This window comes from Euleptes europaea, chromosome 10, assembly GCF_029931775.1.
Source record: "Euleptes europaea isolate rEulEur1 chromosome 10, rEulEur1.hap1, whole genome shotgun sequence".
Taxonomy (NCBI): domain Eukaryota; kingdom Metazoa; phylum Chordata; class Lepidosauria; order Squamata; family Sphaerodactylidae; genus Euleptes; species Euleptes europaea.
In genome coordinates, this window is record NC_079321.1 from 34,734,616 (window position 1) to 34,806,704 (window position 72,089).

Here is a 72,089-nt window from a genome sequence, read left to right on the forward strand (position 1 = left end):
TAAATTCAGAAGATATGGAGCAAATGTGAAAAATTTGAGGAACAGTGCCCTATGGTTTAGTCATTCTCCAGTGAACTCTAGCAGAGGTAGTTCTCAGCACCTTCACTAATGCTTGTCTGAATTCACTCTCCTCTACTTAAAGACAGATGGATTCACATTCTAGCTGTATCTGAAGAAGTGAGCTGTGGCTCACGAAAGCTCATACCCTACCAGAAAGTATTTTTGTTAGTCTTTAAGGTGCTACTGGACTCTGGCTCTTTTCTACTTCACGCTCTCTATAATTCCCAAGATCCTATTTAAGAAGCCATGATAGTTAAGGTATAAAAGCAATATAGGTCTGTAGAGTATGTATGCTCTAAAACAGATTGCATTGTGCTGATTAAATCATTACAATTAACAAAGAAATTCCAATAGTTTGCACAATTTTGATTCCAACAAAATTGGAAAACTGCACCTTTAATGTTGATAGTATGTAAACGGACTGGATCTGGCCAGTAAGGTAATAAGTTCATCCAGTAGTTAAATACTTGTTAACATTGATCTGCTGTGTCACTCTCTGAATCATGGGAAAGGAAACGTAAGGACAAGCTGGTAGGAATGTTGCTTGTAATGAAAATGTTCTGTGAAGGGTCATGGCGAATAAGATTGTTTTTTTCTTTCCCCATGTTATTGTTATAGTGGCCCCACACACACTTGTGGGTTGTTGTTTTTTCTACAACCAACCTCCTGTTTAAGACATACTTGAACACTTTCCCCCAGCTCATGCACAAAACCTAGTGAGACCTACATGTTTACAAAACAAAGCTAAGTGGAGTTGTAATGTAATGTGAGAGTCTTCTCTCATTGGGAGGTCTGGAATTGACAGCAACTCCCATCATCTGAGTACAAATATTATCCTGTTACCCAAATATTAACAGTGACAAGAATGAATGTGATAAACAATCCATTTGCCATGCTAGCAGTTTGGTACTAGAATTTAGGCGTTTAGAATTACTGTGGTTCACCTATGGAATTTTAAAAGGGAAGAGAAATGGATCTTTGCACACCTACAAAATATACATTTTACATAATGTCTACTTGACTGTTCATAGGTGACCAATCAGTTTAGTCAGGGCACACTCCAGCTAAAATGAAGAGGTTTTAAATCCTGTTGATTTCAGTTCCGAACTAAACAAGATGCAGGGAAATCTGTGAATGGTTCTCTTAAGTGTTTTTGTTGCTAAAGATGCATGGGAACACTCTGATTTGAACTGTGGCCAAGGAACAGTAGGTGAGCAGTTTAACCATTCCCACCTGTGCCATTTTCCCAACCTTAAATGGAACTGTGGATTGGCTATTGGCCCCTTTGGGGGAAACATATAGATCATCTATGAGTTGCCTGTGTGCTTGCTCTAGTGCAGCAAATATGAAGACAGTGTGAGGTAAAAGGTAAAGGTAGTCCCCTGTGCAAGCACCGGATCATTACTGACCCATAGGGTGACATCACATCCCGATGTTTACTAGGCAGACTATGTTTATGGGGTGGTTTGCCATTGCCTTCCCCAGTCATCTACACTTTACCCCCAGCAAGCTGGACACTCATGTGACCGACCTCAGAAGGATGGAAGGCTGAGTCAACCTTGAGCTGGCTACCTGAAACCAACTTTCATTGGGATCGAACTCAGGTCGTGGGTAGAGCTTTTGACTGCAGTACTGCAGTTTACCACTCTGCGCCACGGGACTCTGACAGTGTGAGAGGGAAAGGTTAAGCCACCTCTCACCTGAACCCCCTCATGTCTGCTGTTTACTAATAAAAACATTTAGGAGATTTGTTTATGGATGTCCCAATGTATACTCTAGTTTGGCCATGAGAGGGAGCTACTTATATGAAATACTGTGCAATTCTAAATAGAGTTACACCATTTACCAGTGGGCTTAGGTCAGTTGACTTCAGTGAACTTAAAAAGGGGTAACTCTGCTTAGGATTGCTGTGACAGAGACAGAAAGCATATCTGTCTTACAAACTTAAAATCTTTTGAGATTCATGCCTCCCCCATGTGCAAGATTTTTATTTGTGCCCCTGTGTCATATTTACAGCCGTGATTCCCAAACTGTGTGCTATGAGAGGGACTGAAACTGGTCTCGAAAAATTAGCAGTAAGATCCTAAAAACCATTATGCCCTTCTAAGCCTGTTGACTTCCACTTGGAAGGGTGTAACTCTGCTTAAAATTGTGCTGCAAGCCACCTTGTTGGATGTATACTGTCTTTTCTCATCAGAATGGGAAGGACATGGAATCACAGAGTTGGAAGGGACCAACAGGGTCATCTAGTCCAACTCCCTGCACAATGCAGGGAATTCACAAATACCTCCCCCCTCTACACCTCCAGTGACCCCTACTCCATGCCCAAAGATGGCAACAAAAATAAAAACCCTCCAGGATCCCTGGCCAATCTGTCCTGGAGGTCCTATGCAGAATTAATTTCCACCTTCTCTCTGATAGAGGGATGATCCCAAGAGAGGGAGTAAGAGCAGGTTAGGATCCCTTGCTGTAGCTTGCACTAGAAAAGCGAATGCCAGTTCTGCAGGGGATGCTAGAAGCATCACAATTGCCCAGAAAGCATGGTCCCATCCCCGATTGGTTGGACAGAGGGGAGGATGGGACACTATAATAACTGGCTAGAATAACCCACAATCTTAAGGAGGTGGGGGTAGTTAGTTCTGTATATAGCCTGTATATAGTTCTGGGAGCGAAATGAAGAAAAATATACAGATCTTTTTGAGTTACGAGTTCCCCTAAATAAACTCTACTCCGGATTTTTAAAAGTTTGAGAAAGACTGATTCAGAGGTTTTGTTGATAATTGATTATTTTCTGATGAGTTCAAGATGCTTGTTCCTCTGGATAATGCATGCACAAAGACAACGGAGGGAATTTATGATCAACAATAGGCATATTTTACTGAATCAAATTTACTAATAGTGAGATCATAAAAAGACTAATAACACCGTTGAATTTCATCAGAGGAGGAAGTAAACACAGACAGAACATAATGAAATTGCCTAAGACCGCACTCTTGAAGGTCTGATAAATGAAAACGGAACATATTTAAAGACAAATGGATAGATTCCTGGGGCAAGGTGCATCATGTGCCAACAAATCTTTCAGGAGCCAAAAATACAATCAGTGCAGATGATGGAGGGAGTGGAAAATATAATCAAATAAAGACACATTAAAAAAACTCCAAAAATGAGAAATAGATTATTTGTGCGGGCCTAACTACACCCCCCAAAAAAACCCAACCCTGAATGGAATAACACATGGGGCTGAGATTTTTCAGCAGTGTGGAGATGCACTAAAATAACACAGGAAACCAGCAATGGCTTGAACATAAAGAACCCAGAAAATACTAGCTTATATCTAAATACACCTTTCTGAAGACTTAAAGGCACTTCCATCTTTGAAAGAGATGGCAGTGGTTTCTGCCAGTTCTCCTCCTTCTCTTCCGTCCACCTCTTGGCCCATGATGTTTTTCCTGAGGGTCTATTGAGCCCCTTGAGTTCTATGGTAGCAGAATGGTATGAAGTAAAGATGGCTTCCAACCTATTAAAAAAAGCCGTGTTGCTTTTTATAGCTTCCCAGTCTCTGCTTATTAGCCACACCGGTAACCTCTTTAGTTTTTAATTGTTCTTTAATTTGTGATATAACTTTATCTACATCGTTGTATCTAATAGTAAAGGGGTAGCTCCCATGCAAATTGAGAAATCTATGCCATGGCTACCAATTATGGCTGTGCAAATCCAGAGGAACCAACAGACTTGTAGAAAATCATACGTTCTCTTAGAAAATGATTTGGGGTTTCCCCCCCCCCAGACTACAAGTGACACCTGCACATACACAGACATCATAAAAAGCAAGCTGCTAGAGTTTGGGCACCATTTTGGGAAACTATAGCCATCCAAAGTGGAATATGCCCTCCCACACAACTCCCCTCAGACTCCATTCTTGTTTGATCAGAACTTCTATTTTAACAATTACCTCCAAATCTCTTTTGAAGAGATTTTGTCCTTGTGTTAATCTCACTTTTTATAAATTTCCTCTTTGGAAATGATATGTGACTGTGTTGGACTTTTTGGGCAGGTTTCCACTTCTTATGTTTGTTCAGAATTTGATAGCATTTCATAATAGATTCTAGGTACAGTTTGGCTCTATGAAAAACTGTTCCAAGACCTCATTATTCGTCTTATCTTGAAATTTAGTTTCTGTCACGATCTGAACGTACATTCATGATCAATGTGCAGATAACTGATGTCTTAGCATCTACACGAGAGGTCATCTTGGGAAGATTTGGAGTGAGGTGCTACCAGTATGGGGATTATATAGAGTTGCCAACCTCCAGATACTAGCTGGAGATCTCCTGCTATTACAACTGATCTCCAGCTCACTTCCCTTGGAGAAAATGGCCGCTTTGGCAATTGGACTCTATGGCATTGAAGTCCCTCCCTTCCCCAAGCCTCTCCCTCCTCAGGCTCCACCCCAAAAACCTCCCGCTGGTTGCGAAGAGGGACCTGGCAACCCTAGGATGATACCCAGCTCTGTTTCTTAACAACTGAGTCAAGTGGATCTGTGAGAACCTGAACAGGAGCTTGGAGAAAGTAATAGGATGGATGAGGGCCAAAAACTGAAGCTCAATCCAGACAAGACTCAGGTGCTGTTGGTCAATACAAATGCTGCTTGAGGACCGAGGAACCAGCCTGTTCTGGAGGGGGTTCCACTCTCCCTGAAGGAGCAGTTTGGTAGCTTGGGCGTGCTGCTGGATCCTGGCCTACAGTTAGAGTGGCACATGGGGCCGTTTACCAGCTTTGGCTAATAGGCAGACAGTACCAAATCATTTTTGACCACTGTACTGCTACCCTTTTTATATGGTCAGTATTTCCACTGACTGTAAATACTGAGGCCATCCATCAACTTTCTGCAAGCCGTGGCTAATCCTAGCCTCTTCAATCTCTGGTATTTAGAATGAGGCAAAATGACCGCTGCGCTGAAAAGACTGTGATAGTTATAATATGTTATAAGACAGCAATAAGAAATGCTGTTCAAACACACTGCTGATTTGTAATTTCATACTGAATAATAAGACTTTAAATTGTTGAGAATCTCCCCCCCACAATCTCCACATGAAGTGTTAAGCTTAGAAAACAACGTTTAGAGGGAACAGAATAAATGCTAAACTAGTCGAGCCTTTTTCTCCAATCATGTGCATCAGTCCCACAGTATGCACAGTCGCCATTTTGTAGGAATGAGGCAACACGCATATTTTCCATGAGTGTACAAGTTCAGTATGTGCAAGCGCATTCCCTCAAAAATCTTTGATTCCATTCATACGTACCAAAGCAATAAATGCATAGAAACTATACGTTGCCTCATTCATATGAAATGGTGATTGTATATATTGGAACAATCACATCTAGTGTGCTCTCCTGTTATGAACCAAAACCAAACATCGGTTTTAGTGATTACAATGTCAAGCTAAGACTTGAGAGATTTATGTTTAAATCTTATAGTTGGGCACTGCTTAACATCCTCTCTCAGACTAAGCAACCTCACAGAATTATTGAGAAGACAAAATGAAACATGGTAGAACTGTGTAAAGGTAAAGGTTCCCTCTACAACCACAGGGTCATTCCTGACCCATGGGGTGACGTCACATCCCGACATTTTCTAGGCAGACTTTGTTTATGGGTTGGTTTGCTAGTGCCTTCCCCAGTCATCTTCCCTTTACCCCCAGCAAGCTGGGTACTCATTTGACCGACCTCGGAAGGATGGAAGGCCGAGTCAACCTTGAGCCAGCTACCTGAAACCAACTTCCGTCGGGATCGAACTCAGGTTGTAAGCAGAGCTTGAACTGAAGTACTGCAGCTTACCACTCTGCTCCACGGGGCTCACTAAGAACTGTGTACACCATCCTAAACTACATGGTGGAAGGGCAGGACACTTATGAAACAGATGCAGCTTAGCAACGGGGTGTGGGTGTTGTGGCAATACAAGGTAACCTGAGATTTTAAAATACATGTTGACTCTTTACTAAAATTATGCCGAATAATAAACTGTGCTGCATGATATTGATCAACCTCTGGAGAGCTCAGTTTACTGGAAAATCTCTTCTGTGCAGTGACCTTTGGAGGTTATTTAAAGCAGGAGATTCATGCACTGGGGCACATTTCACCAAGACAGACGAGCAAAGCTGTCATCCATGTGAAGTCACATAAAGCTGGTCTGACAAAATAAATAGAAACAGGGGGAAAGCAGTTTAGGGGGAAAGGAAGTAAAAAAAATGAAAAGGAAAATAATGATTGTCAACTTGAGCATGGTGAAAATAATCAAACACCTTTCTGCATCTTGGTGGATTATATCATCCTTGGATCAATGAATCTGAATGAGAAGTATCAGCAAAATTTCCTTGTATATGTAGCAGAGGACACTGCTGAAAACACCTATCAAGGCATTTGGGATAGACATTTTGTTCACTACTCTGGAGTAAAAAAGCTGCGTAGGCAGGGCCGATATACATATTATGCAGCGGGAAACCCAGTATGACTCTGCAGTATGGTTGCCAATCTCCAGGTGGTGGCTGGAGATCTCCCACTATAACAACTGATCTCCAGCCGATAGAGATCAGTTCCCATGGAGAAAATGGACGCTTTGGCAATTGTACTCTATGGCATTGAAGTCCCTCCGCTCCCCAAACCCCAACCTCCTCAGATTCCGCCCCCAAAATCACCAGGTATTTCCCAGCCCGGAGCTGGCAACCCTACTCTGCAGGGAGCTACATCTGGCTCTGGCTCCCCCGTGAGTATAATCGCACGTGACAAATGTTTGCAAACAGGGCTTTGCCACATCCTTTCTTTAGGTTTGCATTCAGAATATCTGAAGTGTACATCTTAAAAATGTAATGTGTGAAGGGGCAGGTGTACTTGGTGACAAGTGTACTCTCTCTCTCTCTGTTTCTCTCGCCCTGCCCCATGAATGTTATTCCTTCCTCTGTCCAAGCAGAACACCATGTTCTGTCCACCAAGCCTTCCCACAGACAAATTTCTCCGCACCTCCTCTCCCCAGCTCATCTTTATTTCTAGTGGTAAAGAAAAAGAGAGGAAAATGAGAAAGTGACCTATAACTAGCTTAAAATGATTGCTGGCTTATTGCGAAATGAAAGAAGAACTACTTATTTAATTTCCGGAGCCGAGGTGATAACATATATAACATAAGCAAGGCGTAGAAATTAGCCTAAGGCAGAGACTTCGATGAAACCGATGCTCTTTTGTTGACATCTCCGAAATTTATACACACATTACCACTGCAAAAAAGATGATAATGTTGCCCCTAAAGTGCTGAGTTAATTGTACTCTGTCCTCTACGTAGTGTGTCTTTGACACCAATAAGTATCTACAGTGACATTTTAATAGTCAAGTGCTAGATGCATAGAGCAGACACAATTGTGTGGCGATGTTGGCATTGAACTAAATATATCAGTATTTAGTTCAATGCCAGCATGGTGTAGTGTTTAAGAGTGGTGATTTGGGGGGGGGGGTGGAGTCTGATCTGGAGAACCGGGTTTGATTCCCACTCCTCCACATGAGTGGCGGAGGCTAATCTGGTGAACTGGATTTGTTTCCCCTCTCCTACACACGAAGCCAGCTGGTTGACCTTGGGCTAGTCACACTCTCTCAGCCCCACCTACCTCACAGGGTGTCTGTTGTGGGGAGGGGAAGAGAAGGTGATTGTAAGCTGGTTTGATCCTTAAGTGGTAGAGAAAGTCGGCATATAAAAACCAACTCTTCTTCTTCTTCGGATATATGTGTAGTATGGACAGGCATAACTCAAAGTTGATATCTCCCCTCCTGCCACACACACACACACACACACACACACACACACACACACACACACACACACATTCTGAAAACTGATCTCATAACTTTGTTCTATGACTTGTCAGCTTTGTTTCAGCTTCACGAGAAATGTCAATCAAGGTGCCTCCTGCTCCCAAGCTGAGCTGAGTTTGCGAGATCAAAGTCAAGAGCACAACTCTGGTGTCCCTGCGTTTCAGCTCATCTGCACCTTAAGATGAACTCAGTAAATCAGAGTAACTGGATATGTCATATCCAGGGTTGCCAACTCCTGACTGGGAAATTCTTGGAAAGGTGGGGATGGATCCTGGGAATGGCAGAGTTTGGGGAAGGACCTCAGCGAGGTATAATGCCATCCAGTACACACACACACACACACACACACACACACCAAGCTGTCATTTTCTCCAGGAGACCTGATCTCTGTTGTCTGCAGATCAGTTGCAATTCTGGGAGATATCAAGGTGCCACCTGGAAATTGGTAACCCTACTCAAATCTGAGAGCTTACGAGCAACTAATTATTAGCATAATTAGGTAGAATTATTGGGTAGGATCCAACCAGATTTTTTGCTGGTGAAAAAGGAAGGAGAGGATCCCCTTTCATCGCAAAAAGGCTATGCCAGCTATCACAGGAGCTGCCTGGACAAAGGTCATGTGCGATGGGACAGTAATAAGGCAGGGAACTCAGTCAGACTGAACGGGAAAAAACTGGCCGGGTCCAGTCCATTCTGTGCAAGTATTCAAGCATGATTGCTGAGCCATGGTCCCTCCCTCCTGGTTCAGCTCAATTATCTAATTTATATGAAATATTTATTTTTATGCCTTTGGGGCTTATAAAAGGCTTCAAGGTAGATAACAAAAATAGAAAGTTTATTTTAAACTTAAAAATGAAAACCTGCAAGAATAAAGAAAAAAACTACAACAGAGTTACAAAAGAAACCCATAACCATCAAACTAGAACAGGCATGTAAACTAAAGGGAAACAATACCATAAAAAGAGCAGAGAGCAATACAAATAGGACATCTGTACCACGGACATCCTTATCTCAGGAGACCAAATGCTCTCTCATTTGGTGTAATGCAAACCACTAACAGAGAGTGCGCACAGTGGGTCTCCCAGGGGTATAGGGTTGCCAATTGCCCGGTAGTGGCGGGTAAACTACCGGTCATCCACCGGGCACTGCAAACACACGCATGTGCACTGCGGGCACACGCGCGCAGACGCGAAGCACGCATCACTTTTGGGTAAACCCAAAAGTGACGCGGACGCTCTAGCACTCTCGGCTAAAACTCTATGTAAACCATACAGTTTTGGCCAGGATCGCTAGAGCGTCCCCGTCACTTCTGCGATAAACCGGAAGTGACGTAGGCGCATCACGCACTAAGGCCACAGCCCCGCAAAGCTCCCGCCGGTGAAGCTGCGGGGCCTGGTAAGCCTACTGGGGTAGATGTTCCACAGTCTTGGTGGCCCAGTGAACTTATGACAAAAGTGGCAGACGGATCACTAAGGCAGATGGCAATATGCAAGTCGATTAATATAGAAGGTAGTGGTCATTTGAGCATGCTGGCCATTTAGGGCTTTAAAGACCATCCAGAACCAGATATTTAGACTGGGCCTCAAAGCAAACCAGCCACCAGTTCAATTAGTGGATCGGGTTGCCAACTTCAAGGTACTAGCTGGAGATCTCCTGCTATTTACAACTGAACTCCAGCCAATAGAGATCAGTTTACCTGGAGAAAATGGCCGCTTTGGCAATTGCTCTATGGCATTGAAGTCCCTCCCCTCCCCAAACCCCACCCTCCTCAGGCTCCACCCCAAAAACCTCCAGCCGGTGGCGAAGAGGAACCTGGCAACCCTAATTGATGGAGGATTGGTATAATATGTTCCATCCTTCTGGCCCCGTTAGCAACAGGGCTGTCACATTTTGCACCAGTTAAAATTTCCAAACTTTCTTCAAAAGATGGGTTATTGTATGAATCATCTTGCCCAGCACAATCCTTAGCTCAAACCTGCACATGGTTAGATGCAACGCATTGCATCAATCAGCTATTAGGGATAGGGTTGCCAGCTCCGGGTTGGGAAATACCTGGAGATTTTTGGGGCGGAGCCTGAGGAGGGCAGGGTTTGGGGAGGGGAGAGTTCAGTGCCATAGAGTCCAATGGTCAAAGCAGCCTTTTTCCCCGGGTGATCTGATCTCCATCGGCTGGAGATCAGTTGTAAGAGCAGGAGATCTCCAGCTAGTACCTGGAGGTTGGCAACCCTAGTTAGGGAGAGGAAATAGATGGCTCTGTGTTTAGTCTAGTGCCTGCTGAACAGATCTGCACTATTCAGAATATGCAACTTGAGGCTATGGACAGGCAACCCTGTTGTGTAAATATGGTTTTGATTGAATTTGGGCCTTACAAATATCCCATAACCTGTGCTAAAATGGACGGTCTTTTTTAAAAGGACTGTTGGACTGTCTTTTTTAAAAAGGACACATATCTCAAGACTATTCCTTAGGTTCAAATAACCTACATAACTGAAATTAGACCTTAGTATTGTCAACCACACTAGATCTGAATTTCATTTATTAATGTGAATGCTTCAGTCTTTAGTTTCCTCAAAACAGACTAAGTTCTAGAAAGCCACAGAGTCTTCAACAAAAAAAAGCTGAGATAAACCACCTGGGAATGGGGGGTGGGGGAAGAGAATGAGAAACTGTTGAAACTTAACTCTCTTGTGCATCCAAGAGATTTTCACATGTTTTAATCAGGCAGAAATATATAAATGACAGGCACATATCTTTAGCCTGAATACATTTTCCACTACACAAGCTCTTCTTTGATCCAATGCATACTTAAACATCTCTGATCTCTATTCGCCTTTTATTCACAGTTGTCAAAATGTCACCATTTAGGAGACCATCAGTCACCAGTGGAGTTAAGTAAGCATCAGGATCTTAAAATACTTTTGAAATGCACATGCATCATAAAGGCACTGTAAGGCACAGACATAACCAAAGCTGGGAAAACAAATTACTTTATAATGGCGTAAAAAAAAAGAGAGGAAAAACAGAGGAAAAATAGCAACAGTATAAAAAGTTAGTAGGAATTATAGAAGATTAGAAACGTGAGGCTGTAGAAGCAAGGGGTAGCAAAAACTGCAAGGCTTTTTTTTGGAAAATACCTGTCTACTTATATACTGCGTTTTTATCTCACCTGTCCCCAAGGAGTTCAGGGTAGGATACATGGTTTCCCCCTCCTCCATTGTGTCCTCACAACAGCCTTGTGAAGTAGCTTAGCTTGAGAGTGTTTGGGCCAGGTCACCTTGGGGCTGAGCAGAAATTTTAACCAAGCCTCACACAGACTAGCATTTTAACCGCTATACCACACACTGCATGCAAAACCAACCAAATAGGGAGACAGCAACCAAGAAATCAGGAGGAGAATGAGACTGGGAAGGGCAGCCATGAAGGAACTAGAACAGATCCTTCAGTGTAAGGAAGTATCACTGGAGACCAAGATCAATACTATGCAGGGTTGGCAGCTCTGGGTTGGGAAATACCTGGAGAGTTTTTGGGTGGAGTCTAAGGAGGGCGGGGTTTAGGGAGGGGAGGGACTTCAATGCCATAGAGTCCAATTGCCAAAACAGCCATTTTCTCCAGGTGAACTGATCTCTATTGGCTGGAGATCAGTTGTAATAGCAGGAGATCTCCAGCTAGTACCTGGAGGTTGAAGGAAAATAACAAGCACTGATGGCTACTGGAAACATCAATAAGACTTTTTATAATTCAGTCATGAAAATCAAACCTTATACAGTGAATCAGAAGCAAACAAAGTCCCGTGGTGAAAATAAACTCAGCCGGGTGAGGTCTCCGGTTGCCAAGTTCCAGGTGAAGGCTGGAGATCTGTTCACTGGGACGGCACTAGCGGCATGCTAAGCCACAGATGAAACAGGTACCGCAGGCAAAAGTAGTTGCAGATTGATGTTGGCTGTATGTAGCCGAAGAATTGTGAGCCAAAACTTGATTTTAAAGTATATTGTAACAAAAATTAGGGCTAAATTGCCCTTTACTTTGAGGAGAATTTCCTTAGAATATTTTAAGCCCGAAATAGGATTCCGGTATTTTCCTATTTCGCTGATGCTTTGTCCATCGGGCTTAAGGTGGCTTGAGCTAGTATATTTGACTCTATATAAGAAAAATAATACAAAAATGCGAGACTTGAATATGCTATACAATCTTAAGAATACTAATATTGCTAATGTAATTATACAGAGGAGTCTTAACACATACATACCAAATGCCAGTGAATAATATCACATCTGTCATGAGGAAGGCTTGTAGCATTCTTAACAATGAGTGCTATATTGCCAACAGGTGCAACTAGCATTAAAGAAACAGTACATTTTAGAAACAAGAGAAGGCCTTGTGCCAATTACATGTTCAAAGTTTCCAGTAGCCATCAGTGCTTGTTATTTTCCTTCAGTACCTGGAGGTTGGCAACCCTAATACTATGGTATTTCCCATTGCCATGTATGGATGCAAAATTTGGATAGTGAGGAAAGCTGACAGAAAGAAAAATTATTAATTTGAAATGTGGTGTTGGGGGAGAGTTACGGATACCATAGACTGCTAAAAAGACAAATAAAGTGAGTTCTAGATCAAATCAAGCCTGAATTCTCCCTGGAAGCTAAAATGACTGAGGCTCTTGCACTTTGTTCATATCATATGAAGACATAACTGATCAGAAAAGACAATAATCTAGGGAAAGTTGCATGCAGTAGAAAAAGAGGAAGACCCAACATGAGATGGATTGACTCAAAATGTAGCCATGGGCCTTCAGTTTCTGAGACCTGTTAACAGGCTGTTAATTATAGGACATTGTGGAGGTAATTAATTCATAGGGTCATCATTAGTCAGAAGTGACTTGATGACACATAACACACATAAAGTATATATAAATGTGTGGGAAGGTAAATTCCCCAAACTTCATGAATATCCCCTCCATAAAATACCATTTTATTCTTCCTCTTTCGCCAAACCGAGAACATGGATCCCTCACCCTATCTTTCCCATCTTGTGCAACCACTTCAGTAAGCTCCAAAATCCTCCCTCAAGTAACCACCTTGCCCTCTCTAAACATATTGTTCAGAGCACCTCAGGCAGGCCTGTGAGGCAAACAAGTGATCAAGCTTACACACAAACACACACACACTTTTGTTCCTTGCTGCAAGGGTCCAATTACTCCTTTGCAGGGTTGCCAATAGACCCATTTTCCATCGGCATGACCAGTTTTTCTCCTTTCTGGCCAGCTGCCAGAAAAGTGTTTTTTTTTCGTATAAGGGAGAGAATAGAAGAAAGCTCACCTTTAAAATCTATCTATGTCTGTCTGCCTGCCTGTCTTAGGGTTGCCAACTGCCAGGTAGTGGCGGCACGAGGGCTCAAAGAAAGCAACAATGTTGAATGAAACAATATAATGTAAAGGTATATAGGCATTAACCTCATGCCCTTATAAAAATACACAAACATAAACCAATATACAACTGACAATATACAATTTTTTTCAGTCCCAAACACTATAAAGAAACCAAAACACCCATTGGGCAACTCCCGCACGGGAGAAAGTTAGGGTCCAAAGTGAAACCACGGAGGTGGAAAACTCCAGTCCAGGAGCCATAAGAGTCCATAAACAGAGGAAGCCTCCTTTCCGGGAGAGTGCGATATCCAACTGGAACCAAAATAAAATAAAAAGCTCCTGTCCAGGAACAAAATGAATACGAAGCAAGGTCAAAAAGAAGGAAAAAAATCGGAGGATGCGTGGCTAGTCATGAATGCACGTTTCAAAGGCTTTCTTCAGCTCCAAAAAACTGATAGGCAACAATAATGCTTTAAAAATCCAACTGAAAAAAGCACGTTGTCCAATGACCGTCAGCTGTGAAACAGACACAAAATTACAACACATAACCACAGTTCAAATATATATAAACAGGAAAGTAAAGGGAGGCGCTAATACAACTGATCTCCAGCCGACAGAGATCAGATCACCTGGAGAAAAATGGCCGCTCTGGCAATTGAACTCTATGGCATTGAAGTCCCTCCCCTCCCCAAACCCCACCTTCCTCAGGCTCCGCCCCACAAATCTCCCACCAGTGGCAAAGAGGGACCTGGCAACCCTAGCCTGTCTGTCTATTAATTATTGCTTCCTTCATGATCAGAATGACTCAGATGGTTTCATGTGAGCCGCAAAACTGTAAAGTTTGAAAAAGATTAGAGTCTAAGGGGAAAACTGGACTTAAATGGAAGCTCTGCGATCCTTGTGAACTAGTAGCAGTCATGTAGTGGTCGAAGTATTACACTTGGATCTTGAAGACCCAGGTTTGAACCTCCACTCTGCCACGGAAAGCTCACTGGGTGACCTTGAGCTGGTCACTCTAAGCTTAATCTACCACACAGGGTTGTTGTTGTTGTGAGGATAACATTGGAGGAGGGCAGAACAATGTAAGCAGCTTTGGGTCCCCACTGGGAAGAAAGACAGGGTATAATTATCTAAGTAAACTGTGCAAATGGATCCAACTCACTGCACATAAATGCCAATCAGAAATGATGTTGTGTAGCATAAGCATGGCCTAAGCGTTCTGGTTGGATACAATGCATAGAACAATTTTGTTATTCTAGATTTCACCCCGGCACACACCAATTAACACTCACGAGTAATTAAAATAAACATTTCCCATGCAAGCAGCTCTGTGCATCCACCAGGCGTGAATGAATCACTGGCTTCATTGTAAGTTCCACCTTGTGTGTATTTATGCAACCCCCATCCCATCAAAGCACACTGAAGGAGGAGATGTTCACAGACACATTTTTAATTAGGCGACAAGCCAAGAGAAAGGTCAGCCTTACAGATGGATTAAGCACACCGTATTTGTTTTAATTGCAGAGCAAAAGTGATCACAGGACCTACTAATGATGCCCATTTTTTCTTAGTATTCTTGTCCCAATGCTTCCAGCAAAGATAACAGAAGCCTCTGGAAATGTATACCATAAATAATGTCATCATGTCACTCATCCCCTGCAGGTTGCAATGCACACTGGTGCCAGCTGAACAAATGTTACTAGATTGGGCCTCAGCAGTAGGGTTGCCAGGTCCCTCTTTGCCACCGGCAGGAGATTTTGGGGGCGGAGCCTGAGGAGGGTGGGGTTTGTTGAGGGACTTCAATGCCATATAGTTCAATTGCCAAAGCGGCCATTTTTCTCCAGGTGAACTGATCTCTATCGGCTGGAGATCAGTTGAATTAGCAGGAGATCTCCTGCTACTACCTGGCAGTTGGCAACCCTACTGAGCAGGGAGTGAAAAAGCCCACCTCCAGTAATCATGCTGTGTACTGATTCATTCTAGGTGGGGTCCTATGCACAAATCGATCAGGTAGTGCAGTCATTAACCATACTAATCACCTGCTCAGACAAAAAGAATGCTGGATTGTGTGTGTTATTTGAGTGTGTGTTATATGCCAACAAGTAGCTTCTGGCTTATGAATAGGGTTGCCAACTGCCAGGTAGTAGCAGGAGATCTCCTGCTAATTCAACTGATCTCCAGCCGATACAGATCAGTTCACCTGGAGAAAAATGGCCGCTTTGGCAATTGAACTCTATGGCATTGAAGTCCCTCCCCAAACCCCGCCCTCCTCAGGCTCTGCTCCCAAAATTTCCCTCCGGTGGCAAAGAGGGACCTGGCAACCCTACTTATGATTTATTTCCAACCTATGAATTTCTGACCTCTGAGTCCCCTTCAATTCCAGTTAAGCAATTGGTGCTTTGAAATTTGATCATGCTAGACTGATTTGAAACTAATTTACTTTTTTATTACTTCCTGTAGGAAACACTGGAAATTGTAGCTTCCTGGATGTACTCTGAATACTCTGCTTGGGACATATAGTACATATAGCCTACTTTGTTTGCAGGGGTTCTTGCTAAATGAGCAGTTTCCTCAGACAGTACAACTTGGTTGCTCTTTCTATAATTTTGAGGTACATTTTATTTTAGTTAATGGTGGGTTGATATGGTTTGAGTTGTGCAGAATTCAGCAGGGTTGCAGAGGACTGTGCAGATGTCTTCCACAGTTCACCTCAAGATTGACAGCACTCCCTCAAGAGATGTTGAGAGTGTTGCCTGGGGAGGTGGCATTTGGGTAGGATAGGCTGGCTCTTCTGGGTAGCACTCTAGGAATTTCCCCTAACCTCTATGGTAAAGTCATTAGAGACATGAGGAAGCTCCTAGAGTGTCACTGTGCAGGACATTTTCTAGCCATCCTCCTGTTTCTCGGTTTCTTGAGGGTGGGAGATTGGAGCCAAGGGTGGGGTTACCTGCCACAGGTGGGTAAATGGCAAGGCTACTTTGGGGTAAGAATGGGGCTGTCCCTGTACGAATCGGTGTGTTGCCTTGGAACCCCTTCCACCTTGCAGAGGATTCTGGGAGATGCTTTTAATTAGCATGGACTGCAATGCTAGAAGAAGTGCAAAAGACCGGAGCCTTTCATTCTGAGAGAGAGAGAGAGAGAGATCATGGATACTTCCTCTTCACAGATTTCTCAGAGTCTTTTTACTTGGGTAGGAAAGACCTTTTTCTACCCCCCACAGCTCACAGTGTATTTAATTTTAAATGGCGTTGTTTCCTCAGTATAAATCATGCCTCCTCTCCCCACTATTATACCTGCTGAGAGAAGAAAGAAGGCAACCTCCCATTCATGTATCATGAGGGAGGCATCTATTTTTAAACAACAACAGGGTGCATTAGTGATAGGACTAATTCCTCCCTCCCTCCTACACTTTACTCAAATGGTTGTAGTATATTTTTCTCTCACAGCCTAACTTCCATCAGAAACCAGACAAGCAAGAATAGAGAAGGCAAGTTATGGCTGAGAGAGTTTCTAGGGCCCTATCTGATCTAGCATTCTGGTCAGAACAAATGTGAATAACTTCAAAAAGCTTGCAGAGAAGTCACAGCGGGCAACAGATGGGTTTGCTCTGAGAAGGCTGCAATGGTCTCTGGACAATCCTGTGTAGTTCTGCTGGACAGCAATCTGCAGATGCAGTGTTTATTTAGTTTGCTATTTATGCCCCTACAATGTGTAATGGGGGTGTCTTACAACATTCTCCCCTTCTCCTTTTTACCCTCATAACAACCAAATATTGTGCTGCCATCACCATCACAGAGTAAGATTTCAAACTGGCTCTACGCCATTTTTGTTTGTTTGCTTGCTTGCTTACTTCATTTATGTGTGCGTGTTAAGTGCCATCAAGTCGCTCCTGACTCATGGCTACCCTGTGAATCAAAGTCCTCCAAAACGTCCTATCTTTAACAGCCTTGCTCAGGTCTTGCAAATTGAGGGCTGTGGCTTTCTTTATAGAGTAAATCCATCTCTTGTTGGGTCTTCCTCTTTCCTTGCTGCCTTCAACTTTTCCTAGCATGACTGTCTTTTCCGGTGACTCTTGTCTTGTCCTAATGTGACCAAAGTACAAGAGGCTCAGTTTAGGCATTTTAGCTTCTAGGGTCAGTTCAGGCTTGATTTGATCTATAATTTGCTTTTTTTTGGCAGTCTACGGTATCTGTAACACTCTCCTCCAATACCACATTTCAAAGGAGTCTACTTTCTTCCTATCAGCTTTCTTCATTGTCCAGCTTTCACACCCATACATACCGGTAGTAATAGGGAATACAATGGCATGAATTAACTTGATCTTGGTTGCCAGTGACACATCCTTACACTTAAGAACTATCCATTTATTCCTACTGTTTTAAGTTTACTCCCGAGTCTTGAAGCGCCTTGTCAAAAGCGTTTTCAAAGTCCAAGTGTATCATGTCCACTGGGTCACCATTGTCTACGTGTTTGTTTACTTTCTCAAATAACTCTGAAAGGTTAGGGAGGCAGGACTTCCCTTTGCAGAAGCCATGCCGATTTCCCCTCCGCAGGCCTGTTCCTCCATGTGCCTAATCCTTCTATCTTTGATTAGTTTCTACTAATTTGCCTAGGACAGACGTTAGGCTGACAGGCCTCTCTACTTTCCGGGTTCCTCTCTGAACCCCTTTTTAAAAATTGGTGGAACATTTGCCACTCTCCAGCCTTCTGGTATAGTGGCTGAATGTAGTGATAGGTCATTTAGACGCTTTCTTGCCCTCGGGGGCTTTTGGGGAGATTCACATGATGGTTTTAAGTTTGGAGGTCTAAACAAGGGCTCCCCTTCCATCATTGTTTCTAGTTGCAGACATTTTTGGTAGGGCTTTATTGTGGCAAGACTCATGGGCACTATGAACACATGAACACGTGAAGCTGCCTTCTACTGAATCAGACCCTCAGTCCATCAAAGTCAGTATTGTCTACTCAGACTGTCAGTGGCTCTCCAGGGTCTCAGGCAGAAGTCTTTCACATCATCTACTTGCCTAGACCCTTTAACTGGAGATACCGGGGATTGAACCTGGGACCTTCTGCATGCCACGCAGATGCTCTACCACTGAGCCATGGCCACTCCCCTTTGGGATGTGCGCTGCCAAGTCATGAGAGGGGTGCAGTGCAACTTGATATCAGCAGTGGCACTTGAAAGAATGAAAAGTCTGGTTTTAGTGGTTCCTCTTGTCCATGGGCCACAGTGTTGTGCAGTTTGGTTGTATAGGATTAGGATGAAACTGAACCCTTTTCCGTGGACTTGGCATGGGAAATGGTCAGGAATCTGCCTGCTCACTGTACTCCCTGTGGATCAATTCTCAGAAGCAGGGTGCTAATGACACTCGATTCATAGACTCCTTTCTAAGGGAACCCAGGTCTCTTGGCACTCTGTTGGCAGGCTATTCCTTCAATACCACTGGGCTCTTTCCAGCCAATTGTTATGATTAGTCTTTGGCTTTTATCACAAGAACAGATGATGAGAGGGAGGGCATCTTGGCCATCTTCTGGTCACTAGGGGTGTAGAGGGGGGAGGTAGTTGTGAATTTCTTGCATTGTGCAGGGGGTTGGACTTGATGGCCCTGGTAGTCCCTTCCAACTCTATGATTCTATTATTCTAACATATTTGCCCAAGCGATCCAAACAGAATCATAGAATCATAGATTTGGAAGGGACCACCAGGGTCCTACACAATGCAGGATATTCACAACTACCTCCCCCCTACACCCCCAGTGACCCCTAGTCCATGCCCAGAAGATGGCCAAGACGCCCTCCCTCTCATGATCTGCTCAAGGTCATAGAATCAGCATTGCTGACAGGTGGCCATCTAACCTCTTCTTTAAAATCTCCAGGGAAGGAGAACTCACCACCTCCTAAGGAAGCCTGTTTCATTGAGGAACCGCTCTAAGTGTTAGAAAATTCTTCCTAATGTCTAGATGGAAATTCTTTTGGTTTAATTTCAACCCGTTGATCCTGGTCCTACCCTCTGGGGCAACAGAAAAAGACACGGCACCCTCCTCTATATGACAGCCCTTCAAGTACTGAGAGGGGATACGATAACTATCTTCAAGAACTTGATGGTTATCATATCCCCTCTAAGTCTTAAACTCATCAGGCTAGACATACCCAGCTCCTTCAACCTTTTCTCATAGGATTTGGTCTCCAGACCCGGCACCATCTGTGTTGCCCTCCTCTGGACACGTTCCAGCTTGTCTACAACTTTCTTAAATTGTGGTGCCCAAAACTGAACACAGTACTCTAGGTGAGGTCTAACCAGAGTAAAGCAATACCATCACTTCCCGAGATCTGGACACTATACTTCTGTTGATACAGCCCAAGATCGCATTTGGCTTTTTAGCTACCACATCACACTGCTGACTCATGTTCAGTATTTGCTCTACTAAGACCCCAAGATCCTTTTCGCACCCACTACTGCTCAGACAAGTCTCCTCCATACTATAACTATGCACTTGATTTTTCCTACCTAAGTGCAGAACTTTACATTTATTTTTGTTGAAGTGCATTTTATTAGTTTTGGCCAATTCTCCAGCCTGTCAAGATCATCCTGTATCGATTGCTGGACCCGAGGAATCTTGCAAGGTAAAACAGACTTTGAACAGCTGATAAGTAAGTCGACAGATCACTTATTAGGCAAAATTTATCGCTTACTGCTGATATATGATACAGAAGACGAACAAATAAAATCATGCCAAATTAAGTGGATGGAAAACCTTGATGAGATTATAACTACGGATGAATGGGAACAGCTATTCCGGGGAAATCTCAAATTTACTCTCAGCCAAGGAATTCAAGAAAACTGGCTCAAAATGCTACATAGATGGTACATTACACCGAGTGATATTCAAAATATGAACAGTTCAGCATCCGGTTTGTGCTGGAAATGCGGGAAAGCAAAAGGCACTTTCTATCACTGTTGGTGGACGTGCACATTAATTCAAAAATATTGGAAAAAGATTCAAGGATATAGAAACTATAATCGGTCAACCTATTGTATATGATCCTAAATTTTTTCTTTTAAGCAAAGTACCAGACAAATACAGCAAAGATCATCAGATTATATTAAAATATCTAACAACGGCGGCAAGAATAGTTCTAGCATCAATGTGGAAAACAGAAAAAATACCGAAAATCAAACTTTGGATCGACAAAGCATATGAATTTATAACAATGGCACATCTAACAGAGCTACTACAGTCAGACACTCAAAAATCAAACAAAGACAAATGGCAAATTTTCTATGAATATATTAAAACTAAAAAATAATAAAAAAAATCCTTTATTATGAAAATAAAGCTTATGATTATATATAACCTATCAAAAAAACGAGAATATCTAACAGAAGTACTTCAACCACATATCCAAAACTTGAATAAAGATAAACAATCAATCTTTTTTTTTCTTTTTTTTTTTAAGGAATTTATTAAGATTAGAAAACAGTAATAGATTCTTTTAAATGTTATGAAAATGATTTTGGTGATTAAATACAATATGTTAAAAAATGATGACTAAGCAAACTATGTTAGGGGTCAACAAACGTATTTTCTTTACACCTCCCTTACCCTTTTTCCTTTCCTGTATCCCCAGATAATTCTAAAAATCAATAAAAATATCTTAAAAAAAAAAAAAAAGATCATCCTGTATCCTGGCTTTGTCTTCTTCCATTTTCTACCCCTCCCAATTTAATATCATCTGAAAATTTAATAAGCATCCCCTCTATTCCTTCATCCAAATCATTTATAAAGATGTTGAACAACTCAGGGCCCAGGACAGATCCCTGAGGAATTCCACTAGTCCCTTCCCTTTCAAGTGGAGGAAATAGGACATGCCCCTTCTTGGTTGTTCCTATTAAATTCTACACTTTTCAAAGCTGTTTTTCTCAAACTATTTCTGGCTCAAAAAGCTTTTTTTCATTCTTCAGCAGTGGGAAACTTAAAAGAGTAAAATTAAGAATTGTCAGGCCTAGCCTGTGCAGGGAATGCCAGGCATGGTCTGACAGAGGATGTTGTGCTTACTCCAGGTGCTGGCCAAGGTCAGCTCTAACAACTGCCAGCTATGTGTTATGACTCTGGACTCTGTGAGAATCTTGCCTCAAGGGGAGGGGGGTTATCATGGCATCCTGTGCTGTTCTGATTTGATCTATGCTCTTTCATATATACCCTGCACCATGCTTTTAGTTCTCATTAGTGCCAACTTGATTCTTAGCTGCTGTAAACCTGTGGATCTTCCAATAAATCACCTCTCTTTTGGACTACTTGTCTATGGATGTTGTTTATGGGATTGTCATGGGACAAGTGCTCACAAGAATAAAGTTGTCAGAACAAACATACAGACCCCCATCATGAATGTGGGCAAAGTGGGTCTTGGTCAATCCTGGCATCAATGGGGGCATGAGGTGCCCGTCCCCAGCATCTGCAAGAGGATTGCTTTCTTACAACTTTACACGCAATGGGGAAAAAGCATGCCACACTAACATTAATGAAGCCCACCTCATTTTAAAAAAAAACAACCACCACAACCACAGAAAAGAAAAAAACAAAGTGTGAATTATCTCTCGAGGAGAATGTGGGTGGGAAGGACAGCTGAGATTGGGAACTAATGTCCCACAGCGTTCACCAAGCAACTCCATGGAGACCTCTTGATTTTCCCCTGCCAGCTCCTAGGAGACCTGCTCATCTCCACAATACTGGAATATTGAGAGGGGGTCAGTCGGATCCCTTTGAACTTACTGAGTAGAAGAAGAGTTGGTTTTTATATGGGGACGTTCTCTACCACTTAAGGGAGCATCAAACTAGCTTACAATCACCTTCCCTTCCCCTCTCCACAACAGACACCCTGTGAGGTTGATGGGGCTAAGAGAGTGTGACTAGCCCAAGTTCATCCAGCTGGCTTCATGTGTAGGAGTAGTAAAACCAACCCGGTTCAGGGAGGCTGAAGTTGGTTACCTATTCCCAGTTCGTTCCCTATTCCCAGTTCCTTATTCACATTCCATAGTACCTGAATGTTTTTGAGGACAATTCAAAAGCTCTGCATCCCAAACTATGGATTGGACCACCACATATCATACACCATACACTCAGGGGACTGTGCCCTTCGAGCTGGCGAATGCTGGGTCCTGGCCCAAAGTCTGGTTCTTGTGCCAGCTGCTCCCAAGTGGGGTACCCCACAACCAATACACAGACACTGCACCCCAAAATAATCTTTGGACCTCCCCAAATTACACATCCCCACATTCCAGAGACTGTCCCCTCCAAGAAGACATACAGTGGTGCCCGGTCCAAACACCGGTTCTGGCACCACTGGCTTCTTTTTGGGTCCCCCCCCCCTCAGAAACCTGTATTGCAAAGAAGTTTTGAATAAGGAACTGGTTCTCTGCACCCCAAAATATGGATTGGACCACCATGTATCATACACCCCCACATTCAGGGGACTGTGGTCTTCGAGATGGCGCTTGCTGGGTCCTGGTCCAAAGTCCCGTTCTTGTTCCAGCTGCTCCCAAGTGGGGTGCCCCCAGGACCAATGCACATGCCGACTCTGGGGCCCAGCTGCACCCCAAAACAATCTTTGGACAACCCCACATTACACATCCTCACACTCGAGACTGTCCCCTACAAGAAGATATACAGTGGTGCCCGGTCCAAACACCGGTTCTGGCTCCACTGGACCCCAGTGTCTGCATGCGCATAGGTCCTGGAGGCACCCCACTTGGGAACAGCTGGCACAAGAACGGGACTTTGGGCCAGGACCCTGCACCCATTGCCTTGTAGGGCACAGTCTCCTGCGTGTGGGGGTGTATGATATGTGGTGGTCCAGACTTTTTTGGGGGGTGCAGAAGACAGAGAACTATTCCAGTTCCTTATTCAAAACTTGCTCGCAATACAGGTTTCTGGGGGGGGGGACCAAAAAGGAGGCAGTGGTGCCAGAACCGGTGTTTAGACCGGGCACCACTGTATATCTTCTTGTAGGGGACAGTCTCTGGAGTGTGGGGATGTGTAATTTGTGGTGGTCTAAAGATTATTTTGGGGTGCAGTGTCTTTCTGTGTATTGGTTGTGGGGCACTCCACTTGGGAACAGCTGGCAGAAGAACCAGACTTTGGGCCAGGACCCAGCATGAGCCATCTTGAAGGGCACAGTCCCCTGAGTGTGGGGGTATATGATATGCGGTGGTCCAATCCATCTTTTGGGGTGCAGAGCTTTTGAATTGTCCTCAAAAACAATCAGGAACTAGGGAATGTGAATAAGGAACTGGGAATAGGTAACCAACTTCAGCCTCCTCCCGGTTCACCAGATTAGCCTCCGCCGCTCCTGTGAAGTAGTGGGGAATCAAACCCAGTTCTCCAGATCAGACTCCACAACTCCAAACCTCCACTTGTAACCATTCGCCCATGCTGGTGTAGTTGATTTGCGGGGGGGGGGGTGTTTTCCTTTCAACCCACATTAATCCTACTGCCAGAACTCGTTGGGCTTCAAAGTTGCGACCCCAAAAGGTGTGTAGCAGGCTGGACAGGGGAGGAATTAGGGATGCGGGGGATACCTCCATAGAACTCCTTGTCAGGTAAAAATGTTTGTAACTTGGGGTTGCCAGCTGTCCTCACTAGGATTTGTCCAGCAGCGGGGAGGCGATAGATATCTGCTATCTTCATCCTGTCTATTGCCTCACAGGATTTGGAAAACAGAAATGTTTTTGCCGGTTTTGCAGGTATCAGAAAGAGTTCAGTTGGCAGATAACTAAAGTATCGAGTGTCACAAAGGAGGGCAACCACTAAAAGGGCCCTTATTTGAGTTACCATTCAAAGAAGGTCAGATCTCTGCCTCAAATTCTTGCCACACATTGAACATTTCTGAGGTTCCTCCCCTGCGTGGATTCCTCAATGCAGAAGGAGATAGGAGCTGGTCTTGAATCTCCTTCCACCCACAGAACCCACCCTTGCTCTCTTCCCTGTGGGATCTATTGGAGGTTTCAATCATGGCTAAATCTCTTTCCACCATCCCAGCATTGATACCTTTTCTTCCCACGTAGGGTAAGGCAGGGGAGTCAAACAGGCGGCCCATGGGCCGGTTCCGCCCCCCAGAGGGCTTTTCTCCGGCCCGTGAGCTGAGGCAGCCAGCCGCCACTCCTCCTCCCTTTATAAGTTTCCTAGGAAAGCGGCAGCCTCGTGCGCCCAACCAGTGACCTGGCCCTGTCATTCCCAGGTGCAAGGAGACCCGTCCGGCCTCGCTGCACCCAGCCACCCCTCCTCGTCTTTCCAGTCTATCCACTCCACCCACCCCTCCTTGCTTTTTCAGGGGCAGTGAGCCCCGTCCGGCCTCGCTGCGCCCACCCCACCGACCACACCCTGTCTTTCCCGGCCACAGTGAGGACGGTCCAGCCTTGCTTCAGTTTACCCATGCCTCCCTTGTCTTTCCCACCCAGCCACCCACCTCGCCCCGTCTTTCCCGGGTGTAGCACTCGCTCACCCCTCCTCGTCTTCCCCACTCATCTCACCCTGACTTTTCTGGGCGCAGGGCCTCGCTGCTCCCACCTTTCTGCACCCCCTCACCCACCCCTCCTCGTCTTTCCCACCCACCAACCCACCTCGCCCCATCTTTCCCGGGTGTAGCACATCACAGCGCCCACTCGCTCATCCCTCCTCGTCTTCCCACTCATCTCACCCTGACTTTTCTGGGTGCAGGGCCTCGCTGCTCCCACTTGCTCACCCCTCCTCATCTTTCCTGGGTGCCTTGGCTGGTGGCGGCCACCTTGCCAGCCCAGATCTGGACGGGGGTGGTGGGCTAGTGAGTCAGCTTCCAGCTTGTCAAAAGGCAAAGAGTACTGGATGTAGAAAGACAGCATGATCTAAATAGACTTTAAAACGTGTTACAATCAATGCACCCTTACTAATGTAGCCCAGATGCCTTATTTTATTCACTTGGATAACCCTGACTATAGGAGGGCCTTTACCTTGTTACGTTGTAATGCTCTTCCTTCGGCAATATTGGAAGGGAGATATTAAAAGATACCCTATGGTGAACGTTTATGCCCTTGTTCTGATGGGAGCATAGAGACCCTTGAACGTGTCATTTTTTACTGCAAAATTTATAATATAATAAGACATGTCTCTTGTAATAGCTGGCTGTGTGTGTATAAAGTGCCATCAAGTCGCAGCTGACTCATGGCGACCCCTTTTGAGGTTTTCATGGCAAGCGACTAACAGAGGTGGTTTGCCAGTGCCTTCCTCTGCACAGCAACCCTGGTCTTCCTTGGTGGTCTCCCATCCAAATACTAACCAGGGCTGACCCTGCTTAGCTTCTGAGATCTGACGAGATCAGGCTACCCAGGGAGAATTAGAGCGACTCGTCTTTCTAACATGCTCTCAGATAAGGACACTGAGATAACCTTTAAAATGGCCACAGTTGGATGAAGAGTTATGAAGACTAGGCGAGCGTGGGCCGAACCTAATGGAGGAGCGTTGTTTTTTATATTTATATATGGACTGTAACTGTGTTTTATTTAAGCTTAAGTTTTTAATGCTTCCCATATGAGCTTGTGATTATGTTTGACAAATATTTATTGATGTATATAGCTATTATTCTTTTATTATGTAAAAGTTTTTATTGTTGGTCTTGGACCGTGTTAAAATAAATCTGAATCCCACTTGCTCACCCCTCCTCATCTTTCCAGCCCACTCACCCACCTCACGGTTTTTTGGGGGTGTAGCACCTCGCAGCGCCCACTCGCTCACCCCTCATCTTTCCTGGGTGCCTTGGCTGGTGGCGGCCACCTTGCCAGCTCAGATCTGGACGGGGCTGGTGGGCTGGTGAGCCCGCTACCAGCTCGTCAGCCAAGCCGGCCACCACCACCCCATCCAGATCTGGGCTGGCAAGTCAACTGTGGGCTCACCAGCCAAAGAAGCCACCCCCCACCCTGCAGGTTAAAATGTCAAAAAATAATAATTCGAGGGACTACAGATCCTAACTTTATAGAAGACACAGACATTTGGTAGTATTTATTTATTTATTTGGTACACATACTCGGCCCGACCAAATAACATTTATGTTATATCCGGCCCTCCTAACACATGAGTTCGACACCCCTGGGGTAAGGTTTCTGTGTAGATGCAAGCTCTTAAGAAGAGTTTACATTACTTCAGCCCCTTCTATCTGACGTTGTCTTTGAGATTTGAAATACATGCTGACTTAATCTCTATCTACACTCTGAGCATTCTCCCGTGTGGGATCTTAGATGATTTTGAAGAGCACCACTCCGGCTGAATCTCTTTCCACACTCTGAGCATACAAATGGCTTCTCCCCTGTATGGGTTCTTAGATGCTGTTGAAGATTGCCACTCAGACTGAATCTCTTTCCACACTCTGAGCATTCAAAAGGCTTCTCCCCTGTGTGGGTTCTTACATGCCGTTGAAGAGAGCCACTCTGACTGAATCTCTTTCCACACTCTAAGCACTCAAAAGGCTTCTCCCCTGTGTGGGTTCTTAGATGCCATTGAAGAGAGCCACTGTGACTGAATCTCTTTCCACACTCTGAGCACTCAAAAGGCTTCTCCCCTGTGTGGGTTCTTAGATGCCATTGAAGAGAGCCACTCTGACTGAATCTCTTTCCACACTCTGAGCACTCAAAAGGCTTCTCCCGTGTGTGGGTTCTTAGATGCCATTGAAGAGAGCCACTGTGACTGAATCTCTTTCCACACTCTGAGCACTCAAAAGGCTTCTCCCCTGTGTGTGTTCTTAGATGCTTTTGAAGAGAGCCACTCAGACTGAATCTCTTTCCACACTCCAAACATTCAAAAGGCTTCTCCCCTGTGTGGGTTCTTAGATGCCAATGAAGAGAGCCACTCTGACTGAATCTCTTTCCACACTCTGAGCACTCAAAAGGCTTCTCCCCTGTGTGGGTTCTTAGATGCCGTTGAAGATGGCCACTGCAACTGAAAATCTTTCCACACTCCGAGCATTCAAAAGGCTTCTCCCCTGTGTGGGTTCTTAGATGCTGTTGAAGAGAGCCACTCAGACTGAATCTCTTTCCACACTCTGAGCACTCAAAAGGCTTCTCCCCTGTGTGGGTTCTTAGATGCCGTTGAAGAGAGCCACTCTGACTGAATCTCTTTCCACACTCTGAGCACTCAAAAGGCTTCTCCCCTGTGTGGGTTCTTAGATGCTGTTGAAGAGAGCCACTCAGACTGAATCTCTTTCCACACTCTGAGCATTCAAAAGGCTTCTCCCCTGTGTGGGTTCTTAGATGCCGTTGAAGATCGCCACTCTGACTGAATCTCTTTCCAGACTCTGAACATTGAAAAGGTCTCTGCTTTGTGTGTATTTTTTGGTGCACAAGGAGCTGTGATCTGTATTTGAAGTACTTTCCACACTGTAAGCATTTACGTGCCCTCATTATACTATGCTTTGGGAAGACTGTCTTACTCTTCCTTCCATGAGAGAACATCCTTCCATTCTCTGAGCAGAGAAATAGCTGCTCACCTGAATGAATCCTTTGGTGTTGAAAAAGGTTTGACTTCTGCAAGAAGCTCTTGCCATCTGGGCAGCTAGAAGGTTTCTCTCCTGCATGTATTCTTTGATGTCGAAGGAGCTCCACTTTGCAAAGAAAGCTCTTTCCGCACTCTAAGCATCCATGGGTCTCCTTTCCTCTGTGCATATGCAAATGGATATCATATTGGGTTTGATCTGAGACATTCATGCCACACTCCAAACACTTACATGCTTCCTCCACCATGGGGATTAGTTCACAGAACTCCCTCCCTTGGCCAGGAATGGATTTATCCCTCTTCTCGACCATGGGACTTCCTTTCTGCTTCTTACATCTGCCTTGATTCTTGACACTTCCTTGCAAAGTTTCATTTTTGACTTTATCTGGCAATAACTGATGCGGTTCTTCATTGCCCTCATTCCACTGATCATCCCCTGTGGAATAAAAAGAGAGCCCATTAGCAGACACACAAGGAGGTCTGACATTCCCTTGAAGTTTCATCTATGCTCAAAGCATTGCAGTGGCTTTTTCCTGCTGTTCATTGAAGTGTACACTAATAGACACTTGAAAAGGACATGAAAGCCTGCTGCATCATAAAGGCTGGGTTTGCAGCCTAACAATTTATACAGCTCCTCACCTGAGTGAATTCTTTGATGTGAAGTAAGGGCTGCTTTCCGACTGAAGGTCTTTCCGCACTCTGTGCACCCATATTGTTTTTCTCCTGAGGGAATTTGTGTCTTGGAAACATCACTCGTGTTCTTACTGAAAATCTTTCCAAAGGCCACATTTTCATTTTCCCTGGAGCGGATTCTCTGGTTAGCACGGAGGCCTTCGTTCCTTCTTGTTTTGGTTGACCTTTCTTTGTGGACTGGAATTTCATGGAAGCCCCCTCCTCTTTGGGACGGAATGGGCTTATCCCTCCTCTTGTCTGTGCAGCTTCCCTCCTGTCTCTGTGGCCCACCTCCAAAGTTTCTTTTGGAGTCTTTATTCTTGGCTTCTTCCAAGCAGAACCCCTGAAGTCCCCCAAGCATCTCCTCGACATGTGCTGTTGGAAGAAAGAAAAGAGGTCCGCAAGAAGCCAAGCCACCCATCAGACAGTGCTCACTGAGGGGTCTGCATTTCCTTTATCAGACCTCCTTCCTCTCCCAACTGAGCCACTGGTCACACCTTCTGCCTAGCCAGGCCCCCTCCAGATCAGCAGTTATTATATTCTGCCTATCCCTCCCCTCCCCTCCCCATATGTACTTTAAAGGGGAAAAGTTGAAAATAATTTCTTCCCCCACCAATCACATTTGACTTGTCATGCAACTCTTTTGATTCTCTGCTATTCGTGATTAAATAGAAGAGAAGAAGTTTTTTACACTCCACTTTTCTCTACCCTGAAGAGTCTCAAAGCGGCTTACAAGTCACATTCCCTCCTCCTCCCCACAATAGGCACCTTGTAAGGTAGATGGGGCTCAGAGAGTTTTGAGAGAAATGTGACTGGACCAAGGCCACCCAGCAGGCTTCGGGTGGAGGAGTGGGGAATCGAACCCAGTTCTCCAGATTAGAGTCCTCTGCTCTCAACCATGATACTACACTGGCTCTCCACAAGAAGTGACCATGATATCCAGTCCTGCAACTGCACAGAGGGTTTCTTTCTAGTTGTGCTGAAAGCCTTGAAGAGCTGGTTTTAAGCCTCTGCTTGCGGGCGGGGGTGGGGGAGAACCCAGGACTTCACCAAGTGAACTCCACAGTCTTTTGGAAGAGGTGTCAGTTGTTGGAAGGGCAGGTAAGGCTGAAAGGCATCTGTGTGATATCTATAGGAAAGGGCCTTTGGCCTCCTCCAGTTTGGCTGTCAGAATCAGAATCAGATAACCTTTATTGGCATAATATTGATGGTCACAAGGTCAGAGATAAACAGATAATTTTAATCTAGATATGTACTAAGTTTGAATCTTAACCTTAAGAACTTCTGCCAAAAACTCCGCCACCTTCACCGTAACATTAGTTGTAATGTCGTTCAGCAAGAATTGGCAAGTGGATGTTCTATAAGTGGCCATTTGTTTGTTGATTAAAGGTAATATAATTTTTTTGCAGGGTACTTCATGTAAATGACAATCTAAGATAATGTGTTGTAGGGTGTCTGGCTGGCCCGTTCCGCATGGACATACCCTCTTGTTAAAGGGAGACTTAGTAAACTGCCCATATAAAACCTTAGGTGGGAAGGAATTGAGTCGAGCTAGAATGAATGCTCTCCATTGAAGAGGTTCCTCAAGTGTACCAAAGTATTGCTGCGTCTTTCCGGGTAATATTGACAAACCCATTTTAAGTGGGGAACATACTGGCAGAGTGAGCGGGCATTTTTTCTGATATTTGTGATCTAAGAGTCATTGTTTGATTATATAAAAAGCTGCTTTTTCCTCTAGCATTAATAACTCATCCAGGTTAATTCCGATTTGATTAAGTTTGGCTAAAATTGCTGAGAACCAGCTGGCCCTATATGAATCCTTCAGAAGATGGAACATTAGATCTTTCAAGTGGGCTCTAAAGTGGATTTTAATCCATTATTTAAAAGTCAATATCCAGGCTTTTGTCTCTATTAAATTGTGGCCTATTTCCAGCGAGATGGCTGGATATGAGACGCATTTTGGGATTCCTAATATTTGTCTTATAAAATTCGCCTGAAGGCTCTCCACATTGCTGTTAAATGCCCTTATTTAAATTGGAATACCATAGAGTTTTTGGCTACATGTTTTGAGGTGGAAATTTTTAATAGCCGCGGTAATGTTCTGATTGGCCTTGGAAAAAAGAAGTCTGTGCCCTGTCCAAGACAGACGATAATTGAATGTGATGCCTAAATATTTGTAGTTTTTAACTTGTTCTATTGGGGTGCTATCAATACTCCATTTCACTGGATGACTTGGCTGTCCATAAGTTACGCCCCCAACCTTTTCCTGGGATATCCAATATTTAAGGATACAGCTGTCCCTCAAAAGCCGCAGCTGCGCTCAGCCCCGGAAAGAGCTTCTGAGCCACCCAGATTTCAGGACCCAGAAGGCCTCCCTCCCTCCCCTCCTTTCCCAGCAGGCTTTATGATTTTACCAAATTACAAGTTGGTGAGAAGTGAAGCAGAAATCCTCCAGGGCGATTCCTTGTTCGTTCCCTTGAGATAACCATGAAGGATACTCACTTGCAGCCAGCTCATCTGGGAAGGAAGTACTCTCTTGAGAGCCTCTTGAAAAACTCTCCAGTTTTTGTTCACATCCAAGGCCTATCTCTGTCTCCTCCGTAGTCTCTCTTACAATCCTGGCTCCTTTGGAACACACTGAAAGAAAGTGATCGTTCTTACGTGAGGAAGGAAAGAAACCCAGAGAAGGGGAATTTTTTTCCTGGAAGAATGGAAGCTTGGTCAAGATTAAAGCCCACAATTCCAACCAGTGTAAGGGTGTGCGTGGGGGTGTGTGTGAATCCATTCCAGATCACAGTCAGAGGTGATTGTAACCCCATCTGGGGGACAAGTGTGTAGTAATGGTTGGCAACTGGGAGGTGACCCCTTCCAGAGTTTTCCTGAGGGCCTCTCAGTCCCGCCTTGACCTCAGGCCAGGACACCCTCTCTGGCTTGAGTGATGGCCACAACATTGGCCTCTGTTGCCCTTTGGCCAGCTAGGTGGCTTGAGTCCCTCTACCTGCCCATGCTGAATATCGCTTTCGTTGCCATGCCACCACCTTGAGGATCCCAGCAGGAAACAAGTGGCTGGGCTGGCCTCAAAACGATACATTGCTGTTCAAGAATTCGGTTCATGCATCATCCCAATGGCAGCCACTTGCACGTGCAGCACCTACGAAAGAGCCTTACTCAGAGAGGCCACGCTCCCATAGTTCTCCAGCATGACTTCCTTGCAAAGAGCTCTTTGGCCCGGATCCAGCAGGGCCCATTCTGCCTCTGTGAAATGCACAGCCACCTCCTCAAAGGAAAACGGAGACTGAAAGAAAAAGCAGATTCCCTCGTCAGAGATCAAGCCAGGCAGAGACGGCACCCTGGAAGGGGGCATTCTGGGAGGGTGCAGGATGGAGAGCTTGGCATGGGTAAAGGGAGTGGCTTTCAGGGCCTCTCTCACTTGGACACCAGAGCAGCAACTGCAGGAGCAACCCCACCCCACCCCTGACAAAGGAAAGAAGACACAGGTGTCCTCCACTCAGGTCCCCTACCTGGACCAGAGGTGAAGCAGCCGCTTCCAAACCTCCGCAAAGACGATGGCTCAATAGCATCTCTCCACTGCCTACTAGGGAGACAAGAGAGGAAGGAAGAACGTTAGTCTAGAGTTCCTATCTTTCCTTTTTTGAGATGCCTGGAGTCCCTCTAATGGAAGGAAGGAGAGAGATGGATATTTTAATTCATGTGAATAAAAATGCAATTGCTTCCCATGAATCTGTCTAATCCCCCTTCAAGTGAGTGACCATCACTACCTCCTGTGGAACCAAGTCCCACAAGCTCACTCTGTGTTGCGTGCAGACCCATTTCCTTTTTCTGCCCCACAGCTTCACCATGTGCCTCGATCCCATCCAGCCACAAAGTATCTTTACCATGTGAGACGGCATCTTGGGTACACTCCTGGACCTCATCCTGCTGCCCTTCCTCCAACAGAGCTCCTTCTGCCTCAGAAAACTTCACTTCCATCTTCAGGGATGGTCCCCACATCTGAAAAAACAGCAAGGGAGACAGGTAAGAATCGTCACCCCTGCATCGACCAACACAGCTGCTTCAAGCACAGGGGCCAGAATCAGGGTTGGTTGTTTTCCCATCCAAGTGAATTCTCTAGAGGTATCCATATCTACCAGAGAAGCCCTATGATAAAATCCTTGCTTGAAAGAGATGAAGGAAACCCCCTCACCTGCTCTGCCTGCCTCTTCTCCTCTGCCTGACTCAGGAGGAAACCTTCGGCCAGGGCCACCGCCTGGGAACTGGTCTCCGGCCCGCATCCTCTGACCCAGCACTGCATTTCCGGGGGCAGGATGGTCAGGAACTGCTCCAGGATCACCAGGTCCAGCATCTGCTTCTTGGAGTGCCTATCCGGCTTCAGCCAGTGCTTGCAAAGCCCATGAAGCTGGCTGCAAACCGCTCGGGGCCCATCGGTTTCATGGTAAAGGAACTGCCAGAAACATTGGCCTTGGACATCTGCTGTCCTCGTTTCCTGAGCCAGGATCTCTGGCACAGCTCTTTCCCAGAATTCAACACCACTCTCCACTTGAACAGGATGGGGACTTTCCCTTGATCTCTTGCCAATTCCAGGTCCTTCTGGGTCCTGCTGTTCCATCTCCTTCCCCTTCCCTTGGGTGGCCTCTGACTGTGGAAAGATGCCCTTACTCTCAAGGCTATGAAGAGGGAGAGAAAAAGAAATCAAAATGGCAGGAAGAGACCATTATAGCAGCCTAGTCTCAATGTCACCAGATCAGCCGTATGAAGGTAAGGGGCCATTTTTCCAGCTATGCTGAGTTCGAAGAAAGCCTTTTTTTGCCACTGCATTAACTCACTTCTCTGGCAATAATGTGGGGCTGAGAGAGGTCACCCAGCAGCCTTCCTGTGGAGGAGAGAGGAATCAATCCCAGTTCTCTCCAGGGTAGATTCCACCACTCCTAACCACTGCACCATGCTGTGGCAGGTCCCACACTGATGATATCTGGTCTCCAATGGCAATTCTTTGGTTCTGGTCCAGGTGGAGTGATTTGAACCTGTCCAACATACAGCCCCTGATGCCTCCTTCTGCTTGCCGGCACCTTAACAAGATGGGCCAAGTCCACTGTGCCAGAGGCAGCAGATCCATCCAGGAGGAGCAACAAGGAGGAGGCCTGATTTTTGACTCCTTTCAGACAGAGGTCATCCACTCAACCCAACAGGGCCATCTCCCTCCTGTAGCCCCGTCTGAAAACAGACTGAAAAGTGTCTGGAGCAAAGCAGTTCTCCAAGAAGACCTGGAGTTGGTCAGCTCCTCCGCTCTCTAGCAGTTGGCCTAGGAAGGGCAGCTCAGAGACCAGGCAATCATGGGTTCCACTATTTTTCTGTCTGTGTAAAAAGGGCCATCAAGTCACAAACTGCGTATGGCGACCCAGTGGTAGGGTTTTCAAGGCAAGGGATCAGCTGAGACGGTTTGCCATTGCCTGCCTCTGCCTGGGGAACCTGGGCTTCCTGGGTGGTCTCTCATCCCAGTAAACCTCTCAGGATCACTCTTGCAGTGACAAATGCACATCAGTTGCTCTTATAGTCCTGCCAGACATGTAAGAGCACTAGGTATGGGTGCAAGTGATGACATCACTAGCCAGCCCAGTTCCGTATTGTTATGTGGCAAAACACAGAGGTCAGGAAGTAAACATTGACATGCATTTGTTTTATAACAAAACCACATACAGGAATTAAACTCACTTGCACTTTTGTTCCTAAATATGCAACAGATGAAAGATTAGTGAAGGTAAAACATAGAAAAAAGCATTCATGGCCTTTAAGCCAGGGATTGATTTGTTTCAGTCCGTCTATAAATAAGGCTTCTGAGATCTGATGAGGCCATCCAGGTCAGGGCTCCGTTTTCTGCAGGGGTGGGATTTTCTTAGTAGCAGAGGGGATACATTTGGAAACGATTCAAAACTAATCCCCCCCCCCCTCGAAAAGGCTCGTGAGAGCTGCATTTCTCTCTTCCAAGATGGGAAAGCTGATCCCACTCGCACACACCCCTGCAATGACTTACTTGTGAGTAGACCGTCCCAGGATCCCTCTGCAAATGCATCTCTGCAGCCCCTCGTGGTCTCCTTTGCAATTCGGTAACAAAGCCTCCCTCCTTCCCCCCCCCTTGCTCGGCCGCTGTAGCAAACAGCTGGGCCGGTTTAACCGCTTCGGTGCTGCAGAGGGGTGGCCAAAAGGTCTCCCTGCTCCTTCCGCGAGGATCGGCGGCCAGAGCCGGGTGCCCGGAGCGGGTTTCAGCCAGGCTGCCGTCAGCGACGCCCTGTGCAGCTCAGTGGGATTGCTCGGGAGTCACTCCGCACAGGGTTGAGCTTCTGGGGAACCCCCAGGCTGTTCAGACAACAGCACAGCTGAGCCGGGAGGGGGGGAAAAATTGAAGCAAAGTCAAGCAAGATCACGCGAAGCGATCCGAAGCAGGTCGCATCGGAGCCTATTCAACGGGGCCCATTCTTAGCAAAGTAGCTTTAGGGTTGCATTGGAAATCTGCGTTCCTGTAACATGTTCCCTGTTCCTCGAATCAAAAATGCCAGCCTAGCTCGCTTCCTGGGGACTGGTGTGTTGCCAACCTCCAGGTGGTACAACCGATCTCCAGGCGACAGAGATCAGTTCACCTGGAGACAAATGGCCGCTTTGGAGGGTGGGCTCTGTGGCATGACACCTGTAATGTATGGGCATCAGTTAAGACCATAATGAAGGAAGCCCAGGAGCTTGAGTCCTGGGCGAAGGATCCTAGGCCCTGCTCGCATGATTGGCCACAGCCAACACATCCTATTGGCCCTAAGCCAGGTCATGCCATTGGTGACCTGGGGGTTGTTTTCCCCCTATCACAGATCAGGGGGGGAGCGGCCACCTGGGACCAGGGGAGCATATAAGCAGGGCCAGGTTGTATAGTTCCCCAGTTCCATCTGTTATTGCTGAAATCAATAAAGCTGTGTTGTTGTGGAACTCCGTCTCGACCTCGTGTGTCCTCCCCACGCGGACTTAACAGTGGCGACGAAGGCTGGTAGGCAGTCCGGCTTGCTACCGAAATCACTCTCGCTGAAATCTCCTGCGAGTCGCCGCGACTTCACGGTGCCCGGTAGACAGTCCGGCTTGCCCTTGCTGAATTCACTACGACACACCTGAGATGCAACACTTCGCTGACATGGCTACCCGGGGGTCTCTGGAAGAATTCGACCCCACCAAACCGGGCGGCTGGAAGAGCTACGCGAGCCGGCTGGCCTTCTACCTCGACGCCAACGATATCACCGATGTCGGGAAGAAGCGCTCCGCCTTCCTCAGCGTGTGCGGGGCCCAGACCTTCGACCTCGCTCAGTCCCTGCTGGCTCCCGCCGAACTGGAGACGACGCCATTTCCTGCGATCATGGCGGCGCTGGGGAGCCATTTCAACCCCCAGCCAACTCGGGCCACCCGCCGCTTGGCGTTCCACCTGCGGGACCAGGGACCAGGGGAATCTGCAGCTGCATACATCGCCGCTCTGCGCACGGCCGCCCGTTCCTGCGAGTTCCCAGACCTCAACGACCGGCTGTGTGACCGCTTCGTGTTTGGCCTGCTGAGCGACAAGTTGCGGCGCCGGCTCCTCGCCAAGAAGGACCTCGCGCTGACCGCAGCCATCGAGGAAGCCACTGCGGCCGAATCCTCCGCCCGGCCCGGACGTCTGGGTGACCGGGCCACACCGATTCCCCGCGACCCGGTTCCAGTCCACCACAAGAGCGCCAGCGACGCAGCCTCCAGCGACGAGGACGAGGCTCACAAACTGAGTGACCGCGGGGCCTCTCGGGGGCGCCGGGCTCGGGGTACCACAGACCGACCGTGCGCGAGCTGTGGCGAGCGACACGACCGCCGCTCCTGCCGGTTCCGCGACGCCTCTTGCCAGGCTTGCGGCAGGGTCGGCCACATTGCCAAAGTCTGTCGCTCGGCGCCGAAGGGTCGGTCCTCACGCCCAGCCAGGAAAGACGGCGCCCCGCGCCCCACCCACGACTTGGACGCTGATGAGCCCACCAGCGGCCGCCGGGGTCACCGCGATACCGAGCTGCACAGCGTCTCCCTCCACAAGGTGCACGGGGCAGACAAGGTCGCCATCGTCATCAAGATCGGCGGTGCGCCTTGCGAGATGGAAGTGGACTCCGGGTCGGCTCTCTCCATTATATCGATGGACACGTACCGCGACCTGGGCCGTCGCTCTGCCTCCCTCCCCGAGCTGCGACCATCCCGCGTCACCATTTGGGACTATCAGCGGCGCCGGGTGCCGGTCCGGGGGGAGGCCCACGTGCCCGTTCAATTCCGGGCCCGTTCCGGGCGCCTCCGCCTCATAGTGGTCGAGGGGCCTCGCGCGAGCCTCCTGGGGCTCGACTGGTTTCCGGCGCTCGGCCTTCACATCGGCGGCATCCACCACATCAGCCAGGCCGCCCTCGACGACGTTTGGGCGGAGTTCGAGGACGTGTGGAAGGGCCCACTGGGCTGCTACAAGGGGCCGCCGGTCCGCCTGCACGTCGACCCCGCCGCTGCGCCCATCCGCCTCAAGCCTCGCCGCGTCCCCTTCGCCCTCAAGCCCCGGATCGACGCGGAGCTTGACCGTCTCGTCGCTCAGGGGGTACTGGTACCGGTCCCCAACGCCCCCTGGGAGACCCCAATCGTGACGCCGCTCAAGCCCAACGGGGACGTCCGCATCTGCGCGGACTACAAATGTACTATTAATACTGCGCTGCGGCCGCACGCCTACCCCGTGCCCGTTGTCAGCCACCTCCTGGCCTCCCTTGCTGGGGGTCAGGTGTTTGCCAAACTGGACCTCGCTCAGGCTTACCAGCAGCTGCCCGTGGACCCCGAGTCGGCCGAGGCGCAGACGATTGTCACTCACCGGGGTGCCTTCCGGGTGACACGCCTACAGTTCGGGGTCAGCACGGCCCCGGGCATCTTCCAGAATTTGATGGAAGACCTCCTGAAGGGCTTGCCTGGCGTCGTCCCGTACTTCGACGACGTCTTGATTGCCGCAAGCTCCGAGGACGAGCTCCTGGATCGCGTCCGCCGGGTGCTCCGCTGTTTCCGAGATGCCGGGTTGACGGTCAAGCGAGAGAAGTGCCAGCTGGGCCTGCCGCAGGTGGAGTTCCTGGGCTACTTGATCGACGCAGAGGGCATCCATCCCACGCCCGACAAGATCAAGGCGATCCACAACGCCCCGCCGCCCCGAAGCAAACAGGAGCTCCAGTCGTTCCTCGGCCTGCTGAACTTTTACCACGCATTCCTTCCTAACAAGGCGTCGGTTGCCGAGCCGCTCCACCGGCTCTTGGACAAATCCTCCCCGTGGGCGTGGGGTAAGTCGCATCAACGGGCGTTCGAGGCTACCAAAGCCCTCCTGTCTCCCTCCAGCTTGCTCGTCCATTTCGATGAGAAGCTTCCTGTTGTGTTAACATGCGATGCCTCGCCCTACGGTGTCGGAGCGGTTCTGAGCCACCAGCTGCCAGGCGGTCGGGAGGCCCCGATTGCCTTCTACTCCCGGACCCTCTCCACTGCAGAGAGGAATTACGCGCAAATCGACCGGGAGGCGCTCGCCGTCGTGGCCGGCGTGAAGAAGTTCCACGACTACGTTTATGGCCGCCCCTTCTCCATCATCACCGACCACAAGCCACTTTTGGGGTTGTTCGTGCCGGATCGTCAGACACCACAAATCCTGTCCCCCCGTATGCTCCGGTGGTCGATTTTTCTCAACGCCTACGACTTCCGGCTACTGCACCGCCCCGGGTCCAGCATCGCGAACGCCGACGCACTCAGCCGTTTGCCGCTCAAGGACTCCGACCCGGACCCGTCCCCGGCCTACAACGTCATGCTGCTGGAGACCCTGCCTGAACCGCCTTTGCATGCCTCGGACATTGCGGCTCACACTGCGAAGGACCGCACCCTCACCCGCGTTCTGAACTGGGTGGGGAAGGGGTGGCCGGCGGCCAGGCCGGAGGGCGAATTCAAGCCCTTTTTCACGCGGCAGCATGAACTCTCGCTGAACAAGGGGTGTCTGCTCTGGGGGAACCGTGTCGTGGTTCCAGCCAAACTGCGCACCAAGGTCCTGGACGCCCTGCATGCCTGCCACCCAGGCATAGTGCGCATGAAGGCCCTGGCGAGGAGCTATGTGTGGTGGCCGGGCATAGACGCTGCTGTGGAAGAGTGGGTGAGCCGCTGCCAGCCGTGCCAAGAGTCGCGGCCCGAGATGCCGCGAGCCCCGACTCACCATTGGGAGTCCACCCACAAGCCCTGGTCCCGCCTCCACATCGACTTTGCCGGTCCATTCCAGGGCAAAACTTTCCTGATCGTGGTGGACTCCTACTCCAAGTGGCTGGAGGTTTCTGATGTATGCTCTATGACCTCGCGAGTGGTGGTTCGAGAACTGCGGAAGCTTTTTGCCACCCATGGGTTGCCAGACACGGTGGTCTCCGACAACGGGGCCCAATTCACGTCCGCGGAGTTTCAAGAGTTCTTGGCCAAAAATGGAATCCGCCACACGACCTCGGCCCCGTTCCACCCTGCCACTAACGGACAGGCGGAGAGAATGGTCCGCACGACCAAGGAAGCGATGCGGCGCATTGAGCGCAATGACTGGGACAGGGGGCTGGCAGAATTCCTTCTGTACCAGCACACCACGCCCAACTCCACCACCGGAAAAAGCCCCGCGGAGCTCCTCATGGGCCGCCGGCCAAAAACACCACTTGACCGGCTACACCCTGACCTTGCGCCAGAACGCCCTCGCCACCGAGAAGAACCAGCAACCCCACGAGTCGTAGAGCAGGATGCCCCCGTCTATGCCCGTAACTATGGAATGGGCCCAGCCTGGATTCCGGCTACCGTGCAGGACGCAACCGGCCCAGTATCCTACCGGGTTGCCACCCCCGAGGGTCGAGTCCTCCGGCGACACATCGATCAGCTGCGCCGCCGACTGGCTGACGAGCCCGACCGCGCCGCTGCCACAGAAGCTCCAGAGCTTCCCAGAGTGCCGGAACAAGCCGCACCAGGGGAGAGCGAGCCGAGCGAGGAGCGCCTGTCTGCCGGCATGCACAGAGAGCTCCTGGAAGCCGTTTCTCCCACCTCCTGCGAACCCGGGCCGACTGCTGCCACAGACGCGGCCCCACCACCCACAACACCAGTTCCGGTACCGCGTAGGTCGCAGCGGTTACGAACACGACCCCGCCACCTGAAAGACTTTGTGTGCTCGTGAGTGTTTGGACTTAGGGGGGAGGGGTGTAATGTATGGGCATCAGTTAAGACCATAATGAAGGAAGCCCAGGAGCTTGAGTCCTGGGCGAAGGATCCTAGGCCCTGCTCGCATGATTGGCCACAGCCAACACATCCTATTGGCCCTAAGCCAGGTCATGCCATTGGTGACCTGGGGGTTGTTTTCCCCCTATCACAGATCAGGGGGGGAGCGGCCACCTGGGACCAGGGGAGCATATAAGCAGGGCCAGGTTGTATAGTTCCCCAGTTCCATCTGTTATTGCTGAAATCAATAAAGCTGTGTTGTTGTGGAACTCCGTCTCGACCTCGTGTGTCCTCCCCACGCGGACTTAACAACACCCCACTGAAGTCCCTCCCCTCCAGAAACCCCGCCCCCCTCAGACTCCACTCCCCAAATCTCCAGGTATTTCCCAACCCAGACCTGGCAACCCTAGCCCAGTGAGGGTCCATCTAGTCCAGCATCCTGTCTTACACAGCTGCCAACTGCTTCCTCAGGGCAGAGAGGCCAAGGCGGCAAGGCCTTCCCCCAACGTTGCCTCCTGGTACTGGGATTCAGAGCTTGACTGCATCTGAACGTGGAGGTTCCCTTTCATCACCACTGATAGACTTATCTTCCATTAATCTATCTGATGCCCTTTTAAAACTGTCTCTGCCTGTGGCCACCACTACCTCCTCTGGCAGCGCATCCCACATTTTAATCACTTACTGCGGAAAGAAGTATTCTCTTTTCTCCATCCTGAGTTCCAGTATAGTGGGAGAGGGAGAAAAAGTTCCCCTGGTCAACTTTCTCCACCTGGTGTGTAATTTTATAAACCTCTCTCATCTCCCCCCCCCCCCGAAGTTGACTCTTTTCTCAACTGAAAAGTCCCAGACTCTTTGGCCTTTCATCCTAAGGAAGGAGCTCCAACCCCCCAAATCATCTTGGTTGCCTTCTCCTGTGCTTCTTCCAGCTCTGCAAAGTCCAAATGAGGCTGCACCATCGATTTATACAGGAGCATTATAATATCAGCCATTTTGTTTTCAATCCCTTTCCTTGTATTCTGCCTTTTTCACCACTGCAGCACACCGGGTTGACTCTTTCATGGAGCTATCTCCTACTATGACCCAAAGATCTTTTCCCCTCTCAGTCTCAGCAGTTTCAGACCCCATCAGCCTTTGCCTGAAGTTGGGAGTCTTCCTCCCAATGTGCACCACTTTTCACTTACCAACATGGAACTTCTTTTGACACCTTGTCACCCACTCACCCAACATGTGGAGATCCTCCTGGAGCTCTTCGCAGTCATCCTTAGTTTCCACCATCCTGAATAATTGTGTGTCATCTGCAAATTTGGTCACTACACAACTCACCCCTCGTTCCAGATCATTTATGAACAAATTAAACAGTACCATCCCCCCAAGACCCATCCTTCTGGGTCTCCACTGCTTACTTTTCTCCCTCGTGAGAACTATCCATTTATTCCTACTGTTTTACGTTTACTCCCGAGTCCTGAAGCGCCTTGTCAAAAGCGTTTTCAAAGTCCAAGTGTATCATGTCCACTGGGTCACCATTGTCTACGTGTTTGTTTACTTTCTCAAATAACTCCGAAAGGTTAGGGAGGCAGGACTTCCCTTTGCAGAAGCCATGCCGATTTCCCCTCCGCAGGCCTGTTCCTCCATGTGCCTAATCCTTCTATCTTTGATTAGTTTCTACTAATTTGCCTAGGACAGACGTTAGGCTGACAGGCCTCTCTACTTTCCGGGTTCCCCTCTGAACCCCTTTTTAAAAATTGGTGGAACATTTGCCACTCTCCAGCCTTCTGGTATGGTGGCTGAATGTAGCGATAGGTCATTTAGATGCTTTCTTGCCCTCGGGGGCTTTTGGGGAGATTCACATGATGGTTTTAAGTTTGGAGGTCTAAACAAGGGCTCCCTTTCCATCATTGTTTCTAGTTGCAGACATTTTTAGGTAGGGCTTTATTGTGGCAAGACTCATGGGCACTATGAACACATGAACACGTGAAGCTGCCTTCTACTGAATCAGACCCTCAGTCCATCAAAATCAGTATAGTCTACTCAGACTGGCAGTGGCTCTCCGGGGTCTCAGGCAGAAGTCTTTCACATCATCTACTTGCCTAGACCCTTTAACTGGAGATACCGGGGATTGAACCTGGGACCTTCTGCATGCCACGCAGATGCTCTACCACTGAGCCATAGCCACTCCCCTTTGGGATGTGCGCTGCCAAGTCATGAGAGGGGTGCAGTGCAACTTGATATCAGCAGTGGCACTTGAAAGAATGAAAAGTCTGATTTTAGTGGTTCCTCTTATGCACGGGCCACAGTTTTGTGCAGTTTGGTTGTATAGGATCAGGGTGAAACTGAACCCTTTTCCGTGGACTTGGCATGGGATATGGTCAGGAATCTGCCTGCTCACTGTACTTCCTGAGGATCAATTCTCAGAAGCAGGGTGCTAATGACACTCGATTTATAGACAAATTGTGAGACTCCTTTCTAAGGGAACCCGGGTCTCTTGGCACTCTGTTGGCAGGCTATTCCTTCAGGACTACATCAATACCACTGGGCTCCTTCCAGCCAATTGTTATGATTAGTCCAAAGATTATTTTGGGGTTCAGTGTCTGTCTGTGTATTGGTTGTGGGGCACCCCACTTGGGAGCAGATGGCACAAGAACCAGACTTTGGGCCAGAACCCAGCATGCGCCATCTCGAAGACCACAGTCCACTGAGTGTGGGGGTATATGATACGTGGTGGTCCAATCCATATTTTTGGGTGCAGAGAACCAGTTCCTTATTCAAAAAGTCTTTGCAATACAGGTTCAGGGGGCAGGGGGGGACCCAAAAAGAAGCCAGTGGTGCCAGAACCGGTATTTGGATCGGGCACCGCTGTATGTCTTCTTGGAGTGGACAGTCCCTGGAGTGTGAGGATGTGTAATATGGGGTGGTCCAAAGATTGTTTTGGGGTGCAGTGTCTGTTTGTGTATTGGTTGTGGGGCACCCCACCTGGGAGCAGCTGGCACAAGAACCGGACTTTGGGCCAGGACCCAGCATATGCCATCTCGAAGGGCACAGTCCCCTGAGTGTGGGGGTGTATGATATGTGGTGGTCCAATCCATATTTTGGGGTGCAGAGAACCAGTTCCTTATTCAAAACCTCTTTGCAATACAGGTTTTGGGCGGGGACCCAAAAAGAAGCCAGTGGTGCCAGAACCGGTGTTGGACCGGGCACCACTGTATGTTTTCTTGGTGGGGACAGTCTCTGGAGTGTGAGGATGTGTAATGTGGGGTGGTCCAAAGATTGTTTTGGGGTGCAGCTGGGCCCCAGTGTCTGCATGTGCCTTGGTCCTAGGGGCACCCCCTGTGGGAGCAGGTGGCACAAGAACCGGACTTTGGACCAGGACACAGCATATGCCATCTCGAAGAGCACAGTCCCCTGAATGTCGGGGTGTATGATACGTGGTGGTCCAATCCATATTTTGGAGTGCAGAGAACCAATTCCTTATTCAAAACTTCTTTGCAATACAGGTTTCTGTGGGGGGACCCAAAAAGAAGCCAGTGGTGCCAGAACTGGTGTTTGGACCGGGCACCACTGTATGCCTTCTTGGAGGGGACAGTCTCTGGAGTGTGGGGATGCGTAATTTGGGGTGGTCCAAAGATTATTTTGGGGTGTAGTGTCTGTCTGTGTATTGGTTATGGGGCACCCCACTTGGGAGCAGCTGGCACAAGAACCGGACTTTGGAACAGGACCCAGCATGCGCCATCCCGAACTGCACAGTTCCTTGAATGTGGTGGTGTATGATATCTGGTTTTCCAATCTATATGTTGGGGTGCAGAGCTTTAAAACTGTCCTAAAAAACATTCAGAAACTAGGAAATGTGACTAAGGAACTGGGAATAGGGAACGAACTGGGAATAGGTAACCAACTTCAGCCTCCCCTTTCTCCATTCTCCATTAAATCTTCCTCTGTGCCTGAGTTTGATTGAACATTTCTAGAATTAGCAAGTTTCATGTGTTCCTGCAAGACGTCCAAAACTTGGAAAGATAAGAAAACTCATCCATTTTAATGCTGAAATTTAAATAGGTCATTGCTGCACCTGAGGCAGCCTGATGGAGTGAGGAGATGGGAGCACAAGATGTTCGCTCTCATTCTGTCATAGAAGTATATATGAGAGCCACTATGGGGTAGAAGGTTGGGCATGAAAAGGCCTAGGTTCAAATCCTCACTCAGCTGTGAAGTTACTTGGCTTACCTCTCGAGCTAGTCACTCTCTTAGCACAGCTTGCCTTCCTGGGTGCTGTCAGGATAAAATGGCAGAGGAAAGAACCATGTATGCCACTCATCCATGAAGGTGAGTTGGGATAAAAATATAATAGGCAGATATACCTTGACTGTCAATAATAATCCAGTGCATTTTGTATTCACTTTGCATCAAAATCAGATAATAAAGGTCATTCTAATACTTTCCTGCTGGTTTACTTTCTGTCTAGACTACAGGGGTTATTTTTCTATGTGGACCTGACTCATACAACCAACCCTAGGTGGGATGTCCATTAAAAGCATGGTTGAACACAACCAAAGAAAAACTCACGGGAAGGGAAACGTCTGTACGTGAGTTTTCAACATCTTTAATTTTCAGTGGAGATTTTCTCCAAATATATTATTTGCAAATTGTCTTGGATAGTTCCTGGGGTTAACTTTGCAAACTAGCTGAGAATCGTTCCTCCCCACACTGAGAGCTGAAGTGGTGCCTTTGGCTGAAGGGAAGAAGATGTGTTTACGAGAACCTCAAGTTACCATATTCATGAAAGCCCTTTTTTGTAGCGGTGAGATCAAGCGTCTCCTGTTCGTCGATGCATGCGGAATTAAAGGAACTGACAGGCTGAGGAAAGAAGTGCAACAAACAGGAGATGCGGCAAGAAGCAAGGGACCACTCCATGTTTTTCCTCTCATCACAAAAGGCTGGGAAGTGAGGGAGAGCAGGGGTCAGCCTTATCTGCCATGTGCCACAACATTGTTGCATCTCAAAGAGGTTACACTTCGTTTTCAGCTTCTGTCGCAGGAAGGAAAACAAATGCAAAATGGCAAAGGAAACAGGATGCTTAGGGATAGGGTTGCCAGGTCCCTCTTCGCCACGGGTGGGAGGTTTTTGGGGTGGAGCCTGAGGAAGATGGGGTTTGGGGAGGAGAGGGACTTCAATGTAGGGTTGACAACCTCCAGGTATTAGCTGGTGACCTCCTGCTATTACAACTGATCTCCAGCCAATAAGAGATCAGTTCCCCTGGAGAAAATGGCCACTTTGGCAATTGCTCTCTATGGCATTGAAGTCCCTCCCCTCCCCAAACCTTGCCCTCCTCAGGCTCCGCCCCAAAAACCTCCCGCCGGTGGCAAAAAGGGACCTGGCAACCCTACTTCAATGCCATAGAGCCCAATTGCCAAGGTGGCCATTTTCTCCAGGTGAATTGCTCTCTATTGGCTGAAAATATTAGTACACAGATCCAGGATTAGATCCCACATAACCTCAGCTCCAGTCGTTGATCACTTCCTTCGCCTCAGGCATAGTGAAAACGACTTGCGTTTCTTTGTGATTTGGCACCTCAATCCCAAGAGATTCAGCAGGGAAGACAATGAGAGACTATTGAGGCAAAAGGAATCATACTTCATACACATTTTGAATACTGTTACCCCATATGGTTTAAACCTAGAAAACGACTTGTCTTGCTTCCTTTAAACTATTGTGCAGTATGCCCTTAAGAAGGGTCAGCTTTGTGGCTAAGACGGCACAGATGTATATAGTTAACTTCAAAGCCTCTTGCAGCAGATAGGTATTTAGACAGTTAGTTTCACGTCGCATACATGGCTACACTTGTGAATGTTACCCTTCGTGGGAATTGAACTATATCCAGCACTTTGTAATTTATTATCAAGATGTGCAATATAAGAGGAAAATGCTTGTATTTTTGTATATATTTTATTATAGAACTTATTTTTGTATTGTAATAACATAGTATTATGATCAACTTGAATTTTAAATTATTATAAATTGTACTAGGAAGGACTGATGAAGAATTCAAATTGTCAAGAATTTGAAACGGCCATATCCTCCATGAAGTTAATCGTCCTGAATTAATATTTATTACCTCTACTTACCTGCTTACCTGCATGGAATGAATACAGAAGACTGTTGAGCATATCTTGAGAGAAACTGCACCTTTTATTGAACTTTTTCCATTCACCAACATCCTAGAGATGATTTTGTGTATGTGTGTTACAACTGTATGAATGGTTCTTTTTGTATATTTATGAAGTGCGTATTGTATTAGACACTGTAGCATATAAATATTTGTTTGCACTTATAAGTATTCTTCGCTCCTGTACTGAATTTCTTATCCTTTGATACTAGTACAGTGGTGTCTATTTTCTCCTCCAGTACCTGGAGTTTGGCAACTCTACTTACGGTAGGGTTGCCAACTGCCAGGTAGTAGCAGGAGATCTCCTGCTAATTCAACTGATCTACAGCCGATAGAGATCTGTTCACCTGGAGAAAAATGGCTGTTTTGGCAATCAAAATCTATGGCATTGAAGTCCCTCCCCTCCCAAACCCAGCCCTCTTCAGGCTCTGCCCCAAAAATCTCCCGCCGGTGGTGAAGAGGGACCTGGTAACCCTAACTTACGGAGTGTCCCAAAGTGAGTAGGCTGTGATAGGGTTGCCAGGTCCCTCTTTGCCACCGGCAGGAGGTTTTTGGGGCGGAGCCTGAGGAGGGCAGGGTTTGGGGAGAGGAGGGACTTCAATGCCTTAGAGTCCAATTGCCAAAGCGGCCATTTTCTCCAGGTGAACTGATCTCTATCGGCTGGCACATGGTAGACTCTATAGAATAGAAAGGAGCAGGCTACCCACCTCTCATCACCTTGGCCTGTGGTTTGTGGGCTCCTGCAAGGTTCCTTATCCCCTATGCTCTTTAAGATGTACATAAACCACTCAGTGAGGTCATCTGGAGATTGGGGCTGGGTTGTCACCAATATGTGGATGACATTCAGCTCACCATTTCCAGCTGATCCTAGGAAGGAAGTACATACTCTGTAGCTCCCAAACCACTAGCTGTCACTGCGCTAGAGTATCTACTACAGCCCATGTTGTTGTTTTTTCTGTAGTAGCTCCTATGCTATGGAATGGGCTTCCTGTTATTACAACTGATCTCCAGCTGATAGAGATCAGTTTACCAGGAGAAAATGGCCCCTTGGCAATTGGACTCTATGGCATTGAAGTCCTGAGTGTCAGACACCCACACCCCGAACTTATGTAGTTATTTATTAAACTATTTATACCTAGTCTTCCCTTTGTGGCTCAAGGCAGCCAGTAACTCCAAATTTGAAAAACATACAATGGACAATAAAGCCCTAGTTAATCCCCCTTACCAAGAACATGCCTGCAGCTTAGACTCCATTAAAAGCCCCAGTGAATGAAACCACATTACAGCACCTCCTAAAACTAAAAAAGATGGATCCCACACACAGGGAGCACATTCCATAGCATAGGTGCTACTACAAATACGCTAGTGCAGTGACAGTGCCTTGAAAACCCTACAATGCTAAAACTGTATATGACTGGAAGTGAAATCCTAAACAGCATTACTCCCTTCAAACACTATTAAAGGCAATGGGCTTAGAAAAGTGTAACTCAGTCTGGAACTGTGGTTTAACAGTGCAATCCTAGGCAGAGATACTCTCACTGACTGCATTGTGCTTAAACTGGAGTAACTCTGCCTAGGATTGCTCTGTAAATCTGACCTCTCCCTCAATTAATCAATTATGTGAATCACTTTGAGCCAGTCTTTCTATCCTTGTGTGCCCATTGGCACACAGAAAAGGGAGGGGGAGCTGTCAACACATGTCTTGTGTTCTTTAGTTAGCCGCTGTCTACCCTGAATCTCCTTCCAGTGGTAATTTTGATAGAACGCACACCTGGTACTCTTGCTGTTTGGAGTACAGCAGACAAATGTAAACAAGGCAGGTATCACATATTCAGCCTGGGGCTGCAATAATATCTAACCCCTGTTCTGCAGAGGTGTGGGATTTGTTTGGGCTTTGAAGTCTGCAAAGCCAGCTACGGCTTTAGGGGAATGGTGTGCTCACCTAGTTTTATAAAAGCAGCATTTGAACGAGTAAAACTTTCAGCATCTGTCTATGCATTAAAAATAATACCAGTGCAGTCTTAGGGGAAAAAAATTGTTTCCCTCGATTTCCTTCTGCACAGCCAGTGTTAAAGACACACTGATGTTGTGTTGAGTTCATATACGCTGCAGTCCTAAAGAAGTCCCGTTGAATAGCATGTGGCTTACTTACATTTTTGGATTGCCTCCCTCAGTCTTGAATGGCACTTCTACATTCTAAGGCATGAAAATGCCATAATGGAGTAAGTGGGGTTAGAAAGGTAGAAGATAGTGCAAAGGAAGGTGATACATAGAATACACACTGCAATAAACTGCAGTCCTCTCCCTTTTGAAAGTGCCCTACTGAGCTGTTCCATTCACCTACAGTTGAAAAAAGGGTCAGTGGGCAGGGAGCAATTTGGGTGAAATCACAGGAAATAGCCAATACATGGCTTTCACCAACAGCTTTCCCACAGAATCATGATGAAAATTCACAGAATCAGCTTTTTAGAGCTCTCCTCAAGATAGAGAAAGGTACATTTGTATTGAATAAGGTGACTTCACTTTCCAAACTCGTCCCACTGCTTTTCTAATATCCATTACAACTATTTTCAGTTCAGGACAGCTTCCCCCCATCCTGCCACCCAATTGTGTCGTACAAATACAACAATCTGCCTGGTGGTGGCCTTAGCTGCTGACTCAGAAGGCACAACATTTCAACTGGCTGTAGCCCCCCAGGTTACTTGAGTCCTTTTCCTCACCCTTAGGGTCTGAGTGGTGGGAGATTTATTCATAACATATCCTTTGCATATTCATAACTGGCAGGTGTTAACTGTGTGGTTAGGAGTGGTAGACGCTAATCTGGTGAACCGGGTTGGTTTCCCCACTCGTACACATGAAGCCTGCTGGGTGACCTTGGGTCCTCACAGTCCTCTCCGAACTCTCTCGGCCCCATCTACCTAACAAGGTGTCTGTTGTAGGGAGAGGAAGGGAAGGCAATTGTAAGCCAGGTTGAGTCTTAAAGGTAGAGAAAATTAGGGTATAAAAACCAATTCTTCGCTGTGGTAGGCAGACTGCCATGACACTTGGGATCCACTTGGAAGAGGGGCTCTGTGGTTTAATTGGGGTCACTGTAGCCAGTCCTGTGGTTGGAATGGCTGTTTCAGGGGAGATTGGGGTTTCTCTAGCATCAGTGGCAGCAGACTGGAAGGTCTGATGTGGTCCTTAAGGCTGAGGAGGTATTCCCGAAGCACAACTTTCCATTACCTCTTCTCTCTCCCCTCTCTCCCCCCCTTCCTGGTAAACATCCTATTGAGTCCCACTGGTATACACAGGGACATCGGTGTGTTTGCACTGCTACATTACTTTTTAGCTGAGCCTTGTTTGTTTCTAGACAGCCACAGTACCACTGTACATAATGGGGTTCCTGCATTCACTGTAAACAATGGAAACCAATTTTGTTTATTATTCCAACCCCCAACCCCCATATAGGTGGTTTGCAATGTCGCTTTCCATAGAAAGTCACGAACATGGCAAAATTGTTGCAAAATAAGGATTAGTTACTGGTTAAAATAACTGGTCAGAGGGCCAGTGTGGTGTAATGGTTAAGAGTGGTGGACTCTAATCTGGTGAACCGGGTTGATTTCCCCACTCCTACACATGAAGCCAGCTGTGTGACCTTGGGCTAGTCACAATTCTCTCAAAACTCTCTCAGCCCCACCTACTTCACAAGGTGTCTGTTGTGGGGAGAGGAAGGGAAGGAGATTGTAAGCCGGTTTGGTTCTCCTTTAAAGGTAGAGAAAAGTAGAGAAAGTCAGCATATAAAAACCAACTCTTCTTCTTCTTCTTCTAAAATGGGGCATAGTTTCAAGAGTAGAGTTGCTAACAGTCCTGTTTGTTAAAAGGTTATATGAGTACATGCTATGCCAATATACACTTTCTCTTTTTCACACTTTGGTAGTTGTTTCTGATTCAGCCTTAGGCAGTGTCATCTGGAGGTGAGACCAGAGGAACTAGACCAAGATACAGATAGGAAGTATTCTTATATCCTTCAGTCTTCTGCTCCATCCTGTTTTTAGTGCTACCTGCCAAGCAGAAGGCTGGCTGAAAATCAGTTGTGTCAAGAAGATGTCTTCGTAAAGAGCAGAATGAGCATGACTGGCCTGGGGATGAAACTATCCTACAGTCTTGTTTCAAAAAGCATAATTTTTATGCCAGTGCCATACAGGATTGCTAAACCAGAGATGGGTTTGCTCTGTGGCAGCAAGCAAATATGCTTAATTAAATTGAGTCCTTAAAGGCTAACAAAATTTATTTCCGCATAAGGATTTGCAGGGAAGAATGGCAGCACAGTATAGCCCGATCTTGGAAGCTAAGCAAAGTTGGCACTTGGATGGGACACCACAAAGGAAGTCTCTGCAGAGGAAGGCAATAGCTAACCACCTCTGCTTCTCACTTGGCTTCAAAGCCCCTTGCTGGGGTTGCCAAAAATGTCACTTGTGACTTGATGGCATTCATGTACATATACGGTTTTGAGAGTCAGATCTCGCTTCACCAGATGCATGGAGTTTCCTACCAAAGCCGATAAATTGATACTTAAAGCAACAGAAAAGAGGAGGTGGGGGGAATTATAAGCAGAAGCCAGTGTAAAACAAGCTAAAAGTAATCAATCTGCTTAGAGTGGGTGAGAACCACTTCCAACAGTTGATAGTTAGGGTAGGATTACCATATAATTTAATGAAGGAAAATACCGAGACATGTTTAATGTCCTGTAGCTGCACCCCACTTGGTCCTTTGGCCCACCTGTCTCTTATGCCTGCAGTCGGATAACATTGCCCTCCTACTTGCTACAGCAGGCAGGAGGGCGACGTGGGGAAAATGCCAGCTGATGGGAAGCACAGGCAGGGCATGAAAAGGACAGGCACTATCCTTGGGTGAATGCTGGTAATCCTGAGTGCGTGTTACAACTAGTGAAGGTCATAAAGGAAAAAAATGGAACAGGGAAAGAGAAGGCTAGAAGCTACAATAATCACTTCCACCTGAGATTTGTTTTTAGTTTCTTTCCCCTGCTTCAGATGATAATGCCCTAAGGGCTCTAGTATTCACACTTCAATAGGATTGATTTAAACAGCTAGCCTGCATAGGGGAGCACATTATACGTTCATTTAATCACGGAAGCTTCACCTGAATGCAAAATGGGCTAAGAACAAAAGCCACTGGTGTCATTTCATATGCAGCCACTGCCACACAGGGAACTGTGCTGGTCGGCGTGACCTAGCAATGAAAGGACAAGGGCGCTGTAAACATACAGTGAACTGTGTCTGGTTGCAGTTTAAGGTTGCTAGGTGCATGCCTGGAGCCCCTGGGAAACTTTGGAGGCAGAGTTGGGGGGGGGGAGGACATGGCTGATACATCAACGTTACTTCCAGCTAAAACCCAGAAGTGATGTCACCAATGATCTTAGATTTAACTGATCTCCCCCTTCCATTATCTCTCACCACTCATTTGAGAACCAGCAGGAATGAGGATGAGAAGACAAGAGTCACTGGAAAAGACAATTATGCTAGGAAAAGTTGAAGGCAGCGCGAAAAGGCCGTTTTGGTGGTCATTAATTCACACACACACAGGAATGGGGATCCTTGAGAGGGGTTCTGCAAATGGCACCCCATGGCAGTTCCATGCACTCATGCATGTATTCATCATATACAAGGTCGAGTCATTAAGGTTAACATCCTTGAATTTTGGGGGGGACTCTGGATATTCCCAATATGGAGGTTTGGAAATATCCGAGTTTATCGGAAAAATTCAGGTCCACTAGACCCGAATCTGAATTTTACCAACTTTATTTTTACGCAACCCTACCCAGGATCTTCTATATTCAAAATAAGTTTTCTGCTATTGAGCCAGAAGCCCTCCCCATCACAAAATAACTATTTCTAGATCACTTAATATATACTAAGTGCTTTGCAATATTATAACATGTAGTCCCTCTCATCAGACTTATTATTCAATAAATGGGTATTTAGTGGCTACACAGAGGCTCAGGTGGGTTTACCAGAGAGACCTGAAAATCCTGTAGCATTATGACATCACTTCCTGTTCTGAAACAGGAAGTGATGTCCTGGCAGTCTCTTCCCTAATAATACACTATGTTTATCTGTATTTGTGGGTGATGTGTACCATGATTATTTTTATTTGTTCCATTTTCTTGTATTTTTGCTGTATTTGCTCGTCGTGGACCGTAATAAATACCTTAGAGTCTCTTCCCTAATGATGTCACCAGGAACTGCAGCCAAGAACACTGGTTTTAAACCTTTCCAGACCTAAGATCCACTTTCAACTTGATGCAGCAGAATGGGATCCACAGAGCGGCAAGCATGTGGCAGAAAGCTTCGTGACATCACACTCATGTCACACAGCCAGAATCTCTGAACCTGCCTATGCTATAAAGGAATTATTTCCACCACTGAGCAGCCCTATTGCTCCTCTCATCACATGTGGAAAGAGGGAATGATGCCTTTGCATGGTGCACTAGCAGCAAGCCTTTCTTAAATGGAGCAAAAGGTGGGCAACTCTATAGAAACTCCAACCCTTCAAACAGGGGACCCATAACCCACCTGAAAGTCCCAAGCACGGGTTGAAAATTTGCTGTGCTAGAAGACAGTTTTGTGCTAAAAGACAGGTACTTTCTATAAGCATAGATCATTTTCGTAGCAAGGAAATTCAGTCATGGGAGCTTCCATCAGCAGTTCACTTTTAGAACAGCTCAGTCCCAGGCTTATCACCTCAGTGAATGGAGGTCAGTGGTGAGGGGTTCTCACACAAGCCAAATGACAGACTTTCCTTTTTGCACTCCTTCAGAACCAGAAGTCCTTAGCTCCAGGGTGTAATAAAAAAAGACACATTTGGTTTTTGCTGTCTTTTAATTTAACATAATCACAAAGCTGCAGTTGACTAATTTCAATCAGTCAACACAACTGTAGCAATGTTACCATATACTTAGTTTTTTGCTATTGGAAAAATAACTGGATGCTGCCACGTAAAAAAGCAGCAGTCACCGAAGCTTGTGCTGGCATAGCCACTGAAGTCAATTTGTCTCTGTCAGCACAGGTGTGCTAGCAATTGACACAAACATAGAGGAGTTTGTTTTTTAAAAAATTAAAAGAGAAAGAAATGTTTCAGCTTTGTTTCTTCCTGGTAATTGGAAAGTGGCTGTTTTTGCAAGGAACAGAAGGGAACAAAGCTCTTTACATACAAAATAAGTTACCTATTTATTTAAGCATTTTATATGCTGCCTTTTCTGAGTTCAACAAGGGTCAGTGTACATGTTACAACAATCTTTGGATGGCTCCTTTAAATCATTATTTCTGTACAACAGTTTACTATATAGAGGAGTGGCTTTCTCCATGTCCTAGTTCTTAGATGGTAAACCCGTGTCTGGACTAGGGTTGCCCCTGGTAGCATTGGGGGGGCAGTGACAGTGGAAACTGGTGTTGTGTGATGGCATGATGTCACTTCCAGGTATGCAACTAGAAGCGATGTCATTGTGTTGCACAACACACACACACCAATTTTGTACCTGCTGCTCCATCGATGGGCAGCAGGACCCTGGAACATGGCAGTGGGAGGTTGCCCACCATGGTGGGCAAACTGGCAACCCTTGTCTGACTTTGTCGCTTCAAGGCTCGGGTGACTGACTGCTCCCACATGCAAGAAGATGCCGTGAACGTATAAAACTAGATCAGGAAGAAGGCCTTCTCGCTGACATCTCATTTGCTTTGTGCAGTTTGGTGCAGCCCAGATACAGGTTTACCATTACAGTGAGAACAAGGGCATTAATGGTACTATGCGCTTTGGTGCTTCTGGTGATGTGGAGAAAAACTATGTGATCTGATGGTGAGCAGTTGCATGTGAATTGCTTTTGAAGAGAGGGAGACTTGAGATTGGTCCACCTGATCACCATAAATCGTGCAGCGCCCCTAATATAGAAGCTGGACATAGCCATTAGTTAGATAACATTCATTGACTGGTGAACACCTCTGTCATTCTGTCTCTTTTTTAATTTTAATTTTTATTACAAATATCAAAATTTACAGAGTACACAATAAATTAATGTTCAAATATATCCATAATCATTAATTTGTTTCTTGTAGAGCCTCTTTCTTTCTCATTATTACTATCCCTAGCATTTACACATGCTGTTCAATTGTAAAAGGAAAATTTACCACAAACTAAGTTAGTGGTCCATTCAGGCTCTTCAGCATAACTTTAAAAACATTATTATGAAGTAGTTTTGCATGGAATTCAGGTAGCCAAGTTTTGGACTGAATAGGAGCTTCTGGGCCTCTAGCAGCAAAAATAATTTCTAGGATTACAATTTCTCCCATCATTTTTTAACATATTCTACCTTTCCTCCATGGGTTCAGGGCAACCTAAATAGGATTATCCAACTCCATTTCCCCCAATTACTTGTTTAAACAGAGAGATAATGGGTTGGATCTCGCCAATATCTCACATGCTGGGGGGAGGGATTTACCAATTACTCTGCCCACAGCAGACCTCCAACTTGCCTGTCATGCTGTTCCTATGGGTCCATGGAGCAGCATTATGGGAGGCATTTTGGGCTGCAGCAGGAGTGAGAAGGAAAGGAAGTGACACTTCACTGGTGGAAGTCCTTCTATCAACAGAGATTTATAGTGGGATCCAAGCCATTTGCCTAAGATAATGAAACAATCTCCATGTTTTAGCAGGCATTTCCCTAGCTTCTAAAATGCTACACTCTACAACAAACAATAATATCCTAAGGGTTGGATCCAGCCAGCTTTTTCACTCAGTCTCATTTAATTCTTCTCCTTATTGCAGTCCCCATCCCACATGGCTTTTGTCCATAATCCCTAGGATAGCCTTTCTGGTGGTTAAAGTGGAACAGAAGAAAAGCTAATTCAATCCAACCCCATGGCTAGGATTGTGAACCTCCAGGTACTAGCTGCAGATCTGCTATTACAACTGATCTCCAGCCGACAGAGATCAGTTCACCTGGATAAAGTGGCCACTTTGGAAATCAGACTCTATGGCATTGAAGTCCCTCCCCTCTCCAAACCCTGCCCTCCTCAGCCCCCACCCCAAAAATCTCCAGGAATTTCCCAAGCAAGAGTTGGCAACCCTACCCATGGCTGTAATGTATAAACAAAAACCAGAACCTTTTTGCAGTAACACCTCAAGAAACAAGTTTAACCTGGGTTAACAGCCCATTGGCTGCTTTAAAGGATACATGGCACCCTTCAGCATATTTCCAGACTGTCCAATTAGGGTTCCAGGTCCCTCTACACCACCGGCGGGAGGTTTTTGGGGTGGAGCCTGAGGAGGGCGGGGTTTGGGGAGGGGAGGGACTTCAATACCATAGAGTCCAATTGCCAACGCAGCCATTTTCTCCAGGGGAACTGATCTCTATTGGCCGGAGATCAGTTGTAATAGCCAGAGATTACCAGCTAGTATCTAGAGGTTAAAGGGAAAAACAGCACCAGCTCCAATTAACAATAATCAAACTGAATTTTATAATGATTACTCAAAAACAATTCAGTATTGGTGTACTATTCTGTACATTTGTCAATGATATAATCAAAACAGTCACAACCAAGGTGTCACAGGTTACCCCACCCATGAAAAATAAAAGTATTGAAATGAAATAGAGTCCAAAATGTACAATTCGAGTTCAAATCAAAGTCCAATACTGAGTCCTCTTGAGAGAAAATGAACTGGTTCCGGGAAGATCCAGAAACAATCTGGTATGAAACTTGCAATAATAACAGTGTTCATCAAGGTCCAAAGTCCAACAAATCCAAGACAACACCTCCGGATTTGAGTGTGTTTCGCCTGGAAAGAGCTTCTTCAGTTGATTAATCAATTTTCATAAGGGTATAACGACCTCAACTTCTTCAGTTGATTAATCAATTTTCATAAGGGTACAACGACCTCTGTAATAAATAAATATATCCAACAGAACCATATAGTATCCAAATTCCAATATTGGAAGGTTGTACCCTTATGAAAATTGATTAATCAACTGAAGAAGTTGAGGTCGTTATACCCTTATGAAAATTGATTAATCAACTGAAGAAGCTCTTTCCAGGCGAAACACACTCAAATCCGGAGGTGTTGTCTTGGATTTGTTGGACTTTGGACCTTGATGAACACTGTTATTATTGCAAGTTTCATACCAGATTGTTTCTGGATCTTCCCGGAACCAGTTCATTTTCTCTCAAGAGGACTCAGTATTGGACTTTGATTTGAACTCGAATTGTACATTTTGGACTCTATTTCATTTCAATACTTTTATTTTTCATGGGTGGGGTAACCTGTGACACCTTGGTTGTGACTGTTTTGATTATATCATTGACAAATGTACAGAATAGTACACCAATACTGAAATATTTTTGAGTAATCATTATAAAATTCAGTTTGATTATTGTTAATTGGAGCTGGTGCTGTTTTTCCCTTTAACCAGTGTTTTCTCAGCACACGTTGTGATTTATTGAGATTTAAGTATCTAGAGGTTGGCAACCCTATATCCAGTGCCCAACTTAACTATTATAATTCTGGGCTGAGGGAAAGATGTAATCAGTATCACTTTCCTGCCCTGCTACCATTGCTTGCTGGGATGCTGATTCTTGAAATCAAGGAAATAAAACTGTCTGGTATCTGACGGAAGTCAAGTGACCAAGTCAAGAATTTTGTATTAAGTTTGAAAGCTATTTCCTTTGCCTATGGACTATGTAATAAACATTTGGGGGTTGACCTTGCCTTTTGCTTTGCGGCATGTGCCCTGTTTTCCCTGCAAACTCACAGGCCCGTTCTCCACCCACCTCCAGCCATTTAGCAACATTGTTGGTTTGCAAGAAACAAGACACTAGCTAAGGAGAAAGAAGAAAGATGCTGCAGATCATCCCACCAGTTAGTTCTTCTGTTTTCTGGTTTTATAAAACTTAATATACAGGTTGATATAGGGTTGCCAACTGCCAGGTAGTATCAGGAGATCTCCTGCTAATTCAACTGATCTCCAGCCGACAGATTGGATCACCTGGAGAAAAATGGCAGCTTTGGCAATTGGACTCTATGGCATTAAAGTCCCTTCCCAAACCCCGCCCTCATCAGGCTCCGCCCCAAAAATCTCCCACCGGTGGCAAAGAGGGACCTGGCAACCCTAGGTTGATATAATATGTAGGCTAACATAATGGCACCACACCTCACTCCTAATGAACACTATCATAAACCAGAAAAGGGAACTCAGTTTACAGGAACCTGGTGGGAGTTTTGTAAGCCTCATAACAGACTGCAGGTCAGTAAAATATAAATATATAAGTGATTGCTTAAGGCTGCAAAGCACTTACCTGGAAGTAAGCCCCAGTGAATAAAATGGGACTTACTAATGAGTAAACATACATAGGGTTGCACTGTAGGATTTCTTTTTTCCTCCATTTAAATAGTAACAATTTGTTCTACAGTGAAACTTTTAAATCTTAAATAATTGCACATTTTCAATTATTTCCGTATCAGACTCTATCTGGAAGAGAAGCGAATACTTTGTTGCTCAGAGCTAAATGCTATTAATGAAGCTGTCAGGGTAGAGTAGTGCATCTCTGCCCTGTTCAGCAGCGAAGCCACCCTGTCAGTATAAACAAGCTTTGCAGACATGCTATATTCTCACTTTCTGTTAACTCTTTGCAGTGACAAAATTGGACATGACATCCTGAGTTCCCACATTCATGATTTCCTCTTCTCGAGCACTGCAGAGGTGTCGGCGGAGTAATTATTTCAGATTTCTGTGTTAATTGTGCAGAGGGGAAGCAGAGATGTTGACTTCTGCCAGGTCAGAGAGTAAATCAAGGTATTCTAAACACCAATTGATCCTTTTTTTAAAAAAATTGTTTGTAATTTAAATGTGAAAATAGGAGTAATTTTGCTGATGGGGTGGGGGAGCTCCCAGGAGATAGTCACCAAGTGCTAACAAGGACCAGGGAGACTGGAAGTGCCGTACCAGGCTCCTCCGTAGCATGAACTCAGTGATACTTCTGAGGAATTTCCAGATGTGATGCTATTTCTGGCTTTCTTCATACAAGGATGGGGCTGATAGGAAATGAGCAAGAAATGGCTCATTATCGGAACCACTTAGCCCAAGCATCACTGCAAGGGGGGGGGGAGTTGTGTTTGCAGAAGTCAAAACCAACAGGTTAATTAATTTGGCAGGTTTTTTCCCCTGTTCTGGGAGGGGAGAGACCTGCTGTTGCCATATTTCTTCCTTCAAGACCACAGGGCTTTTCTAAATGAGATAAGGCTACTCTAAATGGGCTTGTTTTCCTATTTGAGATGCTGATACGATACCTCTGACACGACGGCGTTCGGCCTTTTGAAAGCTTGTCCCCCTCCTGACTTTTCTAGGAGAGGTGCTTACTTACAAAGGTCACTTGGCCTCACATTAAACAGCATGTACTCAGAGTAGCTGACACGCTGCTACCAGTGTAATAGGCTTTTTAAAAGGATGTCAGGTTAAGGGGGCACATCACCCATATGGACAAACTTTATCCAGTCTAGGACTACGCTAAACATTTTCCCCAGAAGCTGAATGGTAGCTTCCAAAGCTTAGTTTTTCCTTCCGCTACACAATGGTGTGAAATTCAGTGAAGGAATATGCTCCTGTGTCTCTATATAATAATTGTATGGGGTGGAAATAATTTCAGAAGGTGTAGCTTTTCCTATCACTGCATCATCACATTTGTCACCCATGTGACCCCTCCAGAAAAGTAGCTAGCTGGGGACATGGGAACATGGAAATGCACCCCTGCCATGAAAGCAACAGCAAATGGCCATGGAGCTAGGGTTGCCAGGTCCCTCTTCGCCACCGGCGGGAGATTTTGGGGGTGGAGCCTGAGGAGGGCGGGGTTTGGGGAGGGGAGGGACTTCAATGCCATAGAGTTCAATTGCCAAAGTGGCCATTTTTCTCCAGGTAATCTGATCTCTATCGGCTGGAGATCAGTTGAATTAGCAGGCAATCTCCTGCTACTACCTGGCAGTTGGCAACCCTATGTGATGTCACCTGGGAAAACCCAGAAGAGAGCCAGCGTGGCAGAGTGGTTAAGAGCAGCGGACTCTAATCTGGCAAACCAGGTTTGAACAGATCCTCTACTGGCAACCACCCCAGAGTTCTTCCTTTGAACCAGATCAATGGAGGTTTTTAAAAAAGCAAATGTAAAAGGAGAAAGGCCCAGGAAGACCACAAGTAATGCTCAGAGCATGACATCATATGGCTATTCTCGTTTAATTTGGCAGTTTCCTGTGTTAGATGCCAATGAAAATCCCTGAGTGAAAGCAGCCTAAAACCGAAATAGCACATGAGGAGTCTTTGGGAGTACATATTGAGGAAGGCACTGGCAAACCACCTCGGTTAGTCTCTTGCCATGAAAACCCCAAAAGGGGTCGCCATAAGTCGGCTGCGACTTGACAGCACTTTACACACACATTGACAACACATTGACATTAGAGCATATAGGAACTCTCTTGGTTGGGGAAGTATTTGAAATTGGAAAGATGGTGCCAACTTTAGCCCTATCCTTTGCCCCATGCTAGAGCCCTGAATCAAACCGGGGACCTTTGTGGCTATTTTTTTTAATTGCTGTGAATCCTATCAAGCATCTCACAGCATCTTGCCTGCTTTGATCCAGCTCAGAAAATGCAAATGATCCTTCTTAGACAGTTTGCTCTATTTCAGCGGCATCCACGGTCTTCTGCCTCAAGCATCCACCACTCACTGCTTCATGTTTCTCTGAGGAAACACTATTCCCTTCTCAGGAGAAAACGTTCTTAGTATTTCAACGGTATGTGACTGTGTAAGAGCCAGTGTGGTGGTGTGGCCCGGGGAGACCCACGTTTAAATTCCTGTTTGTCATGAATCTTGCTAGGTGACCTGTGGCCAGCCTCTCTCTTTTAGCCGAACTCTGCTCGCAGGATAGTTGTCAGGATAAAATGGAGCAGGGGAGAACTAAGTGCACTGCCCTGAAGTCCTTGGAGGTAGGGTGGGATTAAAATATACTCAAAATTCAGCACAGTCTTTCCTCTTCAGAATTCCATCTCGAGTGGTGGTTACAAAGCGAGAAGCTTTTTCCCTGACCTCAGTAACCCTCTGATTAAACCTCATAATGAAACACATTCACTTTCTGACCCAGCCAAAGAAAAATGATCATCGCCGCACAAACCACCCACTTGGCTCCATACACCAGGGCACTCTCTTCCCTCGGCAACCTTTCTTCCTTACCAATGAAACTTTAGCCTGATGGCTCTGGATGACTGAAGTGTGTTTTTATTTCTTTCCCTCTTTGCACAGGTTACAACACTTTCCAGCTACAGCTGGCATCACAGTTCAGTGGATTTATTATGAGGCTTTAATTCACTCTGGCTAAACTGGCTTCCTCGTGACTCATTGTATAGCCTCGGGGGCTCTTTTCTTGTAAGCACTTGGAAAATACAGAAGGGAAGATGGGGTGTGTGAAATATCTCCACCTCATTATGTTGTGAGGTAACGTTATGTGTTGTTTGCTGACCACTCAAATACATCTAAACACCTGAACAAGATGTGCTTATAATCATAGGTGTCCTCTATTCTGCAAGTGAGAGCCAGCATGGTGCAGTGGTTAACAGTGGCAGACTCTAATCTGGAGAACTGGGTTCAATTCCTCACTCCTCCACATGAAGCCTGCTGGGTGACCTTGGGCCAGTTACAGTTCTCCCAGAACTCTCTCAGCCCATGTGAAGGCAGGCAATGGCAAACCACCTCCAAATGCCTCTTGCCGTGAAAACCCTATGGGGTTGCCATAAGTCAGGCGAGACTTGATGGCTCTTTCCATCACCACCACATTCTGCAAGCAGGACTAGTCATGTCTGCTCAAATGGTAGTTCCCCCAGGCTTAGATAGCAAGACTTAAGTGTTAACAGGAGGCAAGCAGGTAGAACAGGGACACAGGCTTATACCTAGTGGACAGGTTGATCCAAGAACTCCTGGGATACCAGATGTAAAGTCCACCTTTTGCATGATACCAAACCGGAAATGCCAAGCTGGTTTGGTATCATGCAAAAGGTGGAGAATCTCAGTGCAGAGCTTCCCTGGTGGCACATAAAATCTGTCCTGGAATCAAAGCATACCATGCTCCTCTGAGAACCCCCTCAGGATGGGGCACAGTGCCTGTAGCCAAACCTGAATTTGAGGGTCCTGTTGTTACAACTCCCAGATCCTACCATCCAAGTTGGTTTCCTCTTGTGTAACAGCAAAACTCTCAGGTTGTAGTACCAATGGCCGTGACTCTTCCAGGGTTTGGCTGGAGTACTCAGGCTTCCATTTTTGAGAACTTGGCATACAGATCACCTGAAAATTGCAGTGAGAGAAAAATAAAGACCATCGGATCTGTTGCTGGCTTAATCACAAGATTGGAGGAGGGCAAATGTTATCCCAATTTTCAAAAAAGGGAGGAAGGATGACCTAGGAAACTACAGGCCAGTCAGTTTGACCTCTGTCCCTGGGAAGATACTGGAGCAGATATTAAAGAGATCAATAGGAGAGCATATGAAGGACAACTTGGTGATCCAGGGAAGTCAGCATGGATTTGACCCCAACAGGTCCTTCCAGACCAGCCTTGTTTCCTTCTTTGATCGAATGACGAGCTTACTGGATCGAGGGAATGCGGTTGATGTTGTTTACCTGGATTTCAGCAGGGCTTTTGACAAGGTTCCCCATGATGTTCTGATGGGTAAACTAGAGGACTGTGGACTGAACCCTAGGATAGTTAGATCGATAGAGAACTGGTTGAAGAACCGCAGTCAAAGAGTAGTTGTCAATGGCATTTCATCTGAATGGAGAGAGGTGTCTAGTGGGGTGCCACAGGGTTCAGTTCTGGGCCTGGTACTTTTCAATATTTTTATAAATGATCTTGATGAGGGTGTGAAGGGAATACTCATTAAATTTGCAGATGACACCAAATTGAGGGGTGCAGTGAACACACCAGAAGACAGAGATAGAATTCAACAAGATCTGAACACATAGGAAAAGTGGGTGGATATGAATAGGATGCAATTCTCAGAATAAGTACTACAGCCAATTACAAAGGGGCGTTTCAAGGGGCCACCTCAAACGCTTCCTAATTTGAGTTTGACTTTGCTGGTGCATAGCAATTTTTGGATTTGCAACAGAAAAGTGTGGGTCAAGCGAACTTCAAACCCCAGGTAAAACTCCCATGCGTAAACAACCAAAATGCCCCGACACATGTAAGATATCATTTTCTTACAGTTTTACAGTTTATTCTTTCTTTTAGAGCTTTTTGAGTGGATTAGAGAAGGGAAGCAATAATCTCTAACAACTCAACTTTACCTTTAGTTCACAGCTGTAATTTTCTTGTTTTTTAAAATTATTCTGTGTGATGATTTTCGTTTCTTCAAAACATATGGTACAAAAAGCATATGATATAATTTCTAGTGATGTGTAGAATTACTAACAATATCCTCAAGCAAATGAGAAGGCCCAGATATGAGTACAGATGGCAAAAAGAATTTTGAGTAAGGATGAGCCATATATATTACTGTTAAAAATGACTGGATATAACTCAACAGAACTGCTAATGGGAATCCAAATCAGAACACCCATTTCAGTCCTTAAAAAAATAATACTGCTTCAGAAACAGTTGGTATTTAGGGCTTTCTGTTTGTGGATAGTATTTACGTCAGGGTTTTTTTGTTTGTTTGTTTGTTTTTTTGCAGAGGGTCTTCACCGTAAGAAAATATGAATCAGACAGTCTCTTCTCTGATGCTTTCTCTCAGACTCAGCTGTCCCCCCTTGGTAACATGTGGTAATCATATTGACATACTTCACAGGTTGGCTCATGATAAGGATTACAACAATGCATGTAAAGCATTTTTAGCCCTCTTAACACTTGTCTAGATGCTAAATATTATTGGCTTCCTAACTCAGATATATAGTAGCACAGATTTTTCTGCTTGGTTCTAAAGGTTCTAAAGGATTACATCTTAGCCAAGATGGTTGCCATCATGTTGCACTGAATACCAACAAAGGCCTTATTATCACCATTCTCTTGTTCTGCCTGGATCTAGAACAAAACGTCCTAGATGGCCTCTTCTGTAATTTGCTGCCTGAATTACTTTGATAGGTCCCAGTCATTCAGCTCAATCTGGTAATGTTAGGAGGCTTCCCCCTGAAATCCCATACTGTATTAGATCTTTGTAAAAAGACATTTCCAAATCATAGAAAAGGCTCGTTAAGGCAGGCAGGATTCATTTCCAAACAAAACAGCCTGTGCCAGAACACTTTATAAAATAAGGAGCACTTGAATTTTCTTAAAGCTGCCCTTAAATAATGCTGGGCGGTATTTAGTTAGAACATAGCCAGAGATGGCTTTGAAAACACAGTCGAACTCCAGCCTTTATTTTTACTAAGGTGACATTCAATTAAATATCTGCTTTCAGCACTGCAACCAATGAAAGTGATTCTACCACAAGAATGTAAGCTACATCTGATCCAATGAATTTCATTTGTACAATAAAAGTCAGATCTAGAAATCATATTGATGTTATTTTAAAAAAAGCTTTCTGGAAAAAACATCTGCATTAAAAAGAAAGCAATGCTAGGGATGAGCAAATTAGAACAACACATTTAAAAGCAATCTTGGCTCTATTACAAAGATTGAAACTGAAATGGAATTTAAATCATGTCAATTAGATGCTAAGGGCCAGAGGGATACTTTAGTGGGGGAAATTAGCATAGCCCTATGGAAATGCAATGCTTATAGGTCTGACCTTGGGATTTAAAGCTGGAGAGGGGAGGAAACAGAACCATGTGTTCTGTGTGGGGCTGTTTTTGAACATGATTCAAAAGCTTTCGTGGTATTAGTAATGGCTCTTAGCAGGTGCAGAAAATCAGAGACTTATAATTCCAGCACATTTACATTGCAGTCCTAACACCACTGATTTCTAAACCCTGTTAGTTTAGGATTGCACTAATCCAGGAAATCAGGACTAATGCCTCTCTCTTCTTCCCCTTGGGATCCCCCTCCCTACATACCGGTAACTGGCTCTCAAGTTACCTCCTCTTTGATCGCCTACCACAAAACTCCTTTTTATTGCTAAGGAACAATTCCAATACCAGTTAAAATTAGGATTGCCAGGTACAGCTTGGGAAATACCTGGAGATTTTGGGGGAGGATCCTGAGGAGGGTGGGGTTTAGGGAGAGGAGGGACTTCAGTGGGTTATAGTGCCATAGAGTCCATCTTCCAAAGGCAGCCATTTTCTCCAGGAGAACTGATCTCTGTTGCCTGGAGATCAGTTGTAACTGCAGGAGATCTCCAGTTATCACCTGGAGGTTAGCAACCCTAGCGAAAATGCATTCTGTCATGGAATTATGATCCCTTGCAATGAATGAATGTTACATATTCAATGCTAAAGAGCTGGGGGAACCAATGGCGGCCTCCACTTCTCTGGGGCCCGGGAGGCGGGGAAGGGGACCAGAGGGTGATGGGGGCAGCAGCAGTAGCCACACTTACCTGCGGTGTGGACACCAAACCCCCTGCCCCCTCCATGCTCAGCCTCGCAGCACAGAGCAAGCACCGACCCTCCCCCTCCCAGCAGAAAGCCTACCAGAAACCCAGGCTGCCTGGTTGGGAAAGAAACTGGTGCATCGCCAATGCCCAGCCAGAACGACGGCCAAGAGGGAGGGGCCCAGGAGAGATCAGGAGGAACACCTCGCAAGGAGCCCCAGAGTGGGAGGCAGAGCCCTCAAGGACACTGGGTAATTGGGAAAGGGAAGCACCTGGGTGAAGAAGGGTGGAGGGTAGAAAGGAACAGGTGAGAGAGATTAAAGGAATAAGTAGTGAACAGAAGGACCAGTCAGGGAGGCAATTGGACGTGAGCCTGGAGCCCAGAGAGAGTTTGCTAGGCAGAAGTCCAGGGCAGAAGGGCCACCAGGAGCACTCATCCTGCATCACTGCCTGGTCTGAGGCTGGCCCAACCACGAGGGTGAGAAGGTTGCAGGACAGAGGGAGCAGGGGAAAGCCTGAAGGGGGCACGCAGGCGCACACTAGCAAATTAACAAAACAACTCTCAGCCAGGTAGTGCCTGAAATATGTCATGTGACTGTGCTCACCTGACAGCTCTGTTGTGATGGTGGGTTTCCGACACAGATGGAAAATGAACCCTCTTTTTATGTTATGCCTGTTTTCAGAATCAACTTTCTTTGGAAGGCTCACATCTCAAAAATAAGTCAAAAACAAAGGTCCAAAAATGTACAAAGGACAGGCATTTTTATTGTTTATTGTTTGATACAAGCCTGGATAGCTAATATGGCAATAAATCAGAGCCAAACTGGTGTACTTGGAATCCTTAAAATTCATTAAAATTTTAATCTGTGTGCAAAAAGAAGCAGAATAAATATATTCCAGGACAGTCACATATAAACATAGTTTGTCTTCTCTTTTAGACCTGTATGAAACCAGGCTGACTTCTTTGTATTTGTATGCAATGGTTTTAACTGTGGCCTCTCCTTATGTTATCATCTCAGTTTGTAAGTTTCTGAGAATACTGCAGCCTTGTTGAGTAATTATTTTGGCAGACCAACCTTGTGTAACAGGAGAATGCTCTACACATGATCCTCCTGATACATGCAGCCACCATTTTGTGTGAACATGACGATATGCATAACTTCCAGTTTTGGTATGCACAAATGCTTGCTACTAAAAATCTGGGTTTCCCGTTATATGTACTTCGGGTGACCAACCTCCAGGTGGATCTGGAGTTCTCCAAGAATGTCCACTGATCTTCAAACTACAGAGATCTGCACCTGAAGGAAATGGCAACTTCAGAGGGCAGACTCTATGATATACCATAGAGTGTAGGAGAAACAAAAGTCCTAGATTGACATTACTTTCCTGCTGAGCTTCCTCCTCTCCCCAGGTATCACCCTCAGATCTCAAGGTCACAGGGTTGCCAGTTTTGGCTGGGGAAATTTCTAAATATTTTTTTGTGGGGGTGGAGCCTTAGAGGCCAACTTCTAAAGCAGCCATTTTCTCTTGGGGAACTGATCTGTCAGCTGGAGACTAGTTGTAATTCCAGAATTCCAGCCAATACCTAGAGGTTCGCAAGCTTACTCAAGGAATTTCCCACTGTGTAGCATCCCTATATGTACAAAAGATGGAAATTACTCATGTTGTCCTCCTCCCATAAAATAGCAGCTGTGTATGAGATCATTGCACACTACCTAATCTCCTTTACACATAGATAGATCACCAAAAGTGTAATGACCAGATAGTCTTAGGCCATTTTTTCATGGTAATTAGCAGCACGTTCCAGGCTGAATTGCCCCGCATATTTTTTTGAATTTTGCACACTGAACAGTCATTCCGGAAGTGACTGCGAAGCCGAAGCTTACCTGCTTCGCATTACTAAAGAGGCCATTTAACATGACCTTTGGTGTTTGCCGCAAAGAATCTCCCTCAAGGAACAATGCAAAACAACAGAGGTGCATTAGCTATGCATATGCTAATAGCTATGCAAACAGGAACAAAGGAGCAGGCAAGTGGGGGGGTGGAGTGGAATTTTTCCCTTTGCGTCGGGACCATGAGAAGGCATTTTTAAAGTTGCATTTTAAAAAAGAGCTTTGAGCGAGCATCAAAATTGACCATGCAAAAATGGCCCTAGTGTTTGAAATACTACTTCACCTCTGGGTGCTCAAATGCCCCCTCCGCCGAGCTGCTGTTTGCCCCCCTCCAGCATAAATGTACAGCTTGCCAGAATACTGCCTGTATGGTTCTCCCACTGGGGCAAACAGCACTTCTGAGAGGCCATTTGAGACTGAGAAAATAACATGGAGGGAAGGGTTCAAAATGCACGGCATCTGGACAGGGGCTCCAATAGGAACCCTGGCGCCCCATTCACCAATAAAAGCTACTCAAGAGATCCAAGAGGGCACATATCTCTTCTAGTTTATATTGTAGAATATATAGAAAAAATGTCTGTGCCAGTAGAAAGTAGAATGATTTATTTCTTTAACAGTATACAGTTTTGCTTCCTACACTGTATTAAAATTAATGAAAATATACAGACCCACCAACAAAAGAGTTTGTGTTCCATGAATAATTTCTTGTACCTCTATAACAGGGGTGGGGAACCTCAGGCCCGGCCCCCGAGGACATTTTTTGTGGCCCTCGGGAGCTCTGGGAACCCTGCCGCGGAGGTGGGGCGCAGGGTGGCCCTCTCCGAGGGTGTTCTTGGGGCCACGGCTTACAGCACCCTTGTAGCGCCCTTTGGACCTCCTCTCACTGACTGTTGGTTGTTGGGCGAGAGGGGAGGGGGAGGGACTCTTCCCCCAAGGCTGCCCCCTACAGCTGCGGCGTGTAGGAACGCTGCGGCACATTGTAAGCCCCTCTCGCTGCCTGTCGGCTGTTGAGCAGCGGGGGAGGGGAGAGGCTGGTGGCTCCCGGCGGCAGAGCATGCATGCAGAACCAGTTGGGCTTGGGGAGGGCTTTTATGGACTCTGGGGGGGGGAGTGCACGAAGACTGGGGCCCAGTTGCTTGGTGCTCCGTGCGCTGCCGTGTGTGTGTGTATGGGCGGGGGAGGTGGGGTGGCTGGGGCCCGGTCACACAGGCCGGCATGCGCGGGTGTGTGTGTGGGGGGGAGGCTTTTCTCTCTTCCTCTTTTTCTGTCACTCTTTCTCCTTTCTCTCCCTCTCTTCCTCCCTCTTTTTCTGTCTCTTTCTTTGTCTCCCTCCATCCTTTTTTTCTTTCCCTCTGTCCTTCTCTTTCTTTCTCCCCCTCTCTCCATTTCTTTTTCCCTTTCTCTCTCTTTCTCCCTCCCTCCCTTTTCCTCTTTCTCTGTTTTCCTCCCTCCCTCCCTTGCCAATCGACTGTGGGCTGCGCCCCCCTGGCGCCTCGTTTTCTGGGGCCCACCGCTGGCTGCCCTCCCACCTGGGAGGGGGGAGTGGGAGCGCCCTGCAGGCCTTCTCTGGGTGGCCTCCCCTGGGGTTGCCAACCTCCAGGTGGTGGCTGGAGACCTGGCAACCCTAGCGCCTCCCCCCCCCACCGGGAGATCTACACCTGGTAAGGCCCCCGAAAGATGTTATAAATGTGCGAATGGCCCTTGGCAGGAAAAAGGTTCCCCATCCCTGCTCTATAATAAATCAAGCTTTTGAAACCAGAGAGCAACCCTTGAATGTTTCTGCCAGTCTCAGTTTTGAAAGTTAGATTTGTATCAATATGGTGTTGTAAAGCTCACTCTTTACATGATCCACTTAAGTCAATTAGTTTAAAAGTAGAATATCATTGTAGTAGAACACATAATTCTGCCAGGTGTTTGCCTGGAAAAAGCCACTGATACCTGTAAGGGCATTTTTGGCTAAGATAGATGCAAAGACTGAGGCCCAATTCTTCTATCCGATATGATGTACTAGGGTTGTGCATATCGATAAACCCAAACCGAAAATAAACCCAAAATTAGCCGTTTCAGCTTTGTTCGGGTTTCAGTTTTATTAAATACCAAAACCAGGGAATAAAGCCGAAGCCGATTAGGCTATCACCGAATCAGCCAAATAGGTATTCGGCTTTTTTCGGCTTCAGCTTTCCTCAGTCTTTTCCCTATGGAAAATTTTTTATCAGCTCGGGGGGGGGGGGTTGAGGTAGACTTCTCAAATTTTCAGGATAGCTTGAAGGGACTCTCCTTGCATGAACCCCAAAGTTTGGTGAAGATTGGGTCAGGGGTCCGATTTTATTGGTCTGGAAGGGTGACCCCTTCCAGACCCCATAAAATCAGACCCCCAGACCCAAACTTTACCAAACTTTGGGGTTCATGCAAGGAGAGTCCCTTCAAGCTATTTTGTGAATTTGGTGACTCTACCTCAAAAAATCCCCCCTGGGAGAATTTTAAAAGTACTACACACTTTTCACAATGTGCAATGGCGGCAGCCATACCCAAGAGTCATGGGTCATACCCAAGAGTCATACCCAAGAGTCATGCTGTCAGCCCTTGGCCCACAGAACCAGAAATCACCACAAAGTCGTATAGAGTCCAAACAGATGGCTTTTACTGGTCAAATAGGCATACAGTGCAAACGAATAAAATGACAGCTATGAGAGGCTCACTAGCTGGGAGATATTATAAGGCAGGAAAGGCGGGAGATTACACGCACAGGCTGAATACAGTTTCCCAGGAGCTGAGTTCCCAGGCCTAGGTATGCGACCTTGGGGGGCAGACAATACAGCGCAGAGACAGAGGCAATAACGAAACTGAGATAGCAGCCTGACATTCTGCTCCCCTCAAGGCCCCCTCCCAGTTCGCAAGGGGGCTGGCCTATCTGGGTAAGCAATGTGAAAGGCGTCGACGAGGTCGGGGGCGGAGACATCCCGTGCGCGTACCCATTCGTCATAGGCAGGGGGGAAATGTTTCCAACGGACCAAATATTGCAGGTTGCCATGGTGAACACGGGAGTCAAGGATCTTGGAGACTTCGAAGTGTTCCTCCCCCCCCCACCATGATGGGTTGCGCAGGAGGTGGGTCCGGATGCCACTGTGGAGAAGCAACATGGGGTTTGAGGAGGCTAATGTGGAAAACAGGATGCACACGCCTCAAGGATTTGGGGAGAGCCAGTTCCACCGTGACAGGGTTTATGACCCGGGTGATGGGGAAAGGGCCAATGTATTTAGCACTGAGCTTATGGCACGGTTGGGTGGAACGGAGATTTTTGGTGGAAAGGTAAACCAAAGTACCCACTTGCAGATCACCCCCGGGGGAGCGATGTTTGTCAGCTTGCGCTTTGTATTTACGTTTGGCCCGGTCGAGGTTGCTAACGAGCCAGGGCCAAGTGGTACGGAGGGCGTGTGCCCAGGAGGCAATGTCGGGGTTCCCCTCCCCCTCTATATCATCTGCAGGAGCGATGGGACTGAAATCTTGTCCATACACAGCAAAAAATGGGCTAAAACCTGTGGATTGATGCATGGCATTATTGTAGGCATATTCTGCTAAAGGTAACAGTTCCACCCAGTTATCCTGGTGGTAGTTAACATAACAGCGTAAATAACATTCAAGTACAGCATTGACACGTTCAGTTTGACCATCAGTTTGAGGATGGTATGCACTAGACAACCCTTGTTCCACTCCCACCAACTTGAGGAAAGCTTTCCAAAACTTAGAAACGAAACCACTTCCGCGGTCACAAATTATCTTACGCGGAAACGAATGTAAACGAAAGATATGCGTCACGAAGAGGCGGGCCAGTTTCTGAGCAGAGGGGATCCCTGCGCATGGAATCAAATGTATTTGCTTAGAAAACAAATCAGTAACAACCCACAACACAGTTTTACCCCCACTGAGAGGGAGATCAGTCATGAAGTCCATAGCAATCACTTCCCAAGGTTTGCTGGGCGTTTCAAGAGGTTGTAGCAGTCCCGGGGGTTTGCCCTGCGATCGTTTCGCAGCGGCACAAACGGGGCAGCTGCGGATGAAGGAGTCAATGTCGGAACGCATTCCCCCCCACCAGAATTGTCTGCGCAATAAGTGAAGGGTTTTCAGAAACCCAAAGTGCCCAGCTGTTTTGGCTCCATGGGCTAAATGTAAAACGTCCTTCCGGAGAGCCTTGGGGACATACAATTTCGAGTCCTTGTACCAGGATCCTCCTTGTTCCAAAACACCAGGAGGTAGGGTATGAGCGGAACGTTCTAAAAGGCACTGGTCCCGAAGGACAGTTAAAAAGGACTCGGAGATGGGGATTTTGGAGGGGGCCCCCCCGTCGGCCATGGAGATCTTAGAAACAGTTATGGGGCTAGTGCTTACGTGCGGCGGCGCGCAGACTGCAGGCGGCTGGGCGGTCGGAGGGGTAGGAAGGGCGGGAACTCCGGTTTGTTGCGGTGGCGGCTGGGCAGCCGGTTGGGCTGGCGGAGCTTGTACGTTGGGTAAGGTGTGCTGATGCTGGGATCGAGTTTGCACAGCCAGCATAGGTAGAGCCCCACGTTGCATAGGGGTGAACAGAGAGTTGGTGGGTCTTTCGAGTTTTACCGGATATTGTGGTAAACGGGAGAGGGCATCCGCAAGAACGTTCTGCTTCCCAGGGACGTGCTTCAGGGTGAAACGGAACTGCGCAAAGAACTCCGCCCACCGTTGTTGTTTCGCCGATAGCTTATGGGACCCCGTGAGGGCAGCTAGATTTTTGTGATCGGTCCAAACCTCAAAGGGGACTTTAGACCCTTCCAAGAATTGTCGCCATAGAGTCAGTGCATGATGAACTGCTGAGGCCTCTTTCTCCCAGATGGGCCAGTTTAATTGAGCGTGCGCAAATTTTTTTGAAAAGTAAGCGCAAGGGTGAAGAAGACCATCCGGTCCTTGCTGGAGGAGAGCCCCTCCCATGGCTACATCGGAAGCATCGACTTGCACAATGAACATTTGATTTGGGTCTGGGTGCTGTAGCACCGGCTCCGAAGTGAAGAGGCGTTTGAGGGCCAGAAAGGCGGCTTGGCATTGCTCAGTCCATAGGATTTTCGCGGAGGGCAAGGCAGCCGAGCTTACTTTTCCCTTAGTTTTCAGTAGGTCCGTAATGGGTAGAGCCACCTGGGCGAAGTTAGGGATGAATCCTCGATAGAAGTTTGCAAATCCCAGAAATTGCTGTACTTGCTTCCGGTTGGTGGGGGGAGTCCAATCGAGGACGGCTTGGACTTTGGCGGGGTCCATGCGAAGACCTTGGTGGGAGATGATGTATCCCAAAAACGTGAGTTTGCTTTGGTGAAATTCGCACTTAGCTAGTTTTGCGAAAAGTTGATGGTTACGCAGGCGTTGCAGAACTTCCCTGACCAGAGCCACATGCTCGTCCATAGTTTTCGAATAAATGAGAATGTCATCTAAGTAGACCACCACCCCACGATATAGAAGGTCATGTAGGATTTCATTGATGAGTTGCATGAAGACCCCCGGGGCCCCTTTTAATCCGAACGGCATCACAAGGAATTCATACATTCCGAAACAGCTAGAGAAGGCAGTGAGGTGCTCATCCCCTTCGCGGATACGGACTCGGTAGTAAGCTTCCACCAAGTCTAATTTAGAGAACACATGGCCTTCCTGTAATTGTCCCAAAATATCGGATATTAATGGGATAGGATAGGCGTTGGTCTGGGTAACCGCATTGAGCTTTCTGAAGTCAATGCACA

At 46.5% G+C, this 72,089-nt stretch overlaps 1 protein-coding gene across 1 annotated transcript; it reads left to right on the forward strand.

Moving 5' to 3' along the window:
- The first annotated feature begins 35,653 nt into the window (after nucleotides 1–35,653).
- LOC130483400 (uncharacterized protein K02A2.6-like) lies at nucleotides 35,654–39,709 on the forward strand. The gene is made up of 2 exons (XM_056856162.1): nucleotides 35,654–36,038; nucleotides 36,579–39,709. The coding sequence occupies exons 1-2, from the start codon at nucleotides 35,654–35,656 to the stop codon at nucleotides 39,707–39,709; spliced, it is 3,516 nt and encodes a 1,171-aa protein (XP_056712140.1).
- The last annotated feature ends 32,380 nt before the right edge of the window (nucleotides 39,710–72,089 follow it).

What these genes read in the sequence shown, in the direction of transcription:
- LOC130483400 (XM_056856162.1), top strand. Translation starts at nt 35,654, where the DNA reads ATGGCTACCCGGGGGTCTCTGGAAGAATTCGACCCCACCAAACCGGGC. An exon ending in AGACCTCAACGACCGGCTGT is followed by an intron (nt 36,039 to 36,578) that starts GTGACCGCTTCG and finishes TGCACGGGGCAG; the next exon opens with ACAAGGTCGCCATCGTCATC.